At 45.8% G+C, this 72,089-nt stretch overlaps 2 long non-coding RNA genes across 2 annotated transcripts; one reads left to right on the top strand and one right to left on the bottom strand.

The window, feature by feature from the left end:
• The first annotated feature begins 4,818 nt into the window (after positions 1 to 4,818).
• Positions 4,819 to 28,737, top strand: LOC111095475. Its single transcript, XR_005357585.1, has 3 exons — positions 4,819 to 5,331; positions 26,497 to 26,743; positions 27,936 to 28,737. It is a non-coding gene; the product is annotated as an uncharacterized LOC111095475 (long non-coding RNA).
• Positions 28,738 to 44,532: 15,795 nt separating this feature from the next.
• Positions 44,533 to 45,736, bottom strand: LOC119871626. Its single transcript, XR_005357586.1, has 3 exons — positions 45,483 to 45,736; positions 45,140 to 45,219; positions 44,533 to 44,799 (listed from the first exon to the last, which is right to left on the bottom strand). It is a non-coding gene; the product is annotated as an uncharacterized LOC119871626 (long non-coding RNA).
• Between the last annotated feature and the right edge of the window lie 26,353 nt (positions 45,737 to 72,089).

The following is a 72,089-nucleotide window of genomic DNA, read 5'->3' on the forward strand; positions in this document are numbered from 1 at the left end:
CTTTCTCAGGCTTATTACAGGAGAACATACCTCCACACGGGGCTGGTACCAAGGAGGCCAGTAAATGGTAGATTCCTTTCATCCTTCTTTTGCATCTTACTCTTAAAAATAAATGAAGTTTTTACCCAGCATAATGGACTGAGCGTCTTCGGGTCCCACTGTCGGGGGTGTGGGGGTAAGTGAAGGGGGCGACTGGGGGTGTCAATCTATCCTCAGGTCTGTAGGCCACAGGCTGACCCCCTGCAGCCGAGGGCAGCTGGCTCTAAAACATATTTTTTAGATCCTTTTCTCTTCCCTACGTGAGAAACCAAGTTTTGAAATGCGAGTGGTCAGATTGCAATAAATATCATTGCAATCCACAGCACGTAATGGTTTATAGATTGTGACTCATAATTCAACTGGTGCCTGGGTCGCCCGCTCTCTCCCTGCCACCAACTCTCCAGCCCTGCAGCCTGCATGAGTCCCTGGTGAAGTAATAAATCGGGAATAAGGGGCGCCCTGCTAACTAAATTTCACTTGTCAGCTTTAAGCTTCCATGCTGTGTGTTAAGTTGGCACAAATATCACAAAGCATATACACACGCACACACACTCACACACACACATGTATATTCTTGCATATATTCGTGTATATAAATAAGCTACCCTGCTGGTTTGCAATTCCCTCAGGATAGAAAAACCTTTTCTGGCAAGAGCCTCAGTTTTCCAGCCTCATAGAGGCTGTGGCAGGTAAACCCTTGCCTCCCTCTCCAGCCTCCCTTCCCCCCAAATTTAGGACTTTCTTATGGTTTTAGGTCCAGGGGCTCGGCCCAGTGCAGTCAGAGACACTCGTATGAGCTTCCCCAGGTGAGTTACAGTGCCTTAGAGTGATGGAGAGCCTGAGCAGGGGAGGGAGGTCCCTCGGGCCGTCTAGTCCTGCCTCTCTTCCAGCTACTCTGTGACGCTTCCAGGCACCAAAGTGTAGCTGATGGACTAGAAACAGAAACCAAGACCTGTCTGCGCAAGGCTGCCTGGAGCCCCCACGCAGAGCCTGCAGCTTAGGAGCCCTGGCTGGCCCTCATCTCCACCTGTGCTGGACTGACTTGGCCTCTCATGAATGATCTCGTGACAGATTCAGAGAGCAAGAATCAGGTTTTTTGGCTTTCCTTTTGCATCTGGTTGTAAAACTGGGGGTTTTCAAATTTTTTACAGGGCTTTTGTAGGGAGAAGGGCTTGGTGGTGGAGCCTAGATTTGTTTTCACACAGCAGCTTTGTGAACTCAGGAAAGTAGTTTATTTTCTCTGAGCCTTCATTTCCTTGTGGTGAAGAAAGGGGGGGATGGCTGTGTGGGTTCGATGTGGGGGTGCCAAGCATAGTGCCCTGCCCTCAGAGGAGGAGAAAGCCCGTGCCGCAGGATGAAGCATCCGGTGACAAGAGCAGCTGTCTTAAGGCCGAGGGGAGGGAGGTACCAGTCCCAACCTGGCCCATCAATCCCACCGACATGAGGAACAGCCCTGCCTGGGCAGTGGGGAGGGAACAAGGCTGCGTTCATTCTAGGTAATGAAAAGTGTCATCAGTAAATGAAGAATCTTGTAATTACCCAGACGTCCCTGGGAGGATTTGTGAGGCCACAGGCGGTGGCTGAGGTCCTGGTGCCGAGGGGCAGGCAGGGAGAGGGCGGTGGGCTAGATCGAGGGGAGTAGGCTCTGATCCCTGCAGACAGAGCCCCTGCTCCAGGGGAAAGTTGCAAGCCACTGGTCCAGGGCTGGATCTGGGTGCCTGGGGTACCTCATCTGCAAAGTGGGGGTTAGGCTCCAGACGAGACTGGACTCAGGGTGAAGGACTGACGAACTTTCTCTGCCTCACAGGACAAATGGCCCCCACGCATCACCTTTTCCTCTGTGAGCCTCAGTTTCTCTACTTGCCAGCAGGCATAATGATGACAACCACCTTATTGACTTGAGGGGTGGGCAGGGCCCAAAGAGACATGGACTCTTTCAAACAGCAAAGGACACAGAGTCAGGCCAAGGGATGCCAGTTTTCCCAGACAGCCCCCCCGAGTGACTCAACTCAAGTATTAGTTCTCCAATTGCCAGGGGGCCTTTGTTTTGCCCAGGGGGGATTTGGAAGCTTCGAGATCATCTCTGAAGTCTCCTCTGAACCTCCTGAGCCCCTTCAGAGCAAGGCTGGAGCTGCCCATATCCTATGGCTGCCCATGTCTAACTGTGGATTTTCATTAGTGTGTCTCCAAGGGGCCTCTGTAGGGAACAGGGTGAGGAAAGACACTGGTGGAGGCCTCCTACATGAGAGCTCACTTGAAAACATGTGGCTGTAGGGCCATTTAAGACAATATTGTAAATGACACATTCTGTACGATGGTCATCATCACTGTCCCCATTTGCCAGGTGAGAAAACTGAAGCACAGAAAGGTCAATGGCTCACCCAAGGTCACACAGCAGTGCCCATATCTCCGACTCCTCTTTTGAGCCCTATGGCTCCACCTTCTAGATCTACCATCAGTTTCTCCTCTCTCCTATTCTATGGATGTCAGAGTAAAGAATCTTCACTGATATGCCCCTCCCTCATTTTATGGCCAGGGAAACTGAGGCACAGAGCAGGACTTTCTTAGGTAAGACATGGACTAAGATGGGCGTGGGCCTCTGTGGTCACCGCTCCTCTGTGCACCCATGCCCAAAGGTCTCCCCATCCATGCCCTGCCGTGCTCCCCCAGCTTCATCTCCCTTGCCCGGGTGGGGTGGTCCAGAAGACCTAGTGCAGAGAAAGAGCAATGACAAACGACTGCCCGGGAGAGATAATCCACTATTAAAACACGCCTGCTGTTCTAATTATAAAGGAGACCAAATTGGGTTTAAATTGGAATTAATTGAATGCCCCCTTATCCACACCATCTATCTTGCACTCACCAGCCCTTCTGGTCGGGTGGGATGGAAGGAAGTGGAATCTCATCTTCTCCCCGACTGAACACACATCCCTGAAGGCAACCGGGGCCCAGCCCCCAGCCCCTAATCCCTTTAAACGTTTCAAGGAGCACAGACAATGGGAGCCCGGGTGCCTGGAGCCCTTCTCTGCCCACCTCGCCAGAGGGGGATGAAAAGGGATTAGGTGATTCTGGGAGGTGGGGCGAGGGGGGTCACACCCAGAGGACCAAGGCCTAAGGAAGCAGGCAGGCCTGAGTCAGCTCCGAAATGCACGCTGGAGTCTTGTAATGGGCCAGGAGATGATGCTCTGTACACAAAGCAAGGCCAGTCTGGGAGATATTTGGGGAAGGGGGCTTTGCCGAGGGGTCCTTAGGTCGGAAGGCTTTGATGGAGAAGGAATGAGGTCATCTAGCAAGCAAATTATGGGTCTGAGGCCAAGTGTGCTGAGTTTACAATAAACTGTTAGCTTGTGAGGGAAGAAGGGTGAGGAAGGCTCCATCCAGGAAGCACTGCTGCCCTGTGGTCCTTGGCAGTTAGGCTTTGTTGTAGAATGTTCTTCTTCAGCTGGGCTGGGCATCCAAGGCCTTTGCCATACACCCTTAGTCAGCCAAAGCCCTTGCTACTCTCTTGGGGTTTCAAACTGATGGTCCATGGGCCAGATTTCATTCGGCCTGCCACCCCGTGTATCATTTTATTGTTTTGTCTTGAAGGTCCTTAGCTATTTGGGGCATGTTCTCAATTTGTCCATCCCCACGTTTCTTAAATTCATTTTGTACCTGGCCTGCTTCACTCATTTATGTCACCTGCCTAGCTCCTTCAGACATCTGAGCTTATAATCCCCTCAGGATCATCCAAACAATTTACTGTGGCTGATTTCACTTCTCTACTGCCCCCCAAACCCCATCTCAGCCTCCTCACTCCTCACTGCTTTGCTATAATATATACCCTAAACCCAAATCTTTCTGGTCCTTTAAAGCACATTTCAGGGAGGCCATCCTCTTTGAACCCCAGGCCAGGGTTCCTATCCTCTCTAGTCCCATCAGCAATGTTCCTGGGGTACTTGCTGCTCCTCCCAGGCTCCCTTTGGGTTCTCTTGGGGTCTAGACATTTTGTTAGAAATTTTGGTTTCTGGAACACATTCTGGAAAGGACTTACTCTATATCCCAATATAGCAAGGAGCGAGAGTCAGGACACAGCATGAGTGGAGAGACTGCCTGGTGCCCAGCTGGTAGAGCTTGAAGGGGCCACTGTATACAGAGCCATGGACGGGGCTCTGAGAGCAATGTGGGTAGGGAGCTAACCCAGATGATCTCAAGCTCTCAGGGCGGTAGAGTTCTGCCGTGAGCTCTACCTCCTGCCCTGTCTTAAACCCTTCCCATCTTAGCTCTTACTTGCTTTAGCATTTTACCAGCCTACTTCCTGGTCTGTGAGCCTCAAACCACACAGAGGCGTACATCCTTCCCCCTCCCCACAGCGACACGCAAACACAGGCATAATGCCCTTGTACTCCCATTCAACACACCTAGGATTCTGCCCTCTCCAAAGTTATCCCCCATCTAAAACTGTATTCTTGATACATAATACCAGAATGCTCCCCTTCATCCACACCTAAAACTCCTACCCTACATCTAAAACCTTCTGTTCTCCTATGTGTACCCTGAGCCCTTTGACCCATCTCACTACCTTTCCATTGCTTTGGAACACCTCTTTTCTCACATCTGGAGTTATGTATCCTACTCCTAGAACATTTTCTTCTCCCTCTATTATATCCACAACTGGCCTTACACCCATCCAGAGTCCCCATCTCAAATTCCAAATTCATAACACTTGGAATACTACCATTCTGAGCCAGGCAGCTCAGAATTCTGAGCCCCCACTATCTGCCTGCCTTCCACCCTTAGCAATGACTCCTGTAGACCTTCAACATCCCTCCTCTGCCCTAGGGCAAAAGTGCTTTCAGGCTCAAGAGTTCTATGGCCTGAGTGAATGAGATATACCTATAGGAACATATCAGGACTCATTTCCAACATATCTGACTCCATTCCTTCTCCCCTATGCATTAGGTAAATATTTGCTAATCCTGAGCTTGGTTCATGGAGCATTTTAGGCAGGCTGAGGGTTGGGCACATGCTGGGGAGATCTTAGCTCCTGGCTGCCAGGAGGAGAGATGAGAGGGGATCAGAGTATAGGCCAGGACAAGACTATTTCCAGCTTCCTGGCCTTGGGAACTGAGTGGGTATCTCACTCACTCTGGCCACAGACTCCTATATTCTAACAAATTTGAATTCTTAAATATGGTAATCTATGAGAAAGCAAAAGGGATTGGAATGCTTTTACTCAGAGAGAGAAACCAAAAGGAGTTAGGGGGTGATATCAACATAAGTTTCAGTCTTCTGAAAGCCAGAGGATGAGCGGTGAGTGCAAGTTGCAATGTGCTCTTGAAGAAATGAATTAATGTGAAAGGGAGTGAGGCAAGGAAGAGTTTCCAATGTGGTTCATAGATAGAGATGGAAGAGGTTGATCCCTGAGACAGGTTCAATTGATGAGACAGACATAATCTACCAGTAACTATGCTTCCAGCAAATTCTTGTTGAGCATCCATCATTGTTGGACCTAGTGTGAATAGGGTAGAAAGATGAGACTATCATAATCCTGCTCCAGAACTGAGAGAGAAGGACAGAGAATCTGTAGGGGGATGGCTGGGGTAGGGAGTTGCAGACCTGTGTGGGGCCCAGGGATGCACTGGTCAGTAAAGGCTCCAGGGAAGAGAGCCTTTTGAGCTGGGTGTAGAAGAATGTGGAGTTTGCTAAACAGAGGAGTGAAGGGAGTAAGGCAGGAGGTACAGCACAGACAAGCACAGAAAGGAAGGACCGTGGTTGGCAAGAGTTCATGGTAAAGAGTTGGATTTGACTTTTAAGTACAATGGGGAGCCTTCTGGCTTGTGTGGAGAGTTGATTAGCAGGTGTGATGTGGAGACAGGAGACCCAGGAGAAGCTGTGGCTATGATTTAGAGCTAAGGGTCTGCTCAAAGACACAGTGGTAGGATGGGGGAAGAGTGAATGAACACCCTTATGAACTAGCGGACTGTGGGGGTAGGGCAGATGGAAGGGGTGATGACTCAGAGGCCTCTAGTTAAGGCAACCAAGGGGACAGATTATACTCAGCATCTAGCAAAAGAAAATGAATGAAATTAGCCAGGCTTCATACTGACCAAGTTCACACTCCCTCCCCCATCCACATCTCAGCATCTCTCTCAAATCTAGTGATACTCATGAACAGGGTGCACAAGGGGCAGGGGCCTCAACCCTCCCCTAACTTCCCAGAAGGAAAATTTTAGATGGAATTGCCCAGAGTACAAGAATCAGCTACATACCTTAGGAAGTGAGAGGCCTGATTCTATTTATGCTGCAACAGGTTTTTAAAAGATCTTTCACTTAAGAAAGAAAATAATAAAAGGTGTGAGTCTTGGGAAAGATTGCATAGAAGTGAAACGATAGGAGAGACCATCTCACCTTTGAGCCTGATGATACTTCAGCACCACGGACAGCAGCACACCAGGGAAGGTGCCAAAAAATGTAGTCGTGAGACACAATGGGGCTTGAAGATATCTGTGAACCACCTACAGTTATATGCAAATGTAGCAGATTGAGTCATTAAGAATTCAATACTGTAGATGCTTTAATATTATTCTATCCATCCTTAGGAGAAGATAACCTTGATAGCAGGAAGCTTACTCTGCCACCATGCAGGAAGGGAAAAACTAACTGCTGCATTGCTGTACCACTCACAAACTGCCCCCCGACCCCAAGTAACAGAAAGCAAGTTCTTTTGCCATTCTAGGTTTTGAATATGACTCCTGGGATCACCAGATCATTTAAGAAGGAAAAGGGGAGTGTGCGTTGGAACTGAGAAGGCCAAAGCAACCTGACACCTGAGTATTTCTGAGCCTCTGAAGCTTTTGAAGAGAACAGCATTTCAGGGTTCTTGGGAAGGAAGGGTGTATGGACCTGAGCCCATTTCCAGGAAAAGGACTCCCAGTGGGCTGGCTGTTTAGAGGGCAGTGAGGACTAGCCACTGAATGGCCAGGTGACGGTCCCTGTGGGACCAGCTGGCAGGGAGAAGTAGGGACTCTGTTAGAGCCATGACCCTTGGAATGGATTATACAATCAAGGCTGAGCAAGAAGGAACAGGGAGGGGTGACTTCCTCCACCCAGCAAACAACAGTGCCTGGCTTGCTGTTGCAGGATTCTGTAAGCCTGAGGCATTTGGCATTTGTTCAGACTGAAGCTTGGGAGGAGTCTTGAAAGTTACTGATATTGGTTGGAGAATGCTGAAGCCAGGTTTAATTTGTTTGAAACGAATACAGAAATGTGGTGTTATATATACCTTGAACATTGTGGAATAATTATACTTTAATTTATTCATTCATTTCCTCAACAAATATTGAATGCCTATGATGTGTGCCTTGCACTAGGTGTGGCCTTGAGGATAACTAAGGAGCAAAAATTAACAGTCTCTATCCCCCTGACGCTTATCATCTAATGAGGGAGACAGACATTAGTTATATAATAACACAAATAAAAGGAAAACTTCAAGCCAAAGTAACATTTCTGATAAGGAAAGTTATCCAAAGTCATGCTAGAAGAATGCATGGGGTGGTGGTGGGGTGTTACCTGGTTTGTAGGTAAGGGAGGTCCTTGAGGAAATGATGCTTGAGTTGAGAGCTGAGGAATAAGCTGGAGTCAGAAGAGGAGCAGGGAAAAAAGAGCTCCAAGAAGGACCAGCTCCTGAAAAGTCTTGAGGAGAGAGAAATTTCAGAGAGGAGAGGAGACTTAAAGGTGGCCCAGTGAGGCTGGGATGGGAAGTGGAAAGGTGGATGGGGAAAATGGTACTGGAGAGTCAAGTAGAGACCAAACTTTTTGGGCCCTTGTCAGGCACAGAAAGAACTTTGCAATTAGCACAAGACCATTGAGGAGCTATTGAAAGGTTTTGAGCAAGGAAGGAGGGCCCTGGAATCACAGTCAGATTTGTGACTGTAAACCAGTTCACTGGTTTATCCTGGGTTCCCCTCAAAAGCAGGACCTGAGGTAAAGACTCATGGGCAGGCAGTTTTTCTAGAAAGTGATCCCAGGTATCACTGAAGGACCAGGGAGAGCAAAAGAGGTAAAGAGAAAAAGCCAATACAAATATACATTACTGAGTTGTTCCCTGCCATATAAAACCAGAGCTTATCTCATTGAAACTTTCTCAGAAGGACATGGAATACTTCTCAGAATTTTCCACATGATGGGCCACAGAGAGAAGCATTTCTACATCAACTCCCATCTCCCTATGGGCCCAGCAGTGTTGACGCTCCCCTGCCATGCTTCCAGGCTGCACATGCCCTGTGCAGTGAAGATCTCTGCCGGTGTTTCACACTAGGCATCAGAGAAGCCCTAGTGTAGTAAGCAAAGAAATCACACATCACGTACTTGAGCTCAGACACTCTCAGGGGAAACTTTCCTGGAAATGTTCATTGCAATGGTGGCTGGGACCAGAGAGAGGCTGAGAGGATAGTCAGCAGGCAGCTGGAGCTTCTGATACCTTCCTTTGGTCACAGAATCTATTTTGGGTGACGGAGAAGGGTGGCATGGACCACAAAGGTGGTGGTCCTGCAAATAGAAGTGAGCTGGGGAGAAGAGAGGTTGGAAGACCCGGGCTACAGTTTAGAGACTGTCTGATGGGCTGGCAGTGGAAGGGTATGGGGGGAAAGTGCAAGCAAAAATGCCTCATGTGTTTTCAGCCTGAGAAACTGAGTGGATGGTAGAAATCCTGTTAAAAGAATCTTACAAAGGCAAGTGAAAAGGAGGGGCCAATGAAGGAGGAAATGACATGGAAGCCAAGAGAATAAGCAGCTTCAAAGACAGTGGTTAACCACTGAGTAAGATGGGGTGGCAGGCTAAGTTATGCTCCCCACCACCACCACCAAATATGTCCACACTCTAATCTCTGGAACCTGTGAATGTTACCTTACACTGAAAAGAAAGAAAAAAAAAAAAAAAAAAGGAGGGGATTGCACTTTGCAGATGCGACTGAATCCAGGATCTTGAGATGGGTTGATTATCCTAGATTATTTAGGTGGGACCTAAATGCACGTATCCTCATAAGAGCGAAGCAGAGGGAGACTTGACACAGACAGAAGAGGAGGCAACGTGGCCAGGGAGGCTGAGATTGGGGTGCCACGGCCACGAGCCAGGGAACGCCAGCAACCACCAGACACTGTAAGAGGCAAGGAAGTAGCTCTCCCCTAGAGCCTCTAGAGAGGGTATGGCCCTGCTGACATATTGATTTGGGCCCAGAGAAATTGATTTCAGACTACTGGCCTCTAGAACTGAGAGAGGATGTATTTCTAGCATTTTAATCCACCAAGATGGTAGTCATTTGTTACAGCAGCCACAAGAAGCTAACACAGACTTGTATAGAAAAATGATCACTGAATTTGGAAACATGGAGGTCATTGGGGGATGGACGAGCAGGCTTGGATGTGGGGAATGAAGGAAAGGGAAGGATCAAGATCGGTACCTTAATTTTTGGCTTAAGAAAGTAAGTGAGTAGGTAACATTGCCACTTACTGAGATGGGGAGCAGGATCAAAAGTTCTGTTTTGACTATGTTAGGCCTGAGAGCAGTACAGACATTCCTACTGCTAAGAACAGTACGAGTAGATGAAATCAATCCCAGTTGCTCCTGCAGGACCTTGCAAAAGGCAGGGAGACAATGCCTCCTAGTTCACACATAGAATGACAACCAGAAAAGATGCTTTAGCCCTCATCCAGTGCATAGTGTGTGAGCATGCCCATGACCGGAGAATTCTTCGCTACGCCAGAATGAGTGCCAGCTCATGCCTGTGGTGTCCCCAGGCACTCCAGAAATAGCAGTTAGTGCCAGGGAGTCGCAATGAATGCAAGGCAAGTTAAGTTGATGCTGTGGAAGTAGGAATGGATGCCAGGAAGAGAGATAATATAGGCAGGAGGGATTAGCAACATGTTCCAAAGGGATAACATTGGTATATTGAGGGAGGAAGATGAATGCAGGCAGTGACTGTGTGTGCCAGGGGAATCACATGGCGTGCGGCAGAACCATAGGGGCCAAGGATTAAACATGTTGTGGGCCGTATGCTGTTGGACTAGCCATTCTTTAGCAGGAATGAGATCCGACTGCCAGCGCCAGGTAGGGGCCTGCCAGCACTCAGGCTCCAAGAGCCCAGGGCTGCTGCAATTTTGCCTTACACCTGAGTCCTCCTCTTCAAGGGAAGCTGGAATGGAAAGGACCCTCCTCCTGTCTCTGGAACCATTGCCATGTACAAGTAGAACAGTCTCCTATTAAAATGATCCGCTATCCCAGGAACCCACTACCGGAAGTCTCAGGAGGTTCAGGGCCAGAGGCTGTAAGGCCCCAGGAATATGCACTCCTGAGCAGCCTCCCACAGGCTATACTTGTTTGTAACCCTTCCCCTCCACTAGGCATACCTGGGATGGGGCGTATTGCTTGCTCATATCCACCTTCAGGAACCAGTAAGGAGAGCAACATGAAAGGGAGACCAGATGGCCGTAAAACTGCCATCAGGCCCTGAGAAATTACTGAGTTCCAACTGTGGGTCTGGGCCTCAGCTGGGAGCTGAGAAGGTCAGTGTGTGCCAGGAATGGAAACCAGCATATTACACAGCACAGGCCGAGGGAGACAGGGCGGTGTGGCGAGTGTGCCAGCAGCCAACAGCCTCCATGGTGATTTCACACCTGCCTTTTCCTTTCTTCTATATGGCAGGTATGCTGAGCAGGAATTCTCCATATGCTCGTTCTATAGATAAGAACACTAAAGCTCAGGAAAAGGAAGTGACCTGCCCAAGGTGACTGGTTCTTGATTCCTACTCCTCCCCCTGGTCCTGCACTCTTCTCTGTATAGTTTGCTGCCTCTGGAGAAAAATCAGACAAGAACACTGGCCCTGGTCTCTCCCCCAGGCTCCAAAGTTTTGCAAAGTCCTCTACTGGTACTTCTTAAATTTTAAAAACTAGACTCGAATTCAGTGGTCTCGGGTGAGCCCTGAGATTCGCACTTTTAAGAAGCTCCCAAGTGATGCTCATGCTGCTGATCCTTGGATCCCACTCTGAGTATCCAGGCTCCATTCCAATTTACCAATCCTAGTCCATCTACCCCATCTCAAACGCATTCTGTCTTGGGACCTGAAGCTTGATAGGGAAGGTCAGAGGTAATTAAGCCTGCCATATCTGAGCCCATCGCTTCCGATCTCAACCTGTCTTGTGGAAAAGGCTCACACGTTGTCTCTGAGACTGCTCTGACCCCTGTACTTTCCTTGTCTCCATTAAGACCCAATTCTCAAATTTTCCTTAATTCTGATGCAAGGGGGAAAGATCTGGGTGCAAAAAGACACGATTTCTAGGATTTGATCTGCCATAACCTCACTCAGTCAAATTATTCATCAGTTCATTTTCTACTCATCCACCCACTCACCGCATAGACATTGACTCAGTGTCTCTAGAATGCTTTCCTTCCCTGGGCATTGGTGTATCCCCATCAATAAAATAAGGTTGTGAGCTTGAGCCAATGGTCTCCACCCTGGCTGTATATCAGAATTACCCAGGTAGCTGATTGGTTCTATTGAGATATGATTTACACATACTAAGATTCACCGATTTTACGTATACAGTTTGATGGACCTTGGCAAATATATACAGTCATGTAGCCACCACTACAATCAACATATAACATTTCCATCCCTCAAAAAAACTCCCTCATAACCTCTTACAGTCAAACATCCACCTCCAACCCCTGGTCCCTGATAACCATTGCTCAGCTTTCTGACATTATAATTTTAAACTTTCTGACATTTCCTATCAGTGAAATCATACAAAATTACTCTTGTGGGTCTGATTTAACCCACCAGAATGCATTTGAGATTTATCCATGTTGTTGTGTCTTTTTTTTTTTATTTATTCATCATAGTCACAGACTGAGAGAGAGAGAGGCAGAGACACAGGCAGAGGGAGAAGCAGGCTCCATGCAGGGAGCCTGACGTGGGATTCGATCCCGGGTCTCCAGGATTGCACCCTGGGCCAAAGGCAGGCGCCAAACCACTGCGCACCCAGGGATCCCATGTTGTTGTGTCTTTTGTATTGCTGACCAATACTTCATTGTATGGATATACTACAGTTTGTTTATCCATTTATCAGTTGATGGACACCTGGGTTGCTTCCATTTGACCATTATGAACAAAACTGTTATGACTATTCAAGTAAATTCTTCCTATAAATATGTTTTCCTTGGGTAAATATCTTGGAGTGGGGTTGCTAGTTAGGCTGGGTGTATGTTTAGCTTACAAGTAACTGTAAACTGGCTCCTCCAAAGTAGCTGTGCCATCTTACATTCCCATCAGCAGTGAATGAGAGTTCTAGTTCCACATTCTTGTCAACATTGGATATTGGCAGACTGTATCATTTTAGCTATTCTAGTGAGTACGTAGAAGTATCTCGTTATGGTGTGAGTTGTATTTCTCTGATGAGTAATGACACTAAGCATCTTTTCATGTGTTTATTTTCCATTCTTTTATCTTTGCTAAAGAATCTATTCAAATCTTTACCCATGTTTTATTGAATAATTTAACTTTTTATTATGAAGTTGTAAGAGTTTGTTATAAATTCTGGATACATATTTTTCTCCCAGTCTATAGCATGCCTTTTTATTTTATCATTAAATTTTGAAGAACAAAGGATTTTTTTAAACTTGGAATAAGTCCACATTATTAACTTTTATTTTATGGTTTGTGCTGTTTTTTAATCAGAGATTTAAATTTCTAATAAACCCAAGGTCATAGTGATTTTCTCCTGTGTTTTGTCATAAAAGTTTAGAGCTTTAGCTCACACGTCTTCAGGCTTATGATCCATCTTGAGTGACTTCTTTTGTGTGGTGTGTAATATAAATCGAGATTCATTTTTTGCCCAAGAACATCTAATTGCTTCAGTATCATCTGTTGAGAAGATTATTCTCTCCCCACTAGATTACCCTAGCACATTCATCAAAAATCGATTGAATATATATGTTTGGGTCTATTTCTGGACTCCATTGAGCTAAATACCTATAATTATGCCAATGCAAGGCTGTCTTAATTGTTATAATCTAATAGTAAGTAGGTCCTGAAATCTAGTATAGCAAGATTTCCAAGTAATCTGGTACAGTAAAGTCTCCAAGTTTGTTTTGCTTTTCAAAATTGTTTTGGCTATTCTAGATCCTTTGTATTTCCATATAAATTTTCGAATGGGCTTATCAATTTCTCCAGATACCCATATAGGATTTTGATAGCAAGTGCACCAAATCTTTTAACACTGTTGAGTCTCCTGATTCATGAACATAGTATGTCTCTCCCTTTGTTTAGATCATTTTTAATTTCTCTGAGCAGTGTTTTATAGTTTTTAGTGTACAGGAATAGCACATATTTTATTAAATTGACTTCAAAGTATTTCATATTTTTCATGCTATCATAGTGACATTTTATTTGAATTTTCATCTATTCACATTTAGTATACAGGCTTTTAAAATTGAACCTTGAATCTTGTTACCTTGCTAACCTCACTAATCAATTCTAGTAGCCTTTTTTAATTGAACCCTTAGCATTTTCTATATAGGCCAATGGTCATATTATTTGCAAAAAAATATAGGTTTAATTTTTTTCTAATATATAAACCTTCTAATTTCTTTTTCTTGTCTGTTTCACTGGCCTAAGACCTCTATTACATTGTTCCACTGCAATGATGAGAGTGGGAATTCTTACCTTGTTTCCAATATTAGGGATAAACATTCAGTCTTTTGCCATCAAGTGTCATGTTAACTGTCGATTTTTCATAGATGCTCTTTCTTAGGTGTGGAAGTTCCCTTATATTCCTAGTGTACTGAATTTCTTTTGTTTTGTTTTTAAATCATGAATGAGTATTAAATTTTCTCAAAATTTTTTTTCTCTATCTGTTAAGGTAATCATGTGTTGTTTTTTTAACTCTTTTAAGCTGGTGAAATACATTAATTTTTGAATGTTAAGACAGCCTTGCATTCTTGAGATAAACTACACTTGGTCATGATACAACAAATTTTTTCAGATATTGTAGATTCAATTGACTAATATTTTTTTAAGGTATTTTGCTTTTTATTGACATGGGATGTTGGGCTGACTGTGACTTTCCTTTCTTACAATATCTTTGGTTTTGGTATTAGAGTAATGTTTACATAATAAAAGGAATTGGGAAGTGTTCCCTCCTCTTCTATTTTCTGAAAGATTTTCTGTAGAACTGGTTTGTTCTAATAACTATTTTGTCCTTAAATGTCTGATATAATTAATCAATTGAGTCATCTGAAGCCCAGGAATTTTCTTTAAGGGAATGCTTTTAACTATAGAATCAATTAAAAAAGCAGATACAATCTCTAAAATCAGAACAAGACAAGAATGTCCACTTCTATCACTTCTTTTTAAACATTGTACTGGAGGTTCTAGCCAGAGGAATTAGGTCATATAAAGAAATAAAAGGCATCCAGATTGGAAAAGAAGATGTAAAACTATCTCTATTTACAGATGACATGATTGCATATACAGAAAACACTAAAGAACACACACACACAGACACACACACACAAACAATTAAAATTGGTGAATGACTTTAGCAAAGACAAAAGACACAAGACTCATATACACAAATCAACTGTATTTCTGTATAACAGCAAATAATAACCAGAAAATGAAATTAGGAAAACAATTCCATGTATATTAATATATATAAAAAAATACTTAGGACTAAGCCTAGCCAAAGAAATGCAATACTTGTTTGCTCACCAAAAATGACAAAACATTATTGAAAGAAATTAAAGAAGACCTAATTAATGGAAAGACATCCCACGTTCATGAATCAGAAGACTTGATTGTTGTTAGGATGGCAATACTCCCAAAATTGATCTGCAGATTCAACGCAATTTCTGTCAAAATTTAAACTGAAACTGTTTTGGTTTTTATTTACAGAGATAGACAAGCTGATCCTAAAGTTATTATAGAAATGTAAGAGACCCAGAATAATCAGGACAAAGTTGATAAAAAGGAACAAAATTGGAGGACTCACACTTCCTGATTTCAAAACTTACTATGAAGCTACCATCAAGACAGTGTAGTACTGGCATAAGGCTAGACATATAGATCAGTGAAATGTAATGGAGAGTTCAGAAATAAGCCCATACATCTATGGCCAGTTGATTTCCAACAATGGTGTAAATATCATTCAGTGGGGAAAGAATAGCCTTTTTAAACGGTACTGGGACACCCAGATATCCACATGCAAAATAATGAATGTACCCCGTCTTGTGCCATAAGCAAAAATTAATCCAAAATGCATCAAAGACCTAAATGTGAGAGCTAAAACTCTAACACTTTTTGAAGGAAACATAGTTGTGAATTTTCTTGCTCTTAGTTTAGGCAATAGTTTCTTAAATATGACTCCAAACGTACAAACAACCAAAGATAAAATAAATTGAACTTCCTCAGAATGAGAAACTTTTGTGCATCAGAAGACACTATCAAGAAGGTGAAAAAATAATCCATAGAATGGAAGGATGTATTTATATATCTGACAAGGGCCTATAATTGGGGAAATATAAAGAACTATTACTACTCAATGATAGAAAAAAAAGATCTAATTTTTAAAATAATCAAAGGATTTGAATAGACATCACTCTAAAGACATACATGTGGTCAATAAGCATGTGAAAATATACTCAACATTATTAGTAATTAGAGAAATGCAGATCTAAACCACAATGAGATACCATATCACACTCACTAGCATGGCTATTTTTTTAAAAAAAGAAAAACATACCTTGGTAAAGATGTAGATAAATTGGAAGCCTGGTACATTGTGGGTGGGGATGTTTAAAATGGTACAGCCTCCATTGAAATAGTTTGGCAGTTCCTCAAAAAGTTAAAAATGGGTTGCCATTTGAATTCCACTTTTAGGTATATAACTAAGAGACATAAAAATATACATTCACACAAAAACTTATAAAGGAATTTTCATAGAAACATTATTCACAATGGCCAAAAAGTGGAAACAATCTAAATGTCTATTAACAAAATGTAGTATGTCTATACAAGGGAATTTTTTTAGCCATGAAAAGGAATAAAGTATTGATACATTGTAAAACTTGGATGAATCCTGAAAACTTGTGCTAAGTGAAAGAAACCAGACACAAAAGTTATATATTGTACAGTTCCACTTATATGGAGTGTTCAGTATAGGCAACTCCATAGAGATGAAAAGTAGATAAGTAGTGTCAGGGAGTGGGGAAAGGAGGAAATAAGGAGTGATTACTAGTGGGCACAGGGTTTCTTTTTAGGGTGATGAAATGTTCAGAAATTGGATAGAGGTGATAGTGACACAACCTTGTGAATATGCTAATAACCACTGAATCATATACTTTAAGATAGTGAATTTTGTGTTACATTAAATTTTATGTTATATAAATTATATCTCAACTTAAAAATAGGTAAAAGGCTATCCAGAATTTTTATTTCTTCTGAAGTGAGCTTTGGTAGTTTGTACATTTCAAGCATTTTCTCTATTTTATCTAGGTTGTCAAATTTATTGGCCAGAGTTTGTCTATAATATTCTCATATTACCCTCTCAATATCTATAGTATCTCTGATGGTCTCCCTTTTGTTCTGTATTTTGATAATTTGCTTCTTCTTTTAACTGCTCCTCTTTTTTTTTCCATGATAGTATTTGTCTTTATATATATATATATATATATTTTTTTTAAAGAACCAGCTTTAGAACTCTCTTTCACTCATACATCACCATCTTTCTACCTTTTTTAAAATAAAGATTTTATTTGAGAGAGAGAGAAGAGTAAGAGAGCACAAGCAAGGGGAGTGACAGATGGAGAGAAAGAAGTAGACTCCCAGCTGAGCAGGGAACCCAATGCGGGGCTCAATCCTAAGACCCTGGGATCATAACCTGAGCCAAAGGCAGATGTTTAACTGGCTGAGCCACACAGGCACCCCACCATCTTTCTACTTTTAAAAATTTCTATTGTCTTTACTATTTCTTTTCTCTTGGTAGCTTTTAATGTTCTCTTTTTCTAGTTTCTTGAAATAAAACGTAATATATTGATTTAAGACCTTTCTTCCTATTCCAATACAACCATTTAATGCTATAAATTTCCCTCTAAGCACTGCTTGAGATGCGCCCTATGCATCTTAAAATATATTGTTTTCATTTTCAACCAATGCAAAATATCTTCTGATTTCCCTTGTGATTTCTTATATGGTCCATCGCTTATTTAAAGATATTTTATGTAATTACCACATATTGGGAACTTTTCCGGATATCTTTCTGTTGTTGATTTCAAATTTATTTCTGTTGTGTTCAAAGAACATGCTCTGTTTGAGTCCAATCTTCTTGATTCCGTTTTATGATCCAGAATATGCTGCTTCTTGGTAAGTGTTCCATGAGCACTTGAGAAGAATATACATCCTGCTGCTGTTGAGTGGAGTGTTCCATAAATGTCAATTAGGTCAAGTTGATTGATAGTGTTGTTAACTTCTTTTCTATTCTTACTGATTTTTTTGTGTGTACTTGTTCTGTCAATTACTGAGAGAGGGATGTTGAAATTTCCAACTATGACTGTAAATTTGTCTCCTTTTTTAGTTCTGTAAGTTTTTGTTTCATACATTTTGACCTCTATGCTCAGTGTGTACGTATTTAGGATTATAATGACCTTTTGATTAATTGACCTATTTATCATGATGAAATGTCTTTCTCCATCCCTGGTAATATTCCTTATTCTGAAGGTTACTTTGTGTAATTTAATCATACTAGATTTCTTTGGATTAAGGTTTCAGTTGTATATATTTGTTCATCTTTTTAGTTTTAACCTGTGTCTTCATATATAGAATAGGCTTTTTATAGATGATGTATAGTTGTGTTTTGCCTTTTTACCCTATTTTAAAAGTTCTGCCTTCTAACTGGAATGTTTAGATCATTTTATGTTCAATGTAATTATATATATTGCTGGTTTATACTTGCCATCCTGCTATTTGTTTCTCATTTATCTTATGGTTCTTTGTTGTTTTCATTCGCTTTAATTAGACTTGGGGTGTTTTTTATTTTATTTTTTTCTTTGTTGCTCTAGAGTCTGCATTATACATGTTAAATTTAACACAGTCTACCCTTAAGTAATATTATACCACTTCATAGATACTGTAAAAACCTTACAATATATACTTCCATTTCTCTTCTTCCATTTTTGTAGATTGTCACCATACATGTTACTTCTACATAGGTTTTATTTTATTTTTATAAGAGTAAGAGAGGAGGTAGAGAGGGAGAGAAATAATCTTAAGCAAGCTCCATGCCCAGTGTGGAATCCCATGTGGGGGTTGATCTCACTACCCTGAGCTCATGATTCGAGACAAAATTGAGTCAGATGCTTAACCAACTGAGCCAACTAGGCATCAAATTTCTACATAGGTTTTAAACCTTAAATGCACTATTATTATTTTATCTTGAAATAGTCAATTATAGGCCTATGAAAAGAGTAACAGTGACCACATTTACCCTCCCATTCAACACAATTTTTTTAAACTTTTTTTTTTTTTTTTTAATTTATGATAGTCACACAGAGAGAGAGAGAGAGTCAGAGACACAGGCAGAGGGAGAAGCAGGCTCCATGCACCGGGAGCCCGACGTGGGATTCGATCCCGGGTCTCCAGGATCGCGCCCTGGGCCAAAGGCAGGCGCTAAACCGCTGCGCCACCCAGGGATCCCCCAACACAATTTTTTTAAAAAAACAGACCCAATATGAGAAGCAATACTTCTATTTATTTATTACCATTAGTGTATTTATTTTTTACTGAGGTAAAATTCACATATCACAGAATTAGCCATTATAAAGTGTACAGTTTAGTGGCATTTAGAGTGTGCACAATGTCATATAACAACCAATTCTCTAGTTTCAATACTTTATCATAGGTACCCAAAACTAATATAATAATGTATGTTAATTATATTGGAATTAAGAAAGTAAAAATTAAAAAAAAATTATTCTAAGAAAAAAGCCAGATGCTAAAGGTTATATAATTGAATGATTCCTTTATATGATATATCCAGAATTGGCAAATCTACAAATACAGAAAGCATACTAGTGGTTACCAGGGGATGAGGAGTGGGGGCTATGATCATTTAAATGTGTGGGTGATTATGGTTTTTATGATGAAGAAACAGCACTTTTAAAGACACCAGACATCAAGCAATAAAGGAGAATAATCTCTGAGAAATGAAATGAACCAAGCCAACCCTGCAATTGCTGTGGCTTATTTCCTTGAAAGAGTTTTCAGGTCTTGGTACAGGAAGGGAGAATCCAGGTGGAGCCTAGTGGATTCTTTGAATGGAGGAGACAAAGACAAGCATCCAGTGAGATGAAGGCAGCTAGAATTCTCAAGTCAGAATAGTAAAGAGAATAAAATATTGCACAGAGAGAGAACCCTGAGATATGCAGAGGTGGCCCCTTACATGTTCCGAGAGTCCTGAGCAGTATATGTATGCATGCATATTTCACAATATGAAAAGATTAGAGAATAGTGCCCAAAGTCACACAGAGCCAGAGTTAGTGCCTCTTCCCAGGTGCCAGACTGGAAAAACTGATAATTCATGAGTAGAATACTCAGGAAGCTTTTACCTTAGTAAAAGGGAATAATAATTAGCCCTCATTGGAATGTGACTTCAGATCTGCCTACCAAATCATAAAAGAAAGATTCAAAAGGATCAAACTCTTTCCAAGTATTTTAGCTGCATAGTCTCAGAAAAAAATAACATTATTGGAATATAAAAATATCCAGGACTTAACACTTAACTTAAAATTCATAATGTCTGGGACCACCATCAAACATTGCTAGGTAGAAAAAAAAATTACTAAGCACATACAAAAGCAGAAAAACACAATCCATATTGAAGAGAGTAATCAACTAACTGAAACAGACCTAGAATTGACAACAGATGTTACGATTAGCAGACAAGGACATTAAAAAAAAATATATATATATATATAAAATATATATATTATATATATTATATATTATAACCATATCCCATATATTCAAAAAAGTTAAGTAGATCTACGAATCATAGTTTGTTAAAAATGGAATATGAAGAAATTAAGACTACAGTATCTGAGATGAAAAATGTCAGTGTCTGAGATGAGATTAACGACAGGTTAGGCACAGTAGAAGAAATAATAGTGAATTTGAAAGCATAGCAATAGAAACCATCCAAAATGAAAACTATAAAAAATAGCAAGAGTATTATTGAACTGTGGAACTTCAGGCAGCCTAATATATAAGTAACTGGAAACCACAAAGAAGAGGAGAAATAGGGGTGGAGGGAACAGAAAATATATCTGAAGATATAATAGCCAAAAAAAAAAGAAAAATCAAATGTGATGAAAAATATTGAGCCACAAATCCAAGAAACCTAATGAATTCCAAGAACATAAAGAAAACAAAAAAACAAGATATATTTTAATCAAATTGCTCAAAACTGATGATAAAGAAGACATCTTAAAAATAGCCAAAAGGAAAAAAAAAACACTTTAAATACAGAGGAAAAAAGACAAAGATAATATTGTAGATCTATCACCAGAATACTGAAAGCAAAAAGGCACTGGAATACAACTTTTAAATTGCTGGAAAAAATTATCAACTTAGAATTCTGTGCCCAGTGAAAATACCTTTTAAAAAGGAAAGCAAAATGAAGATGTTTGCACACGTGCAAAATGGTCTAAACACCCTAATTAAATGGCAGAAATCATCAATTTGAATGAAAAAGCAAAATCCAGTTATATGCTGCCTATAAGAAATGCACCTTAACTATAAAGACATAATTAGATCAAAAGTAAAAGGATGGGAAAAGATACAACATGCTAACATGAAACAAGAGAAAGCTAGAGTGGCTATTTTAATATCAGACAAAGAAAATTTCAGAGCAAAAAGAAAACCCTCTCTGTACTATCTTCTCAATTTTTCTGTAAAAATAAAGTCTAATTTTAAAAAAGGGACAGTATTTTTGACATGACAGCATGTTCAACAGTATTTGATAGTATATCAGAATTTGTGGGATGCTACTAAAGCAGTACTTGGGAAGTATATAACAATAAATGCCCGTGTTGGAAAAGGATAAAGTTCTCAAGTTAATGAATTCAAAACTAGAAAAAGAAGAGCAAGTAAACCCCAAAGTAGGCAGAAAAAAGAAAATAATAAAGATCAAAGTGTAAATTAATGAAACAAACAAACAAAAACGGAAAAAGAATAGAAAAATTTGATGAAACCCAAAGTTGTTCTTTTGGATCGATGAAATTGCTAGATTCTAGCAAGACTAATCGGAAAAAAAATAGATAATACATAAATGACCAATATCAATAACTTGAGAGGTGATATCACTACAAATTATATGACATAAAAAGGATAGTAAAGTAATGCTATTTTTAAAGATTTTATTTATTTATTTAAGAGAGAGCAAGAGAGCACAAGCAGGGAGTGGCAGAGGGAGAAAGAGAAGTAGTAGTCTCCACGCCGAGCAGGGAGCCTGACACAAGGCCCAGTCCCAGGATGCTGGGATCACGACTGGAGCTGAAGGCAGATGCTTAACTGACTGAGCCTCCCAGGCACCCTAAGGAATGCTATTTTTAAAACAACTGTATGACTATAAATTCAACAACTTAGATGAAATAGATAAATTCCTTCAAAGACACAAATCACTAAAGTTCACTCAAGAAGAAATTGATATCCTGGTCACCTTATATCTATGAAAGAAATGGAAAAATGAGATTTTCTTTTTTTTTTTAAGATTTTATTTATTTATTTGACAGAGAGAGAGAAAGTGAGTGAGAGAGAACAAAAGCAGGGGGAGGGGCAGAAGGAGAGGGAGAAGCAGACTCCCCACTGAGTAGGAAGCCTGATGCGGGGCTCAATCCCAGGATTCTGGGATCACAACCTGAGCCAAAGGCAGATGCTTAAGCAACTGCACCACCCAGGTGCCCCCCCAAAATGAGATTTTCTAAGAGTAACAAATAAATGAGAGCAGATATTTAAAAAGAAATTAACTCCAGGCCTAGATGGATTCACTGGTAAATTCTACAAGGCATTTATGGACAAGATAATGTCAATTCTATGGAAACCCTTCCACAAAATAAAGGGGGAATACTTATCAATTCTTTTTATGAGGCAAGCATTATCCTGATATCAAAATCAGAGACATTAGAATAAATGTAACCTATAGTCCAATACCCCCACGTCAATCAAAATAAAAATACCTTAACAAAATATTATTGAAATGAATCTAGCAACATATGGGAAAGGTAGTACACCATGACTAGTAGAGTTTATCTCCCAAATGTAAGGTCCTCTTAATACTCAAAAATCAATGTATTTCACCAGCTTGATAGACTAAAAAAGAAAAATTATAAAATCTTAATTGATATAGAAAAAGTATTTTTGAAAATTGAATACTTATTCATGATTTCAAAAAGAAGACTCTCAGCACACTAGGAATAAATGGGAACTTCTTCAACCTGAAAAGTCATCTATAAAAAGCTGAAAACTAACATCTAATTTAATGGTCAAAAATTTAATGTTTCTCCCCTAATACTGGAAACAAGGCAAGAATTTTTAGTCTTGCCACTATTATTGAACATTGTAATGAAAGTCCTAGCCAGTGCAAGCAAGCAAGGGAGAAGAAAGGCATATAGATTGTAAAGATCATCTTCTTTACAGACGATCATGTCTAGGTAGAAAATCCTAAAAGATTTTTTTAAAAGACACTAGAATTAATAAATAACATGGTGACAGGATATAAAAAAATCTATTACATGTCTGCATACTGGGAATGAAAATTGCAAATTCAAATTTCTATTTTTATTTTATTTTTATTTCTAGACCTTTATTTGTCTGTGAAAAAGGAAAAAAAGGAATAAAATAGAGATGGCACATTTGACGCACACACACACACACACACACACACACACCCACCACTGAGAAAAACCATTACTCAGCCATTAGAAATGACGAATACTCACCATTTGCTTCAACGTGGATGGAACTGGAGGGTATTATGCTGAGTGAAGTAAGTCAGTTGGAGAAGGACAATCATCACATAGTTTCACTCATATGGGGAATATAAGAAATAGTGAAAGGGATTATAGGGGAAAGGAGAGAAAATGAGTGGGAAAAATCAGAGAGGGTGACAAAACATGAGAGACTCCTAACTCTGGGAAACGAACAAGGGGTAGTGGAAGGGGAGGTGGACACGGGGATGGGGTGACTGGGTGACGGGCACTGAGTGGGGCACTTGACGGGATGAGCATTGGGTGTTATACTATATGTTGGCAAATCGAACTCCAATAAAAAAATATACATATACGGGATCCCTGGGTGGCGCAGCGGTTTGGCGCCTGCCTTTGGCCCAGGGCTCGATCCTGGAGACCCGGGATCGAATCCCATGTCGGGCTCCCGGTGCATGGAGCCTGCTTCTCCCTCTGCCTGTGTCTCTGCCTCTCTCTCTCTCTCTCACTGTGTGCCTATCATAAATAAATTTAAAAAATAAAATAAAATAAAATCCAAAAAAAAATATATATACATATAAAAAATACTCTTAAGAGAATGAATAGACAAGACACAGACTTGGAGAAAATCTTTCCAAAGCATTTATCTAATAAAGAATTTGTATCCAGAAGAGTTAAAGAGATCTTGAAATTCAATAATATGAAAACAAACAATACAATGTTTAATTTGGAAAAAATATTTGTGAAATAGCTATTTCATTTAAGAAGATGTATGAATAGGAGATAAGCACATGAAAAAAATGTTCAAAATCATTTGTCTTTAGGGAAATGCAAATTAAAACTACAACTAAGTACTGCTACATGTTTACTAGAATGTCCAAAGTGTAAGACTGACTATATCAATTGTTGATGAGGATTTGGAGGAAGTGGGATGCTCATACATTGTGGGTGGTAATGTAAAATGTACAACCATTTGGAAAAGACTTTGGCAGACTTTTGACAGTTAAACACATACTTCAGTTAGGCAAAGATTTACTAGACATGACACCAAAAGCATGACCCATAAAAAAACAAACTGATATATTGAACTTCATTAGAATTTGAAATGGTCATTCTTCAAAAAAATACTCTTAAGAGGATGAATATACAAAGTACAGTCTTGGAGAAAATATATCCCAGCCATTCCACTATTGAGTATTTACCCAAGACATTGCTTATGTCCATACAAAGACTTATACATAAATGTTTATAGCAGATTTGAATGTGGGTTCAAATCTTAAGCTTCATGATTCTGGGGGTATATAGTTTTCATCAACTTTGGAAAGTTTCTGGCCATTATTTGTTTTAAAAATATTCCACGGCATTTGTATTTTTTCTACTTTTTTTCCTCCCTGGGTGCTTCATTTTGTATTGCTTTATTGCTATGTCTTCCATACCATCTTTCTTTAGTAGCATCTACTCTGTGGTTAATCACATCTAGTATTATTTCAAATATTAAAAATACAGTGAAATTTCAGATATTGAATTTTCATTTCTATAACTTCCACTTGGAGATATATATAATTTCTTTTTTAAAAAAGATTTACCTATTCTAGAGAGTGCACGAGTGCAAGAGTGGGGGGAGGAGCAGAGGGAGAGGGAGAGAGAAACCCAAGCATACTCCATGGTGAGCACAGAGCCTGATGTGGGGCTCAATCTCGCTACCCTGAGATCACAACCTGAGCCAAAACCAAGAGTCTGACGCTTAATTGACTATGCCACCCAGGCACCTCTATTTCTCTCTTCATAGCCATGTTTTCCTCTGTCTTCTTAAAGGTTATGCAACATATTCACAATAGCTATTTTAATATCCTTTTCCACTAATTTGTTCTCTCATTTCTGGTCTATTTCTAACGTTTGGTTTTTTCACCTGGGATGGATCATATTTCCTTGCTTTATTTAATATCTGGCAGAATTATGGCCTCCAAAAAGATTCCATGCTCTACTCCAAGGAGCTGTGGATATATTAACTTATATGGGAAAAGGTGCTTTGCAGATGTAATTAAGCTTACTAATTGCCTGACCTTAAAATAGGAAGATTATACTGGGTTATCTGAGTGAGCTCAACATCCCATGAGTCCTCAAAAGCAGAAGCAGAAGCGGAAGTCAGGGAGATTCGGAGCACGAGTAGAACTTAATGCACCATTGCTGGTTTGAAGACAGAGAGGGCCTCAGAAGACGAAGTGTGCGAAGCCTCAAGGAGCTGAGGGCAGCCCCTAGCTGACATGAAGCAGGGACCTCAGTCCTACAACCACTAGAACTCAGGTTAAGCTGGGAAGATATTCCCAAGCTCCAGAGAACTAAGCAAACTGACATTTTTATCTCAGTCATGTGAGACCATCAGCAGAGTACCCACTTCTGATCCCCAGATGGCATGAGAAAATAAGTGACTGCTATTTGAAGTCACTATGTTTGTGGTAATTTTGTTATGGCAGCAATAGAAAACTAACGCACCTGGTAATTTTTGGTTGGATGCCAGACATTGTTAATGGAACCTTGCTGGGGGCTGGATACTTATGTATTCCCATAAGTATTCCTAAATTATATTCTAGAACACAAGTAAGCTACTTGAAAATGGTGGAATCCTTTCAAGGGCTATTTTATCTCCTTTAGGGTAATTCCAGAGCACCCTTTATTCTAGTGTTAATTTAGCCCTACAACTAAGGGGATACCTTTCTGGGTACTCGAGCTGATGTCTTCTGTATTATAAGGATTTCCCACTCTGGATGGCGGGGGAAGGGGAGAACAATTCCCAGCCCTGTCTCAGCTCTGGAAATTGTTTGGTCCATTCCATTCTAGTGGTTCCTTTCCTGGTAACTTTCTGTCACAGGGGCTCAGATGAGTTCTTAGCCAAAGACCCAAGGAGCCCTTGCCATGCCTGACAGCTTTCTTTGCAGGCCTCACCCCTCGAGTACTCTGCCCCACAAATTCTAGCCACCTTGGTCTCTCTGAACTTCAATTCCTGTTTCCTTAACGTGGAATAGTAAGTTGATGAAATTGTCAGGCTCACCTTCTTTGTTTCCTCTCTCTAAGCAATTATAGTCCTGTCATGCCTGTTGTTCAAGGTCTGAAAACCATCATATCCTGCATTTTGTCCAGATTTCTAGTTGTTTAAGATGGAGAGGTAAATTCAGTTCCTATTATTCCCTTAGGCTAGAAACAGAAGTCCCTGGGGGAACGTTTTAAATATTGAAGGATGGATCCCATCCCTGGGTGCCCTGGGGGCAGGCCTGGGCATTTTTTTAAAAGCTCCTTTAGTCATTGTAATGTGCAACCACAATTGAGAACTGTTGACCTGGATGATCTATAAAAACACTTTTTAATACAAAGTATGCCATTTGGTAAGTACTTACCATGCATCAGGCATTCTTCTAGGGACTTACTTACTATCTCCTCTCATCTTCACAGCCACCCTGTGCAGCGGGCTTTCTTATCATTGTTCTACAGTTGAGGAGTCTGGGGCTCAGGGACCTGCCCCTAGTCACACCACCAGGAAGCAAAAGAGCAGGAAAAAGAAACCAGCCTGACTCCACAGGCTCTTCCCATCCCGTGGCACAGCTGTGCCTCCCTGATCAGACCATCGGATTCTGAATTGCCTCGTGTGGGGTTCTGTGCAGGTTGGACAGATCCACGGACACGCTTCCCTGGACAGAGGGTGGGTACTCCTCTTGACTTGCCAGTGGCCCTACTGAAAGGGCTGTGGGGTGAGGGAGCCCTTCTCGCCTTCTCCTCAGCTCAGAGCTCCTCCTGACATTTCAATTCCCATCTTTGTTCCTGCTTCAAGCTGCTGAGAAAAACAGTTGGCCTTTTGGACTCCGTACTCCCCAAAGATGGAGAAGCCTTGGTCATTATGAGGATGGCCCAGTGGGAGTGATTAGGGGCAGGTTGGCAAGCAGAATGGCTGGCTTGTGTCCTTCATTCTGCTCACACCTTGGGCCGGGGGCGCGGGGTTGGAGGTAGGGGGTCTCAATGTGACAGGAGAGGGGAGTTCTTTCAGGAGGAAGGCATAGAACCACGGGGTTCCTTAGAGACTCTTTGTCCAGTGCTTTCATTGTACCAATGGGGAAGCAACACCCAGAGAGGCAAAGGTAGGATCCCCAGGTCGTTCAGAGACCTGGGCAGGGCGTAGGGGGAGATAGCCAACCAAGTTCCCTAGCCACCAGCCCGACTCCTCCGAGGACCAGGGGTCTGCTGAGGGACTGTAGCCGCTCCTGGCATCCTTGCCAGTGAAAATTCAGCCTGGAAGGAAATGACCTGCCCAGGGTCCCTCCGCAGGCCAGATGTAGCAGTGCTCAGGGCTCTGCTGCTCAGAGTGCTGCTCTGAGGGGTGGAAGGGCTGCTTCATCTCGGCTTTCCCTCCCTTTCAGGGGCCTTGATTGAGCCATGTGGTTCCCTTGGAAACAGAGCTGCTTGTCTCCTGGGGTCAGCAGCACTTAATCTGCGATTACTGCAATTTTGAAGCTGGTGGGGGAAGGGACCTTGGACTCTCCCCACATTCCTACATCACCCTCTCTACCCGCTGCTTCATGAGAGCATGCACACTTTCCTTCGTTCTCACACTCAGGTTCCCCACATGTGGGGACACAGACACACACGCGCACACACAGGCATGCACACACACTTTCTCCCAAGCTCAGAGAGCTTTGAATCACTCTGTTTTCTAACCCCCAACCGAAAAAGAACAATCATGTCCCTACCAATTACCCTCTCCTTGTGCCCTGAGTTTGCCCAAGCACCAGAATGGGAACACCCTTTCCTTTCAAACTATCTCTACAGCATTACAATCAGATGAAGAGTGGGATGGGGGGAAGCAGGCCAGATGATCCATTTTCCTTGCCTCCCCACAGGAGATTTCAATGTCTGCAAGGAAAGTCAAGGGTGTGTTGGAGCATTACCGTGGACAATGAAATTTTAAATAATCTACATTATAATTCATCAGCATACACTCTGCTTCTGGTGAAGTCCTTTGAGGGCTGGCTTTCCTCTAATCCCCACTGTGGCTCCCTAGTACCCTGGCGCCTGATGGGTTTGTGCTGAATAAAGATATCCTGCACTTCAAGAGGGCAGAGATGAAAACTTCCTGAGCAAAGATGGATATGGTCCCACATCCCGTGCCCTGATTCCAACCCAGGAAAACAGTTGATATCAAACAAGAAATGGAGAGACTTCTAAAATATCAATTAAGTTTTACCAGAGACCCAAGGAGAGGATGGAAGGAGAGATATAGCTAACATCGAGAAACAAAAACTTTGAAGTGACCCTAGAGTTTGGAGGATCGTGCCCAGAATGAGGAGAGATTGAAGAGAAAAAAATTCACCGAAACAATAGAAAAACGAATGGAGGCAACAATAGGACTTTCGACCACATTCAGAGCCCAGAGTCACTAGAAGGTCTGGGTGGTGCCGAGTTCAACTAGGACAGAGAAAGAAGGAACCTTGAGTCCTGTCTGGGGTTCTTCTCCGTCAAAGACAATGGCCGGGAGCTTGCCACACGTGGTCTTGGTGAACACCTGAATGGTAGGGACAGCCAGAGACAAAGCAGCAATTTTTAAAAACTATAAAACAAATGCATGCACTTGGTATCAGTAAAGAAATTATAATCATATACAGAGATATAATACAAAGGTAAAATTTCTCTTCCTTTCTCCAAGCCCCCATTGTACTCTCCAGAGATATTTGTAGTCTCTTACATATCCTTCAAGATACTTCCATAAATAAATATATATATATATTTCTATATGTGTGTGTGTATACATATATATGAGTGTGTGTGTGTATTTACACATTTTTACACAAATAGAATCATGCATCCAGACAGCTCTGCACCTTTCATTCATTTACTGTGTCAAAGCTCTTTCCCGATCAGCCCAGGAGGGTCTACTTCATCCTGTCTGATGGCTGAACAGTTCATTTTCTGGCTGTGTCCATGTGACCAGCTGCCTAGTGGCAAACCTTTGTTTCTATTGCTTTTACGATCTTGCAATAAATATCCTAGTACCTATGTGTTTGAGATATGTGATCAAATCCCTAAAGACGAAACCACAGGCATTTAAATTTTTGATAGGTATTATCAAACTGCCCTTTAAATAGATTGCAGTGATTTATGCACTGATTAACCATATATGTACGGGCCCATTTCTCCGTGTCCTTGCTGGCACTAGGTTTTATCAAATGTTGATTTTTGCTAATCTGATGTACAGATTTAGCCTTGTCCCTTTGCGTTGTGTTAGATTAAGCATATTTTCATATGTTTATTGGCCTTTGGTATTTCTTGTTTCTATAGAATGTTTATTCATATCCTCTACTCATTTTCTACTCCTTTTTATTGATTTTTAAAAGCTGCTTGTATGATAGAAAAATTAGTTTTGTGTCATATTTGTGGCAAATGTATTTGTAATTGGTTTTTATTTTGGAGAGGTATTTTTTCATAGATATGATGTTTATATAGCCAAACACAAAGACGTTTTTTTCTTTACGGTGTTCAGGCAGCGAGCAGCTTTAAACAAGTTCACCTGAGAGCATGAGAAAGTTATTTTTGAAGCTTCTAGAAGAACCAGCAGATATGTTTCCAGAACCTGAAATGGAAATTCTTAACAAATCAGGGAAAACTAAAGACGGACAAAAGGAAGTCAATAAACATCCCAGTTTTCCAAAGAAAAGAAAGATTCCAGAAATGTTAGACAAATTAATTTTATGCTAGTTCCAACCGAACACTGGTCACTAGCAGCTGATTTGGAAACAATTATCAAAAGGCACACAGGTATCAGGAACCAGCCTGGATTGGCCAGGAGAAGGTCATGCCTACACCCTCTCAGTGCCCACCTTTGTTGGGTCCGGGACAGATAAATCAGAGGACTGCTATATTCCTAGAATTTCTGGGTTCGAGGAGGACACTTGATAAAGACTCAGACTTCCCTGTGGATGATGCCAGCCAGATCCATAGCTGCTTGAACAACTATGTCCAAGGAGACTAATTAATGAATCAATATCAAATTGGAGGGCTCTCTAGAGGCTAGTGGGCTTTCTCTGAACTTGACCACGTCTTGTTTAATGCTCTTATCAGTGGCTTGGATAAAGGCACAGAAGGCTACTTATCAGATTTACAGAAGACATAGGCTAGGAGACAAAGCTAATACAATGGGATGTTGGAATCGAGATACAAAAAGATACCAGCAGCTTATAACCGGGTTAAGAGGGTAAATGTAAAATCCTGCACTTTGCGGGGAGGGGTATTGAATAAGCAGAGCTTGGGAGAAATACTGGTTAAAAGCAGTAGTCTAAGGGGAAAAAGACACGCAAATTCCAGATGTGCCTGGTTGTGGAAGAAGAGTCTGAGCTGTTTCTGCTCTGCTCCATGCTGTCCTCATTGCGAGCAGGACATTCACCTGGAGCAGACCCCAGGGGACACACTACGGATGCTAACTGTGGCAGGGCTGTCCTGAGGACAGACAGCAGATGGATGCCTTTTGGCTCCAGCTGGCCCAACGAGATCCAGCTGGTACAATTACAAAGAGGAAAACTGAGCTCACAGAGAATTTTCTAGACAGCAGACTGCCCAGGAGTCAAAGACCATGCCCAGGTGGGAAGCTGCCCAGCCACTTCTGGCCCCAGAGCAAGGCTGGAACAGATCACCTGGCTGTAGCTTTGGACTCTATGAAACTTCAAGGTCACCTTCAAATGCAAATGCAGCCTCAGGATGAGGCCTGGGCTCCTTCCCTGACACCTTGCTGCCCCTAAATAGAAATCCTGGATCCCCCATTGTGCTTCTCAGACACATCCTCTCGTCCTTACCCACCATCCGGGAGTCGCAAAGTCATTTTGGGACCTGATACGAGCACAGTCAGAGAAGAGGTCCCCAGCATCAGGGACCTTCAGATCTCCTTAGGGGGACCAAGGCACAGAGCTCCCTCGAGCAGTCTGGACTGGGGATGTGTTGGGGTAGGGCTGGCTGGGAGAGGAGCTGACTTCTGGGAAAAAACAAAAAACAAAAAAACTCCCATCTTCTTGTCCCTTCAGGCCTCATTCATATCATGCGACACACCCAGGGCCGCAGAGCACACTGGTGTTCAGGATGCATCGGGACCTCAGAATTCACTTGTCATGGGAACCACACACCACACACCCTAGTCCCCAGCAGGCACAGCCTAGCTGCGGCACAGTCACCACGCAGCCCTAGGGCTCTGGATACCCACTGCCCTCAGGAATACCTCTGAGGGTACGGTCACCCAGGAAGGTCTGTTCGCCCAGCCAGCTTCCAGGCCTACAGCCAGCGGCCTGACACATGACACCTCCAGCCGCTTCCTGCCTCACAGACGCTTCCTGTCCCACGTTCCGCTCTGAAGCCCAGAGCAGCGCCCTTTGAATGGAGGGGGCAACCCAGCTACCTCCTCTCCCACCACAGCTTCCACCCTCCCCCGGCATCTGCTTCCTGCTTCCCGCTCTCCTCCCTTCCACCACTGTCCCAGGGGCCCAGACCTGCCCTGCCTCTGAAGTCACTCCCCAGGATCCCTGTCCCCCCCCACCCCGTTTGCTGGGGGGAGGAGGACTGAGAAGCACTTTGTGGCCTTTTCTCAGGCTCCTTTGTCTCTGGCTTTCAGAACCTGCTTTCTCTGTACGAGATGGAGGTGATCTTTCAGATTCCTTCTGTGTCCAGCAACTAGCATCCCAGCATGTTATAAACGCTTGCAGCACCAAAATGTGGAGGCTGAGAAAACTAAGGCCATTCCACCTGAAGTTTAGCATTAGCACAAGTACAGCCATCTTAGGCCCCTGGGAATAAGAGCTGAACTTTACAGGAAAAACTGCAGAATGTCCTCAGCAGGGAATCCCATATCAGAAAGACAACAGAGCTCAGAATGCCCTCGGCAGAGAATCCCATATCAGATCTTAAGAAACTCCCCCCACCCTTTCCCCCATATTGGAATGGAAAAAATTCCTCCACCCCTTCTGAAGATCCCCTAGACCAGCCCATAAAAAACCCAGCTGTAACCCACTTCGGGGTCCAAGCCCCTGCTCTGCTGTGTGGAGTACACTTGGACCCAAGCTCGAGCTTGTAAATAAACCCTCATGTACTTGCATCGGTGTCAGCTCCTGGTGGTTTCTCAGATTCACAATCTTGGGCACAACAGAAATCCAGATCCCAAATGGCCTGCATGTGTCAACTGCCTCTCGCGTGCCAGGCTCCATGTCTACATAGGCAGGGTGCTTTTCATGCCTCCGGGGAAAAGCTGAGAGGGGGTAGTGTCAGCAGTCCCGTTTCACCCCGGGTGAGACTGAGACAGCAGTGAGAGGTTCTGTAACTCACCCAGGATGAGCCGGGCTGGCCTGTGGAAAGCCAGGACCCAAGCCAGGCCGGGTGGCTTGGGGCACACATTTAGTGCTCCCGGGTCCCAGCTTGGCCCAGGCTCCCTGAAGAGCCAGAGCTCTGGGCTTCCGCTCTGTTGATCAGGATTTAGGGCCGAGGAGCCCACAGGACCCGCTTCTGCCACAGTGGCCACAAGCTCAGGGGAGGAACAACATGCCCCACTGTCATCAGCCATGGGAGACTCAGAGGAACCCTCCCAAACCATCGCCCACCCCGTGTGTCCCAAGGACAGCATGCCAGGAGACGGCCTTCCAGTATGATGGGAAGGATTTGTTAAAAAGCAATTTTTTCATTTTTGGAGTAAAAAAAATCACCACTGACAGGCTTTAATGAGAGTGGCCTCCTTCCCGGAGCCCCCCGCCCCCCCTATGTGCAGCTGCCTGGATGCTGCCCGTGTAGTGCTTTTAGCTGTTCCTGCAGGTAGCTCATCTAAGTGATACACTTTTGCTGCTAGCTCTTACCCACTAATGTTAGCCATTTCCTGTGGGCTTGGACTGTGGCTCTCTGGCCAGATCTGTGCAGGTGGCCCAGACGAGGCAGGGGAGGACCACTGCCTTTTCTGGAAGAGGGTGGCCGAGGGCCAGGGCATAGGGACAAGGCATAGCCCATTTGCATCAGCAATAGAGGGATAGCCCTGCTGAGGGGCAGCTGCCAGCCCAGCCCCCCAAGCCTGAGGTCCCCGAGATCCCAGGGCTTGAAGAACAGCCTCTCCCCATTCAGCTCTGAGAGCATACTTCTACTTCCAAGCGAGCTGGGACAATGTGCTTGCTTCCCCCACTCCCACCTGGAGCCCCCTCTTCATCCCTCCAGCCCTAGCTCAGTGCTCCCTCCTCCAGGAAGATGTCTTGGCCTCCCTGCCCTTCCCTTTCTAGAGTTTCTAGAGGCTGGGTGCTCAGAACAGCACAACTCACCCTTCTAGGTTCTCTGCAAACTCAAAGGTGTGTTGCTGGCCTCTCGGGTTAGGCCCAGGGCCCCAGGAGGGAGGAGCCTGTGTGGCCACTCAGGGGCATCCCCAGTCCTGAGCGTGGCCTCCGTGTGAGGGCTGGGCCCAGGGCCTTGGTGATTATCGCAGGCTCTGCTGGAGGCCCTGCAGCAGGGAGGAGATGAGCCAACTAGATTCTAGGGGAGGCCCTGGCTCCGCTGCCTCAGGTTCTGAAAAGAATGAAATGCCCAAATCCCACTGTACAGTGTGTCATTTCTGAAGCACTTTTATAAGCACCCCGCACGCTATGCGTCATCAACATCCCAGCTTGAAGGATGAATTAAATGAATATCAGAAGAGCTTTCTAGAAGTCCCACAGCTAGAGGAAGAACTGGTCTAGAGGTCATCAGACTCACTCCTCTGGCCCAACATAGGAGGCAACGCTGCTCAGAGCAGCTGCCAGATTGTGGAGGGGGGGGAGGTCACCTCGCCTTCAGATGGACTCGAGGCAGGGGGCCAGCTGCTTCCTCCTCGTGCACTGGGAGCTGCATCAGTGACTCCCTGCCTCACCCCACAGCTTGCACTGCCAGGCACTGGGATCCGGCTGGGCCTGCTCACCTGTGGGCAACACCCTCACAGGCCCCTACCTGTCAGGGACACACCTGTAAACGAATGGTGGTCCGTCAGCACGGACGTCTTCACGGGTGGGGAAGCTGAGGCTAGAATGGGGGAGCAGCTTGCCCAATGCCAAACTGCCAGTTGGTGGCAGAGTTAGAAGAATTTGGGCTCCTGATGACCCCCAGAGGGGTTCTTCCCACACGCACAGGGCCTGAACGATGGATGAGCAGAGAGAGGAGTCATGTCCGAACAAGGAGGGCAAAAGTACAGCATGTGCTCCTGGGGGGTGTGAGATGCATGTGCCCAGAGCACAAGGGGTGTTTGTGCATGTGGCTTTCTCCTCACTGTAAGACAACCAGCAGAGTGAGTGATGCCTACAAGCTCCTAGCACCTCAACAGCAAGATACAGGGTAACACACGATCCTGTTTACACACACACACACTATTGTCTTAGATCAGGCTGCCATGACAACATACTATAGGCCAGGTGGTCTAAACAACAGACCTTTATTTTCTCCCACTTCTGGATGCTGGAAGTCTGAGCTCAAGGCGTTGCTGAGTCGGTTCCTGGTGAGCGCTCCTCCTGGCTTGCACATGCCCCCTTTCTGCACGTGTTCTCACCGTAGCCTTTCCTCACTACGTGCGTGCAAGGAGCTGTGGGGGCAGGACCCAAGTTCTCTGGCATCTTTTCTTGTAAGGACACTAGTTCTCCATAGGATCGGGGCCCCAGCCTTATGAACCCATTTCACCTTTAATTTCTTCCCTAGAAACCCCAGCTCCAAATACAGCCATGTTGGGGGTGAGGACTTAGGAAGTGGGAAGGAGTGGGGACACCTGGGTGGCTCAGAGGCTCAGCACCTGCCTTCAGCCCAGGGCGTGATCCTGGAGACCCAGGATTGAGTCCCACATCGGGCTCCTTGAATGGGGCCTGCCTCTCTCTCTGTATCTCTCATGAATAAATAAATTTTAAAAATCTTTAAAATTTTGTTTTAAAAATAAAAGGAAGTGCGAAGGAGGGGACCACAGACAATCAATCCATAACAAATGTATAATGAACCTGTGTATCAAATCATACCAACTGCTCCCTTTATCATTGCATGGTTTCATCTGTGACAACAACCTATTTGTTACAAACTTTGAAGCTTGAGGAAGGACAAATTGACCACCACAAAGCTGGTAGGGGAGCTGGGGCGGGGGGTGGGGGGGGGTGGGGGGGGTGGGGAGGAAGGACAGAACATGACACCTTAAAGGCCCTCCCTCCCACGTCTGACCAGCCCCCTGGTCTCCAGGCTCACAGGCAGCAACCACAGACACCTGTTTAAAAAATGAACACGTGGATGTGCCTAAATGACCATGAGGCACTGGGCACAGCAAACAGCTGAAGGGCCCAAATACCCCATCCCCGTGGCTGGGGTACAGCCCCCCTCGACCTGTCCTCTACCACGTTCTGCACAAGAACCCGGATGGAGGGCTCCGTTTGGCTCCGTCGGGGCCCAGCAGGGCAGCGACAACGTAGCACTTGCTCTTGGCTCGTCCTCGAGGCCCGGGCAGCAGCAGGCACCTGGGCAGCAGGCACTTCCAGAGCGATGAAGGAAAATCAATGCCCCATTTATCCGAGGACTCGGACCTGGCATCTGGGAGATGAGCAGCCCATAAGCACTGCTCCCTTGGCCGGAGGGAGCCTGGGGACCCACAGAGGGAAAATCCCTGGCTCGGGACAGAGCCTGACAGTCCCCACCTCCCTTCCCGCTCCCGGCTCTGGGGACGGAGCCTGGAACACAGAGGATAATTTCCGCCACCGTGTCCCCCTCCCCGACCCCCGCGGCTCCAGACGCGCTTGGCAGCTGGAGTCCCAGGGAGCACCGAATCCATCGCCGGGGTCAAAGACGGGGCCTGCGGGACGTGTTAAGACAAGAAAACCAATCAGAGCTGAAAATGAAAGGCAGTGGAGGTGTGAAGCGAGGATGGAAACCGCCAGACGGGACACGGGGTGGCTGGCTGCCCACGTGGCTGGGCCTGCACACCCGCCCGCGGTCTGCTCGGGCCCTCCTGGGTGCCCGGCCACCCCCGGGAGCAGGGGCCCCTGGGAACCACGGGCCTGCCCCCTCCACCTAGAGAGCAGGGCCCCAGGCCGAAGTCACAGGATGCGGGAGTATTTCTGTATTTAGCAGCCTGTCAATCCTCAAACGCCGCTCACGGTTGGTGCAGAGGTGACACCTATTGTGACGCCCAGGATGAGCAGATCCCCCCGCATCAGGAGTGGCCTGGGTGACCTCTGGATTCCAGGCTCCAGAGCCCTCTCCTGTCAGCCCCGGGAACACAGGGCTGATACCCACCAAGCATGTGTCCAGGTCCCGGCCCATTTCCCATTTCACTGAATCCAGGGTCACCCCTGCGAGACAGACTACTTTTGTGCCCACACACAAACTCTGAGGACTGAAGTGACTTGCCCAAGGTCACAGAGCCACGGAGGGTGGAGCCCTCAGTGGACTTGCTAAGACTGGACTCTCCCTTCCAAGGCAGCCAGTCTCCTCTGGGCTGTGACCACAGGCTGGGTCTTCCTGGGGGGCCCACAGGCCTCCACATTCAGTCCCGGGGCAGAGGAAGCATCTATTTAATATCACGGAGCACCTACTCTGTGCTAGGCACACGGTCATGGCAAAGCCAGCAAGGTGCCTGTCCTCAGAGTTCCCTGCCCATGAGAGTACAAAGGACAGAGTCCTTACCCTGGTGTCCCCTCATTACTGATCACCCTCAGTGGGATCCTGTGGCAGGAGGCAGTGTCAGAGGAGTGCAGATCAGTGGTCCCAGTGGCTGGCTGCCCATCAGGATTGCCACTTGTCCAAGCCCTCCTCTTACAGAATGGGAAGATGGGGTTCACTGTCACTCTAAACTGGACAGCTGAGCAGGGGCACCACGTCCCATAGGCCCTCCTTGGCTGTGCTCCCATTTGGTGACTGAAGTTAAAGCCCACACAGGGGCAGGTAGGACACAGCCCAGCAGAAGGCACAGGCCAGCGCTGGTGGGGGTGGCACCAATATGGGCCAGTACACTTGAAACTAATGACACTGTGTGGAATTAAAATCTTAGAAGAATGGGGCCAGATTTAGGGGGGTTGCAGTGGGCTCTGGGCCCTCACCCTGCTTGGAGCTCTAGACAAGAGAGCAGAGCCAGGGGGCAGTCAGGCTGACAAGGTGACTGCCTGCTTTCGGAAGAGGAGGGCCGGCCCCGGCTGAGCCCCCACTTCCCTCTGCCGGACCACCTCTGCTGACAAGCCCAATTGCTCCGCTGGCCTTGGGCTGCCAGCAAAGCCCGGGAGAGGGCCAGCAGCCGCTCTATTAACACGCAAACGGGTAGCCCAGCAGCTGCTGACACCAGGGTTAATTAAATCTATCTCCCCATCAATTCTCATTCAACTACTATCGATGGTCATTGGATGGGTGACAGAGTGACAAGGAAACAGTAATAGACTTGTCTTAACCCTCACGCTGCGTGGAGAGGGGCGCCGCGCTAGGGTGTCTCAAGAGAAGCACCCCCCTCCTGCTGCAGTCCCCGGCTCCCTCCCAGGTAGAGCTGGTTTGGCAGAGAGGCTGCTCTCTGCACGCCTCCCCCTGCCCCCCCAGCTCACTTCACCCTTTGTTCACACATTCTTCCTGGGGGCTCCTCTATGCCAAGCCAACAGGCACGGAAGACCAGCATGGGGCTTGGGGGTACCTCCTTCTCCATCTAGTCCTTCCTCCCTCCAAGTCCATCCTAGGCTGTCGCCTCCCAAAAACCTCAGGGCCAAGCCTAGCTCCATTGCCCTGACAGTCCCTGCCCCCCAGTGCCCCTCCAAAGAGGTCCTTATCCTGATCCCTGGGACCATGATGGTGTCACCTCACTTGGCCAAAGGCACTTTGCAGATGCGATTAAGGATCTTGAGGTGGGGGAGAATATCGGGATTATCTGGGTGAGCCCAACGTCATCGCTAGGGTCCTTAGAAGTGAAGGAGGGAGAGAAGTCAGAAGTGACAATGGAGGCAGTATCAGAGACAGGCACGCAAGAAAGACAGTCCAGCCACTGCCAGCCTTCAAGACTGAGAGGCACCCCTTGCCCCGGGATGCAGGAAGCCCACAGATGCAGGAGGCGGCCAGGCAAGAGGGTCTCTGTTAGAGAGACTGCCCGTCAACACTACATTTTAGCCCAGTCACACCTGTTACTGACTTCTGACCTCTAGGGCCACAAGAAAATAGCATTTTAAGCCACTAAGTTTGTGATTTGTTATAGTGATGAAAAATCCATTTTATGTGCTCATCACAGCTGGCCACCTGCAGCTGTGTGAGGCACCCTGGTTCACATCTCCCTGCTTTTGCACAGGCTGGGAGGCATGGGTGCCCCCCTCCCCCCCGACTGAGGACCCAGCAAGAACAGGGTTGATTGGACGACCTTAGAGGACAGGCTGGGCCAGCAGGTCACTCCACCTGAGGGACCCATCCTCACTAGTTGCCAGTCTTTAAAACTCTACCCAACACCTCCTCTGTGAAGCCTTCCCCGATACCCCCCCCCACCCTTGTGGGTGGATTCATTCTCCGGCTTCCACTGTACTTGCATGCTCCTGAGTGTTGCTCAGTTTTGTGCTCAGCGAATTCTTTTAGTGTGTGTGTAGGAGGCAGGGCAGGGGGGGGAAGAGGCTCTCTTGGGACTGGGGACACAGGAAAGTAACCATCTGCATAACCCCAAAACCTCCCATTCAGCAAATGTTTGCAAAACAACTGCTTAGTCTGTTTTGTGCTACCTGTATGCAGAAAGAGCCTGGCTCAGGTCAATTTTACATCAAAAGAATATTAAATTCTAGTTAATATTTAGGGGAAGTGTACAAACATCTACAACTTATCCCTAAATGCATCAAAACAAGACTGAGGGAGGTGGGGGGGGCACATGGCTACATGATCAAACAAGCTTGAAACGTTACTACACGGGTATTCACTGTAAAATTCTATCAACAGGGCTAGATGTTTGAATTCATATTGGAGGAAGTAGATGCCCATGATAGCTGATTTTATGCCAGCTTGCCTGGGCTAAGGGATGCCTAGATAGCTGGTGAAACATTTCCGGGTGTGCCCATGAGGTGGTTTCCAGGATAGGTCAGCCTTTGAAATCTGTAGACTAAAGGCTGTCACCCTCACCAATGGGCATCATTCAACCCCTCAAGGTCTGAGAAGAAAAAGGCAGAGGAAGGGTAAGCTTTCTGTCTGCTTCACCTAGCAATGGCCGTCTCCTGGCCTTGGACAGTAGGCACTCCTGGTTCTTAGGCCTTTAGACTCTGAGCAGGACTAGCAACCATCTACTCCCCCAGGTCTCGGGCCCTCAGCTATACAGAGTCCCCAGTTGGCAAGCCATGGGACTGTCCCATCCCCATAATTGTGTGCACTAGTCCCTCAAAATAAAGGGACTATATATATCCTATTGGTTCTGCTTCTCCAAGAGCACTAATAACTAGAACTAAGCCATCTGAAATCCGATCTTGGCACTATCACTCCTCAGCTATATAGAGGATTTAAGTTGCTTAACCTCTCCAGGCCTGTTTCCTCGTTTATGAGACCATAGTACTTCCCATGGTGCTGTCGGGAGGATAGGATGGGTTAGTGCATATGAAGCAGTTAGGAGCACCCTAAGTGTCAGATGATTTGTAGTCACCTTGGGGCCCTTCTCTTGATTAAGGGCATTTTATTCCTCGCCACCCTCAGGAGTCTCCATGAGCATAGTAGACACTTGGGAGCCTGAGAAGCTCTCTCAAGACTGGGGCCACAGGGAAGGCTTTGCCAGTTGGCTTCCTCAATCTGAAGGAGGGGATTTGGTCTTCCTAAACTCCACACGCAACCGAGGGTAGGCATTGCCGTTCCTACCTCCTTGGGATCAGGGCTTCCCTGGGTTCTAGGCAGAAAGGACAGCCCAACAAGGCACAGAGGCAGGAGAGAGGTTTGAGAGAACTAGTTACTGGAAGGTAACCAGGGCCTTTCTGAACACGGCAACTGCGTCCCACCGGGGGCCACAGGTTCCACCAGGGAGAGCCACAGTGGTGTTTAGAAGAACTATGCTGGAAATATGGCCAACAGCTAGCAGGTATTGAGAGTGGGAACCAATGAGACCAGTTAGGGAGCTCTTGCAGTAACCTAGGGTAGACTTAAGGGCAAGCAGTGAGAATTTGTGCAGGACTTTCCCTACCTCTGGGTCTACAAGACAGCTATTATTCAGCATTCTAACTTAAGCCTTTATTCCAAGTCTGGCACATCAAGTTCACACCAGCTCTTGAATTCACTTGGTGATCTTTTACCCCACCTAGCATTCAAAGTCATCAATAGGAGTGGTCAAATCCAGCCATACCCCACAGAGGTGGTTGTTAGTTTGAAAGAATAAGACCCCAGCGTAAAGGGAGAAGTCAGTCTGGCAGGATCCCAGTGCTCCTGGGAAGGAGGGGGGGGGGGGGGGGAAAACACACACACACAACCTGAATTCTTAGTGCTTGGGCTGCCCACAGCTCCCAGGAGCCCTGGAAAGGGCGAAGGGTCAGACTAAACTATCTCTCCCATTCTGGGTTAGGAGACGGGCTCAGCATCTACCAGCCAGGATTTGAGCCATCCGGTAGATGCACAGGAAATAAGGCCCCTGGGTCCAGAAACCCAGAACCATCAGGGACAAAGGGATATCCACTTCATGTACACCCCAGTGTGCTTTCTCCAGGTGAAAGGTGAAGGACAATTAGGGTTCTGAGCCCAGTGGTCAGGAGGGGTTCTGAACACCTTGTACCTTGGGTACAAGATCAGGACAGGAGACTCTGAAGGTAGCCTTCCTGTTTCAAGACCAAGTAAGGTCAAATACCCATAGGAGAAGGTTTACAAACAGGCATAACCCTGATCCTACAGATGTGGCCCATGTGTAGGCATCCAGGTTAGATAGCCGATGAAGGGGAGCTGGTGTTGGAGGTAAGAGCCAGTGGGTACACAGGCTTGAAGGGGCAGGCTCGCCTGCAGCCCGTTTAGAGAACGGAGCCAGTGCTTAGTCAAAGCCAGAGAACACCTAGCAGGAGCATCTTAAGTGTTGTTCCATATTAGCTATATCAACCAGAAACAGATGGATTTAAGCACAGAATTTATTAGGGACCTATGTAAGCCCAAATAATCACTCAGCATCAGAGAACAAGGCTTAGCCAGAAATATCATCCAAAAATCCCAGCCTAGAACTGCTTTTAAGATCCCACTGCTACCACCACCGAGCATGAACTGCAAGGTTAGCTGAGAAAGCAAGTTTAAGATACTTTCATCTCTGGGTGGGAAGATGTGGATGCATCTGGAAGGGAGATACCCAGATGGAGGTTTAAATTCACAGCAGATAGTAAGTGTTCACTAAGTCTAGCCCTTTTACCACCCAACATCAATATCCACTTTCCTCCCATACTTCAAGTAGGAGGCCATTGTTACCCCAAATGCCACCCCCCAGTCCCAGAACAGCCATGTTGGCTACACACTCTGCTATAATCCAATGTAAGAGGAGCTCTATCCTGTCAGATGTTGTGACTTATGGACTAGACTGTACAGTCCATATCCATCACACCACCTATAAGAGGTAGACACTGGTCCCACACTAAGGGGGATAAATGCAGATCCTTGTTCAGGACCTTTATGAGAAAGGCTACAAGGCTAAGGTTATTTGGATCCATCTTCTAAAACCAACTCCATTGTTTCCCTTACTCTAAAACTCCAGCTGACTGCATCACTTAGATGACAGTGATGGTGGAATGATCCAAACAGGATTATACCCTTGGTAGCACTCCTAGTGTAAGGCTGCTGGAGCCTGCTACCCCACCTGAGCACTTAGTTTTGTCAGGAAGTTCCCTCGGTTGGATTTTGCTTTCCCCCCACCCCTCCTGCACTGACTGGATGGGGATCTTGTTTTAACACTCGGCTACCCCAGCCAACGTTAGAAACCAGCCCCCACCACCCTTTATTTGTCCACTCCAAGTAGCAAGGTAACGCCAGAGGCTGTTCACCTCAACTTCCATTGAGAAAGGACACTCTTCTGGTAGAGTCCATCTTTCTTCTAATCGCTCAGGCCTCTATACGAGCAGCCCAGAAACCCAGGCAGGGCATTCAAGTTTTAGGAGTAGAACCTTGGATGGTTCTATGGTGACAAGTGCCACATTTGCTTCTACCACGTTGCATCTGAATCCAAATAGTCCAGCAACTTGGGAAACACCATCTTCATCGCTGGTTTAGAACACATATTACACCCTCTAGGACAGTATTCTAGCCCCTCAGGCAATGACTCTCATGGTACTATGATGGGCGTTTTCAACAGGTTATTCCAAGGTCTTAAAGGCCAGCTACTGCTGGAAGACCACACATGCTGAAGTCGGAGGATTCCAGGGGCTTCAGCTTATCAATTTAGGCTGAGAAACAAGTTCCTTCGTCAAGTGCTATGCAGCACGAGGACAAAGTTGGATGTTACATCCAAATTCATGAGTAGTTTAAATGTACCTTCTTGTGTGGGGGGAAGAGTAGAAATACAACACTATCTGTTCTGGCAGAAGCAAATAGCCACCCTGCTCTGTGGTAGGATTCCAGTGAAGGAACCCACCATCACGTAGCTGGCTGCCTTCCCGGGATTAAGGGTTTTTTTCCCAGGGGTCCAGGATTACTGTCACTGGCAAGCTGGTCTCTTAGCTGCCAGTTCAGCCTTTGTGAGAAGCTCAGTAGTCCTCTACATGGCCTTGACCTTGCCCCCATAGCACTTCAGGAGTCCATTAAGCTGGCACTGGAGCACCCGGCAGTGGGGGCAGGAAGGGAGGCTGACCTGTATAAGGGCAGACTACCTAGCTCACCTGATGGAGAGCTTCCTCCAAAGTGGTGCTTGAATCCTTAGAATGGACCCAATAGACTCTTCCCTTAAACTTCTGGTCACCAATCATAGTCTTGCTGCCTTTTAGGTCCATGACCAGTCAGGCACATGCTTAGCATCTGACAACAGATCCAAATAGATCTTTTAGACCATGTGCCTTCCTAGGCAAAAAAAAAAAAAAAAGAAAAAAAAAAAAAAGAGAAGTGTCCTGCCCAAAGTCCTACTTGTTCTGAAGATGCCCCCACAGGGTCCTTCATGGTCACCTTGAGTGAGGCTAGAATGCTATAGTCCATACCCATTTGATACCAGATTTTTCTGGCACTACTTGTAGGATTTAGGTTTTCTCCAGGAGTTACAAGTACAGATTGAAGGATAAGTGAGTATTATCCGTTTCAGTCCTGCTCTGGTAGCCAACTGTTCATGTAGTTTATAGGTTTTCTTAGGATCTACTTGGGTCCTAGATCTTAAGACTTCTATTTGATGGACCACTGGACATGCTCAGTGGTGGCTGGGTACATCAGTTACCACCTGGCTCACATAGGCAGTATTCCCTTTCCACCAGGGACCAACGAAGCAGGTCAAGTGCCAGTTCAAAAGCAGTTGCTTACAGAAGGCAGCGCAGATTTGTTCAAACCCTAGGGGCCTCCAGAAATTCTGATTAGGGCTTTTCAGGAATTCCATAGAGCATCCCAACTCACCACAGACACTTAGACACCAATATTCTTCTAAGATGGGAGCCAAGGGCTAGAGCTGCCCAACCACACCCTGTTCTGGCAACTCATGCTCTGGGTGCCACTCAAAAAAGAGCTTCTCCTGTCCTCACCAAAGCTGTAGCAAACCTAGAACATGCTGTCAGGGAGGGGAAAGAAAAAGGTAGAAGCAGTCCACCAAGAACTGTGCTTCTTACTGATAGTAGCCCTAAGTATGGCCCAGCAAGAGCGCATCCACTACAACATGGCTTTGGGTAACAAACCGCTTCCTTTGAACAGCATGACAAGTCAAGATGGAGCTGGAATAGTCACTGGACAGCTTTAAGGAGGTCTCATTCTCATTAACTATTTTGTTTCCATGAGCCACTGGCTGAGATTCAGTCCTTTGTACCAGCCAGACTATCCTTGCCTTTAGCCCCAATGGGCCCAGCATGCTGCTGTACTCCCCTCAAGGTCTGGTGCCTGCAGCCAGCCCAGCTTGGGATTTTCTCAGGCAGCGTCCTTGGTCACAACAATGAAACCAAACCTGGCTATTTAAGCAGAAAGATGGACCCTGATGAGACTGGAGGTAGCTTGCATACTCCTCAGGAGAGCTGGAGGATAGGGCTCCAAGGTCCCCCAGCAGACTGGTCTCACGAGGACACCTCCACCCCCACCACGGAACACCAGATGCTATAGCCAGGACTGCTGACGGGACATAGACGTGGCCGCTTCCCCTGCTGCCGGGACCTGAGCCCCTTGCGATGGTCAGCTCGCGGAGAGAAGTCATCCTCTGAAGTCCTGGAAACCTTGCCTCGTTGCTTCTATTCCAAATCCAGGCAAGACCCATCTGACCAACGGAGCCTGTGCCGCATGTCTGCAGCCTACATGGAGACATCAGGAAAGGCTCACCCAGATAACGGTTTCTGTGGTGGCACATGGGTGCTGCCTCCCACTAGGACTGAAGGGGCAGTGCTTTCCCCAGCCACTGGCAGAGGGACTCACCAGGCCGTATCTGTTCACACAGGATAGATGCAATAGAGCTGGGGAGGAGCATCTAAGGGAGGACAACAGTCCAAGCGTCCTGGTAGATGCTTACTGGCTTGGTGCCCTTGGGAAAACCTTTGCCTCAGACACGGAGAACATTCTCAAGGCCACGTCAGGACCACCACGAAAAGGCCAGCTTACTTCCATGCTAGGCCCAAGCTGCAAGGTTCACCACGAGGGTGCCAGGGCATGCTGGTTCTGAGCAGAGAACAGAGTGAGGGGACAGAAAGGCTTTTCATAGCCTTGTCAGAGGACACCCAGGGATCCACACTGCTACTCTCAGCACCATTCCACCCTTCTCCTTCATGACCTAGCTCTTCCGGTTCATTTGCAATCCCCCTGCCTCAGAGGGCTCCTGGGCTAGTCCAGAAGCAGGGATGTGTGACAGGTTATGTGCCACCACCCCCTTTCTAGAGGATGGGCTCATGCATAAACCTCCTTCAGCTAGAGACTACGGTGTGAGGGCTCCCGCCCTCCAGGCATACCTTCACAGCTGGGGAGTGGGTGGCACACATAGTCCGGGGCCCGGTCTACTTACTCTTGGCCTCTGACACTTTTGTCCTTTCCATTGGCTCTGGCCCAAGTGTTCCTTCTACGTTTCCTCAAGGGTTCAGGAACCTAGAGACAAAAAAAGCAGAGGTCTTTGGTACCAAGCCAGTCTCCCACCACGGTGATGGTCTTCTACATTCAGACCAAGGCTGTAGTACCCGGTGACACTACTGGGTTCCATCAAGGCAGAGCCTAGCTACTGACCCAGCCTCCCTGAAGGGAGTGCCCTCGGCACTGCACGTGGAGAAGATACTATTGAATGTAGGTCTGGGCCTACTAATTAGGTACATGCAGAAACCCAGATCCCACAGCAGATACCGGGGCGTTTTTACCTGAATAGACATCCATGGGCTGTGACGACGTATGGGAAGGGTCTCCAGCCAGAGAGGAAAAGCCGCTTCCAACAGCAGGAATCTGAGGCTTCTAGACTGAAGTTTTGTTCTAGGACACTGTTTAGTCTCTGAAGCAACTAGGAGTTCTGAGAGATCAGGAGCTCAGTGTGTAGAACTGGGCTGCCGGTCCACACCCAGGCCTGGAAGCAGAGGTGGCTTAACCTTCCCAGCACATCTGTCTGGGGCCAGAAGGCCATCACGTGGGCCAGCCTGGTCAGACAGGCAGAGTTTGCTCAGTCACCTGCTTGTCCTGGATTCCATCAGAAGGACGAATCAGTTGCCACGCACAGGAGAGAACTAGGGATCTTTCCCGCTGTGCATGTTCAGGCCTGCTGGGAGGATCTTTTGGCTGTTCCATAGCAAGGACTGCTGTGGAATGTACTACTTGTCCATTCTGCTCAGTGTCCCGATGTGACAGCTGCAAGGCCACCACTGACCAAAGTGATACACTGTGCTTTGCCTCCAAATGGACCAGGGGCCTCTATCCAAGCCCAGTGGTCTCCAGCTTAGCACCCCCAAACAAGTTCTGGTTCAAAAAGGGACATAGACTATTGCTCTGAAATGCCCTCTAAAACACTTTGGAAGATTTCTAGCAGCTTCTCAGAGTCGCCAATGCCTCAAGGTCAGACTAGCCTACCCAGTGATCTTTGCTTGGCTCCGAGCAATGTCCAGGAGTTGGGGGTGGGGGTGGGGGCAGGAGTAGAGAATCTAAATGGCAGCACTTCCCTCCACCATCCAGGTCACCTCCTTCAACTCTGGCTATCATAGAGTGTTGGTTTTCCTTCCTGCCTACCCTCCTTTACATTACCCACATTTCTCTGAAAGGGTCAGGTTGGGGAGAAAAGGTACCCCCTGTGTTTGAGGGGTATTGCACCTGTGGCTTCAGCCCAATCTCAGGTGGAATGGAGGGCAGGATGGTCTGGACAGACTTCACTCAGCTGCCTATTGCCAGAGACGCAGGTCCCACTCTAACCCTGCTGCTAGGATTTCACTGGATCAGAGTGGTCTCTGCTTTGCAGTAGCACCGATCTCCCCATGGAGAAGTAGAAAGGTTGGCAGTCCATGGAACCCAGGAGAATGGCCCTGAAACTTATCTCTACAGACAAGGGTCTGGCACTGGGAGCCCCCACCCCTCAGGCAAGGACACTGCAGTGCTTGGAAGCATGATTGGGACACTAGCGTTTCAACAAACCTCAGGGCTGGGGATCACGAGAGAGGTTTAGACAGACCCAGCTGTCCTAGTCTTGTCCACAAGCCTCCTGAGACTAGTTTCCTTGTAGCAACCATGGTTCAGGTCACAGTTCTACATTCCATCCTGTTCCAGGCCAGGGGTCTAAGAACTCAACCTCTAATGCATCGATAGCATATTGGTTCATCTTCCCCTTTCCCCCAGTTTCTGCCCCCTGTGAATAACTGCCACCATCCCCAGAAATACTACCTGGGTCCAGGCAGTCAGATCCCATGAGATGCCAGGCCTTTCCTCCTTGTCAGCTATACTTCACTGATGTCCTCTGCATCAGTCATGGTTTCTACCTCAATGTATCCTAGCACAGGGATCAGAAGTAGCTTCAGTGGAGGTCCTGTCTCCCCAGAACTCTCTGGGCCTGTAATGCTGGTTTCCTGGAGATGCCAGTTTAGAAGGCTATAGACAAGCTGCCTTCTACCTGGAAATACCTACTCCGTTATCTATTCTCTATGGTATACTCATGGCTCCTTTGAGGGTATGGAAAGTGTAGGGAGGGCCCAAGACAAAGGGATGCCAGTCTGTCTCTACCTCCCACCCCCCTGCAGAATATGGTAAAGACCCCTTCAGCCCTGATTAAGATTAACCAACCATACCTACTCTGTACCTTCTGCATCTGGCCTATGTCCTTCCTGGCCAGTCCAGGCTAACGACCCAGCTGCTGGGGCTCCAGGCACTGCCTAACCTAGTGCCTCTGGAAAGAGTCATGTTCCACCTAGAAAACCAGTGTTCCCAGAAAGGCTGTAAGCTTAGGAAACCCCAGTTTCAACTCCTTGATAGAAGGAAAGACTGCCCCAGATGTGAAATGGGTACATTGACTTGATGCCATGAGAAAGAGCCTAGTTCTCCATGAGGAATTCAGATCTTGATCACAGGAGAGGTACTGGCAGTAAAGCCAGAGAGGTGAGCTGCCAGTAAAGAGGGCCAAGGGAGCCCAAGGGGGTAGCAGCAGCCAGGCCTAGGAAGTTAGAGACCCCAGAGGCAACAGGTAGGACATGGTCAAGAGTTTAGACAGAAGAGTGTCAAACAAGTCAGAGGACCTCAGAGCTCCTAGAAAGATCAAGGGGTCCTAGAGAATACTTCACAGGTGCATCAAGGAATCCGGATGGGCTTTGGGGGTAGGGAGAATGCTCAGGTATAGGAAGCCAGACACTTGGTCCCAGGACCATGGCTCCAAGCTGAAACAGGCAGAGCAGTCAGGAACCCCAAGCCCAAACTGGCAGGAGCCTTGAGCAACCTGAGGGCAAGATCAAAGGGAGACACTTATGAGAATGGAGGGGAACCAGGAAGACTGAACAGAAGACGAAAGCCTAAACTCCCTGTTCCCTGAAGGGGGACACTGCCATAGACAATGTACATTCATTGGGTTGCAGAGCCAGGTGTTCTCAATGGGTGCCTAAGTATTATTGCTTCAAATCCAAACCTCACCTGGGGATACCTGGCATTGAACGGCACCCCCCACAGCCTAGAAGGCTGCTGTGCAGGATGCTGGCAGCCCCACCTCCTACATGAGGCCTCTGCTAAGCTGTTCTTTCCCGAGGAAAAAAAAGCCTCAAGTTTGAACTCTGATTCAGAGGTGTAACTCTCAAGCTAGTTTACAGCCCAAAGCAGTCACATGCTACCTGTGGCCTGTCCCTTGTTACACCAGCCTCTCTAAAGGCAGACTGGACTGTCTATATTACAGGCCATGACAGCCAGTGTCCAAGCACACAAAGTTTTTGCAGAAGGTAGACCACCTAGAAGGTCTCAGGTAGTAGACAAGCAAGCCCCTAGGTGATATGCTCTAGGGTAACCGACTCAGGTCCATGGGACCAACTTACAGAGTCATGACTGGTCATGGCTACTGATAAGCTGAGTGAGGCCAGACGGAACAGCTCTTGGAAGACTGGAATGGAATAGCACGGGTGCAGGCCAGGGGCTGCTGCTGGCCTCTGCCCAAGTGAGTATCAAATGTTTATCTGCTGTGACCTTGCAGGAGCTCCCTGTTCAAGGGGAATCCTTGAGGCCCCATCTGCTCTGATAGTGCCAAGTAGCAGCAATAGCATTAAGGAGACTTTGGCCTCATGGTTTTTCCACTAACTCTAAGCATGCCAAGTGCACCATCTACCATTTAGGCTGTACACTAGACATATGCAGCTGCAGGGCCAATATGCCAGGGTCTCCATATGTAGTTCTAAAGCGGCTCCTGGGGTCCAGAGTTCTCAGGAATGATAGTGTTGGAGGAAAGGCAGTGAGATGATGCTTGGATAGAGTAGTCCAGCCAGGAGGTTGCTATGACAAGCTCTAGCCACATCTCTCCCCACCTTCTAGAACCTGGCCCATGGGATTAGGGGATGGGGAAGGAAGACTGGACAGATCTGGCCTATGATGCCTCATCCTGTGGGTTAGGAGCAAACCACAACTGTTAAGAATCAGGGCTCAGAAGGAAGGACAGGAAAAAGAGCTCCAAAGAGAAGCCCACCCCCAACCGGCATCGATAAGGACCTCAAAGAAAGGCCAGTCCCAGCATCTGGTATAGGAGGAGACCACATAAGCAGGCAGGGTGTCCTGATGCCAAGGGCGACAGCCACCACCAGCCTGGTCTCCACAGCTACTGGCACAGAGGTCCCAGCTAGAAAGGAAGCTGAACAGGTTCAAGAGGATCAGGAAAAAGGTCCTGAGAACAAAGTTCCACATACAGCACTGAGCAGGCCAGGAGCCAGGATGTTCACAGCCGGGGTCTCTAGATGCTACCACCTGCCGCAGTTAACTCTGAAGGGGGAAGGAAGTGACAGGAACCATGAGATTAAGTCCTGGGAACCACAGCTGGAATGAAGCCCTGCTGTCCATCCAGGTTCTAGAACAAGTAAGCTAGCCCACCTCGGCTCTTGGCAAGTCACTACCCACCTAAGACATAGGCTGAGGGAACATCCAAGGTGGCTCCTGGGGATGCCGGAGGAGCCATTCCCAGATATCCACCCGAGTCTCTGGCTGGGTGTCCACTGAGACAGATACTAGGAGGTCTCCAGAGAGGCCAGCAGCCAGCTTCTAGCCACTGCCTCTAGCTTTAGGGAAGAGGGAACTGGATGACAACCAGCTGAGAGGCTAAAGCCACCCTTCCTGCTCTTGGGAGAGGCACCCTAGCCCAATATCCTTCTCCCCTCCAACTTGCTTGCCACTAGATACTGCCCATCTATAGGTAAAGAGTCTAGTTTTTCTAGACTATACCCTATAATCTTTTCCAGTTGAGACTTTATAGCTAAGCAGCCCACACTTCTCTAATCTCAACATTTTTACCTGCCCCACGCTGATACCACCCCCAGGCTTGATATTCTTCCTAAGATCCCCGGTAAGTCCATAAGTAGCAAGTCCCCAAGGACATTCCTGTTTTATCTTTGCTCTTCAATTTTCAGCTGTAAACTCTGGCCAGAAGACTTATCCACGTACAGGGTTCATGGGCCAAACTCCGCCTCTCAGGTCTTCAGTTACCGTCCGTACACCAAGCACTGAGCTCTACCTGCCTGCTGAACATACTCATTTGGGACAATCAGGCAACCCAGACCAAGATGGTGTAACACTGAATGTTTATGGCCTAAGGAACTCTAGGAAGACCAGGTCTCTGCCAAGGTCATGCTGTAGACCAGAAAGAACACCAGGTGACCGAAAGCTTTTTCCTGCTTTTCTCCCTTAATATTGTTCAATTCCATCTCCTAAGCATCTCTTGAACCCATCTATTTTACTCCACCTCAATTCTCCTGCTTAAAAGGGACTAGAATTTTCCTAACCAGTCATTCAATAAACCTTCATGCCAACCTCCTGGCTAGTCCCTGGTGTAGAAGCCTGAATGATTATCTTAAGCCTCATTGGGTTACCTGTCACTCATCCTTGTAAATCTCTTCTAGGGCTTTCTAGCACTCTAAGGGTATACAGCAAGATCTACAACTTGGCCTCAAAGTCCTAATGCAGTCTGACCCTGGTCTAAGCCCCCAGTGTCAACTGTGGCCCCTTTCTATGTTTGAGTCATAACAGCTTTCTTATCTGGCATCCACATGCCTAGATACTTTTGCCCTTAGGAGAAATGGAAAACAATTAGCATAATTTTAACAAGTCACTGAGTAAGGAACACCCTAGAAACTAGGATATTTTGTAGTAATTCCAGATGGATTTCTTCAAAGAAATTAGCACCAGACACTCTAGCATCTAGACCGGCTTCTGGAGAGTCATGTGGTCTGGGAAGGAGGAGACTGGTTCCTTCTCCCTTACTAGCTCTATTCCCTGCATCTAGATGGTGCTGTGCCTGGACTGTGGAGATGTCCTATCACTTGGGTGAGCTGTGGCCTCAGAGCTAGGAGTGTCTTATGGACACCCAGCCTAGCGGTACCAGAATGTGGCCACACGAACTATTCACACATGTCGATATATTCTGCTTAGTTGGTTTGGGGCCATCTTTAGGCCTCAGACACTAGGGATCTCCAAAGCTCATTCTTTCCTGACCACCTTTCTACCTCCCTCCCCACACAGCAAGTTAACTACAAATTGGCCACTCAAGATTAAGATGTACTCCTTGCATTTATACACCAGGTCTAGTCCCTGAGTAGTCAGGCCAGCAGGTCATGCCCTCCCCTGCAGCCAGGCCAAGTCCTGTTTCCATAGACATGGCAGCTAAGGCATCAGGTGTGTATGAAAATGGCAGGCGAAGTAGGTGGTGATGCCTGAGTATTGAGTCCTTGTCCTGGGCCAGCCTGGAATCTCTTCTTTATATCCCCCATGCCATCTTTTGCTATGAAGGCTGTAACACCCTCAGGCTTCCGCATGCCGCTGACTTAAGTTTTGGCTAAGATTAGTCCCAGCTGCTCTCCTGCTCACTTGCAACCCTGGGGCAGGATCCTGTTATTTTAGGTTAGAAGGATCTGTCCCAGAGGCCACTTCCCAGAGTCCTTAAGCTGCCATTTAACTTCCAGGTAGATCCATCTGATCTCGACCTGAATCACCATTTCCAAGTGCTATGAAAGTTCTGACAACTTCATAAGACCCTTGTTTTCATGGGTCAGAGCTCCCAGGCCAAGGGAGCCGGGCATCCTAGACGCTCAGGGCTCAAAAAGCCTGAGGCCCCCGAATACACAAGGCCAAGAACAAAAGAATAGTCCTGTAGTTCTTGCTGAGAATCGTGCCGGAGGACTCCCATGGCCCTTTGAATGCAGGCACTGAGGATTTAGGGTCTTCTGCTAGGGCAGCTCAGGAGGATGGCCAGCCACCAGCCCCTCCCAGGCTGTCACAGACCAGACTCCTCAGTCTGCAGGCTCAGAGGCAACTCCTAAGAAGTGTCTCTGACATACCCCAGTCTCCAGCCCATCGCTGCTCAGCACTTTAAGATCAGTCCTCAGTTGATCTTGCAATACTCCGTAGGAGGTGCTGTTCCTAAAATGGCAACACCTTTCTGGAAGGAGGACCAGTGGCAACTGACAAGTAGATGGGAGATCCTGGATGACTGCTTCCTGTCTGGCATCCACCTCGTCCCACTAGAGGCCCTCCATTCGGTTTGTCAGTACCATGTGACTAAGCCCCTGAGAACAGAGCCTGTGGGTTTTATCTCCACAGGCTAAATGCCCAGCAGAGTGGGAAGGTCATTGCAGCTACCCAAGGGAATGGGGCTCAGAAGAAACAGATGCCCCAATCCCTGAGCACAGCCTGGACTCCAGGGGGACAGCCCCAGAGAACATCTGAGTTGGTCACCAAAGCAGCAGTGGTGGCCACAGTGGAGGCCTCAGGGGGCAAGGGTGGAGTGGGTACCCTTAAGTGGAGAACACTGTCTAGTCCACAGGGGACCTGGGTCAGTCCAAGGAACACCAAGCTATGGTCTCGTAACAAATCCATTCTAGGTAGCTTAACGAAGGTTTACTTCTGGCACAAGTCTTGAGGGCAAAAGGCAGTTTGTACAAGACTCTTCCCAGTGCTGACCTGGAAATGGTCTTCTCTAGCTCTCCCAGCTCCGATGCAGAGCCTACAGGGGGAATATGGGGAAGGTACGCCTACCTTCTATGGTTTTAGACCAGAAGTGATGTGGTTTCCACTTATATCGGTGGGAGTTCAGTTATGGGACCCAGGATACATGGAAACTGGGAAGTAAAGGGCCTGTAGATGGGTACTGAGCATTAATGGACAGCAAGATGTCCAAATTCCTGTTGCAGCCACTACAGGTTCTGCTTCTAACAAGCAACAGCATCATTGTTCCACACTAGTTAAGGATTTGAGGGAAAAACCATTCTTGGCTTTGCATGGAAGTACGTATGCCTGAGGCAGCCTCACACATGTCCAATTTCACCTGTCACCCTTAGTGCTAGGAAGGATCTCTGATGCCAGTGACATTCAGAGATGGCCTTGAATACAGATGGACCCAAAAGCCACAGTCTCTCCCTTAGACACAAAGACGACCTGTCAGGGCACAGCCTATTGGAGCATGTCACGCTGTGCCAAAGCCTACGCATCCTCTGAGAGTTTGCTTCTCCACAACCTGACTCAAGTGAGCCATACAACATCAGAACTAGAAGTCAGAAGTGCCAGCCTCAGATGTCCCAGGGGTTACACTTAGCAGTGGCCCCACATGAGCCACAGTAGGTTTGAATAGTCTGAGGCCACCTCCAGGCCCTGACCCAAGTCTCTCATGGCACACTTGTCCTAGGAGGTCTGCAAAGCCATGCATTCTCTACCTACAGGCAGAGGACCTCCTACCATCTGTTGCCACAAGCACTGCCCGAAGTAGTGCTACAGCATGGACGCCTGTGCACATTTAGAGGGTGGGCACTAGCACTGTCAATTGTAAGCTCACTCAGAGTTCAAAGTGGCTGCTTTCCCCAGGATAGCACCCTTGGGAACCTAGGTGAGAATATAGACAATTGCTGAAGTGCTCTTTAATAAGCAGCAATCGGACATTACCCAGGTGCTCCAGCTAGTGGACAGTAAATCTGAGCAAATTCACTGTTGAGACAAGAGGACCACCATGTGAAATAGCCATTCACCTAGAAAAGATGAAAGGATGGAAGCAGTCCTCACCAGCCCCTTCCCAAGAACCAAGATGAAGCTCCTCCTGCAGGTAGGGCAAACCTTCTGCAAAGAATCCTGGGAGCCAGTATTGCCTCTGAATATAGCACTGTAGATCCAGGCAAGTATGGTCCATTTATGTGAAGATAGCTAGTAGATGGGGGCAGGACACTGGATGTTTGTATAATGCAGAAGTGAGGACGCTGAATTTCTTAATCATAGGGAGATAATGATTAAGGAGACTGCCACCTTAATACGTTAGAAGTTTCATAGTTTAATGAGGTCTTTTGATGTAATGAAATATTAACGTTACCTAGAAGTTCAACATTTGGCTGGACTAAAACCTTTAGATGCAGATGCCAGACTCCAGGATATACAAAGAGGGACAAGCTAGACAACACTAGGAAACACCAACCAAGCAGATCTAGAAGGTGGTATACTCTGCAGGACTTCCCTGGTCTCACAGAATCAGAAGGGACTATACTGGATATAAGCAGACAAATCTTGGTATTGGATTGAGAAGTGTTTAGATGAACTATAGAAGTCTTGGCATTAGTAGAAAAGCCCGAGATATAAATTAGAGGAGCTCTAAGATAAGTGGCAGAAGAAACAGGTGAGGACAGAAGTAGGTACACTTTGGTCTCATTTCATATGTAGAGAAATATCTGGAAAGGACAGTACTAGACCATTGCAGTAGCAATCTCTGGTAATCAGTGATGTTCTTGTCTACTGTCTGTAGTAAAAGTGTACTATTTCTATAACAAATGTTACTGTAAACACAAGAATCTGGAAGAGTCTGGTATACCTTATTTGACTAAAGCTGAAGACTTGATGTCAAGTTCTTGGAAAGGATCCCGCTAGTTCAAACCTTTGCTATACGTGTGAACACAACGAACTTATCTGGTTCTCTGGAGGTGATATTAGATGCTCACTGGCAAGACAACTCCCAAAGTGGCTCCAGGAGAACTGACTTGGGCATTTCCCCTTCTATTTGTAAAAAGCCCACCATGATGGGCAAATGCCTCTGGGCCTGCTTGTAGGAAGAGTTAGAAAACCACCTTCCCAGGTTTGGGTATATTCTAGGGCATCCTAAAAGATGTAACCTATATCAGAACACTTTCTAGGGGATCCCTGGGTGGCTCAGCGGTTTTGCGCTTGCCTTTGGCCTGGGGCGCGATCCTGGAGTCCCGGGATAGAGTCCCACGTCGGGCTCCCGGCATGGAGCCTGCTTCTCCCTCTGCCTATGTCTCTCTATGTCTATCATAAATAAATAAAAATAAATCTAAAAAAAAAAAAAAAAAAAAAAAAAAAAAAAAAAAAAAAAAAAAAAAAAAAAAAAAAAAAAAAAACACTTTCTAGCAGAGGATCACTTCACTTCTACAGAAGGTCAGATTTAGTTCCCAAATGGAGTCCTACATCCATTCCATTTAGAAATATGGATGCAAGACTGAAAAAATTAATGGAATCCAATACTATATTTAAGATGACTGCATGATAATAGGTTTCATCCCAGGAAAAAAGGAGAGTTCAAATTAAGAATCTGAAGGGTTTTTTCCCCTGTATATCGATATAAATGGAGTTTACTTGTTTAGAACTTAGTTTACCAAGGAAAAAGGAATGTCCTTAAGTTTCTAGGAGTTTCCTCAAGAAGGTTCTACAATTCTGAATGAGTGAATAGTCCAAGAATTAAAGACTTTTGTTCTCTAAATTAGTTCATAAATTCAAAGTAATCCCCTAAATCCTTGCTTAATTTTAAGAACTCAAGTTTACTTTGAAAACCTATAAAGAGGTCCTTAAATAGCTAAGTCAACCGCCAAGTATAAATGACTTGTCCAAGCAACAGTGCTATAATGAGGGGCAGTATGTATAGTATTTGCACAAAAACAGACAAAGCAGCAAGACCCAAGCATGCATAAGAACTATGAAAAAAAGAACTACCACAGACCAGTGGTAAGGGATGAACTTGTCTGTGTGCGGGGAACACCAGCTTACTGTGGAGAATAGCTAAATACCATACCACGGTTTCTAATCTTTTAGAAATGCTCTTTAGCCATGGTTTTTTAGAGAAGCCTAGATTTATTGGAGACTTAATAGGGAAAAAACAGATTATGTGGCCTGATAGGAAGTGACTTTTTAAGACCCTACTATAGCACAAACCATAAGGGCAAAGTTTTAATGTGATCAAAGTTAAGTTTCTGTTCAATGAAGGATGCCATGAACATGTTTATATCAAACAGACTGAGTGCAATATAAAATTGATGAGGGACTATTTGAATAAGAATCCTTAAATAAGACAGATGGGAACCCCAAAAGAAAAGACCAAGTCAAGGATATCTAAAATGCAATCCTAAGAATCTAAACTCAAATGCAAATGACACAAACCCCTTCGTGTCCATTAAGCTGGCAAGTGCTAGAAAGCTGGTATATGAAGTATTGATAGTATACAGGGATACAGGAATACTGTAGTACCATAGGACCATGTACTGGGACAGCCATTCTGGAAAAACAGTCTGGTATCACTTAGTGAAATTAAGCAATTCTATTCCTGGGGGTAGAACACAAGATGTTTGTCCTACAGGTAGATAGGGGTATATGTGTAAGAATGTTCTTTGCAGTGTTGTGGTGACTGATGGAGGCAATGGTATGTCCATTCCTGGGAGAGCAGCTAGGAAAGGTGTAGTGGCCACAGGCCATATAGGATCACTTAACAGAAACAGACTGGTTATACACAGAACTGGAGTATCAGACCTAATGGGGAAGAGACAGTGTGAGACATTAATATATATAGGAAACCTTTTATAATCAGAGAATCATTCAGATATCCTACACATTGGGTTGGTTGCCTATGGGTGGCAGACAATGGGTGTGGAGATAAAGGATCCCTGTACAGGACAATGGTGCTTGTATGCCACGACTTAATGGGTTTCATTAACCCCACAGTATCTTCCCCCCACACCCCAAAGGTTTTAACTAAGATATCTTGGAAGAGTATTGGACTTATAAAGGGCCATGGCAAGATAGGCTAAGACCCATTTTTCTTGTACTAAAGATACCCAAGAGTCTAAGAGCTCTTGCCTTACACTTTGTAATCTGTCCAGCTTCTTCTGCTTAAACAAGGATTCTTGGTATGGACACTTTGGGCATGCTTCCTATTGTGCATGATTCTAGCGACCACATCCTGTTTTCTGAAAACCTACCCTGTCCCATTCTAGTTTTTCAGTAGCATAGGCAAAAAATAGAAGTTCAATCCTCCCTTGAGAAACCCTTGGTCTCCTCTTGCCCATTTATGTCAACTTAACCAGCCTGTTCTCCCATCGCCCCTGAGTAAGATTGCAGTAGCAATAGAAGTTCAAAGGGAGCACACTTGGTGGGAAGTGATGGGACCACCTTAACCTAAGGGCGTAAGGGGCTAGAAGCAGTAAGGAGGAAGATTTAGAAGACAGAAGTACAAGAACCTAGAAGGTGTGCAGTCTCTTGGGGGGGGGGGTGTAGTTTGAAGAGAAACCTTTTAGGAAACTGGTACAAATGCCAACCTATATTGCTGAAGGATCCAGTCTCTCAGGGGGGTAGTTTGAAGAGAAACCTTTTAGGAAACTGGTACAAATGCCAACCTATATTGCTGAAGGATCCAGCCTCAAGATCCTGCTCTTAAGCTACCTCTGGAAGATAAAGCATTCAAATCAGGAAGCAAGCCATTAGTACAATTATGGATGTCTACAAGGGTACCCTTGCTTCATTCCATGTTCTTCTAGGTCTGGATGTTTTGACAATCACTGTCATGTACCTACTCATACTGCCATGTGAAGTTGAACTCTATCTCCTTCACATCAGGCAGGACCACTAGATGCCCCTTCTCATCTACCTTAATCTAGATTTCAGGGTTATCCTGAAGGAGTTTCTAGCCCCTTCTGTATTATCCCCCATGGATATCCCCCATTTCCCCCCTCACTCCCATGGGCCATCCTGTCTATACTGACCAGTAGACACATTGCCTATGATAGGAAAGGTATCCAGAATTGGGAATCCCACAGGTTTAGGGCAAAGTCAGTCTTGGATGAGGAAGGGGTTTTGTATACATTTATACATTAACTCCCATCAGGGAGATTAAGTTCAAGAACCCCTGTTCTTTACCATGAACTGGCCTTTGCTGCAGGAGCTCAGGTCCCACCCTAGGGCTCACTGGATACAACTGAGCCTCCTGGTTTCTTCAGTTGGCATGAATTCCCTCTGAGGGTCAGTGCCAGCTTCTCTTAGCAGCCTTTATACCTTTCTCTTAGAAGCCAAAGTAAGATCTTCAGTTCATCATGTTCTCACAAATATAAGCCTGATCCAAACTATGCCCAGAATTCTAGTGCCTCTACTTCAGTTTTCATATGTTATTCATGGTAAAATCTAAATGTGATTCACCCACTGTGAAGTTCAATTCCTCTGTATCAAGTGACCAGGCACAATGACTTAGTTGGCAGCAAAAAGCTTTTGCATACCCATACAGCCTAAGGTCCTGACTACCTGCTATAGAAAAATATGGGTCAGTTCATGAGCCACCCAGACTATGCTAGGCAGACTTCAAACTCTGCCAGAGACCAGTAATTATTTTTATTTCCTTGCTCTAGGAGCCCAGAAAAATCAAAAGCTAAGTTTTGGCTTAGAGCAGAACCAGAAGAGATTAGAGTTAACCAGATGACACAAGGGCAGGTCATTTTTTTTTTTTTTTTAACCTCTAGGCCATTAGTCAGGTCTAGAGGTCTCTACCAGACCTGTGACTCAATTCAATGAAAAGGGATGGGAGCTTGCAAACATGCTGGGACTGAGTAAGGACAACACCTAGTCAAATAGGAGAAAGTGACCATGGCAGCAAGGGATAAAGGTTTATTCGTGTCATTTGTCAGCCAGAAATGTCAAATCCAGATGCCATATGCAACAGCCTTCCTGGCCAAGGAAGGCTATTCTTTACATATAGGATAAGAGTTTAGACTGAGTCCCAGAACCTAAGGGTATATAAAATGCCATGTTTAAAAGGCCTAGAGAGGGGATCCCTGGGTGGCGCAGCGGTTTGGCACCTGCCTTTGGCCCAGGGCGCGATCCTGGAGACCCGGGATCGAATCCCACATCGGGCTCCCGGTGCATGGAGCCTGCCTGTGTCTCTGCCTGTGTCTCTGCCTGTGTCTCTGCCTGTGTCTCTGCCTGTGTCTCTGCCTGTGTCTCTGCCTGTGTCTCTGCCTGTGTCTCTGCCTGTGTCTCTGCCTGTGTCTCTGCCTGTGTCTCTGCCTGTGTCTCTGCCTGTGTCTCTGCCTGTGTCTCTGCCTGTGTCTCTGCCTGTGTCTCTGCCTGTGTCTCTGCCTGTGTCTCTGCCTGTGTCTCTGCCTGTGTCTCTCTCTCTCTCTCTCTCTCTCTCTCTCTCTCTCTCTCTCATAAATAAAAGTTGAAAAAAAATTTTAAAAGGCCTAGAGAGATCAATCAGCTCCAAGAGAAGGGCAAGGTCCCATGCCCAGCTGAACAAAATGTAGCTGCCAGTCTTTGTGAATGCCTGCAGCTACTATTTCTATTCTCCTTTGTTGGCAACTAAGGGCTTAGGTAGCAAAGAGTGAGGTCAGGAAAGACAACCCTGTAGAGAAAGTCCATGGAGAAGAACAAGGCACTAGAACATAAGCAGCAAGGATGCCCAGACTCTGGCTTCTGCATTGGTAGATTTTCTAAGAAGAACTATCTTGTGCAAGAATAAGAGGAGAAGCCCCTTAAAGTGAAAGAAAATTCACATACCCGAGTATATCCTAGAGGTCAAAGTTTTTACAAAAAGCAATCTGAAGAAAAGCCTTTTTGGTGCTCAACTAAATCCTAGGTATCTTCCAGCACAAGAGGCCTATGGCCTCTAAGTCAGGCCATCCCTCCAAGTCACGGACAATGGTCAAAGCAGATAAAGCCAATAAACAGCTTATTTATAAGCATGTTTATCCCATCATTGGGACCAGTGCCGGTGGACAATATGTCACCTGGCAACTCAAGAGGAATTCACATGGCTAATATGTAGGTACACTACCATAGTATTACAAGTTATGATTCCAATTGAAGAGATTAGGTGTACGAATTAAAAGCTTAGGACTAGATCTGGAATGATCTATCCTCAGAAGTCATCAGGTACTGTTTTCTTTCATTGTAATAGCATATTATTGAAAGCCTATAGTAACCAATACATTCTTGAAATTAATGAACCATTGATAATGTTGGTCATGTGGGAAGAGGTTTCTAGCAGGGGAAAAGTTATTCATTCTGTTCTTGAGATAGTGGTCAAAAACCTCTGGAAAAGTTAGACCCTTGAATTACACCAGAAGCAATCAAAGAAAGCTCTATACAACTAAAAGGACTGCTGCTCTTTTGGAAGATGGAGAGCTCAGCCTTACCATATATGCAGATGCAGCAGAAAAATGGTCCCAAGGTGCAATGGTGGAAACAGGGTCTCAGAACAGACTCAGTAAGAATCTACCAGCTTAAAGACCCAAGCCAGGGGAGAACAAGGGACTCCAATTTGACCCTGTTGGAGAGTCCCATCCAGAGTGCTGGGGGGTGGGGGAAGGGGCATTAGGCAGGACCAAGGACAGTCCTACTAAACTAACCTGGCCAAGAGGCCACAGACAACTTACAGAAAGCAGGGATAGGACTGCTTAATTGAATATGTAAGCATTAACAAGGGGTAGTACCAAGATAAAAGTACCCCAAACCAGCCTGATTTGCAGGAATCAGACTGAATCTAAGAAAACCAGGAAAGAAGGAGTCCAAATAAGCCTATTTCATAGGATGGCAGAGAACATGAGTAGAGGGGCCCCAGAATGAAGAAAATACCCTGAGACCTAGGCAAAGAACAGAGCCTCCCAGCAAGAACACAGCCATCATCTGCTGAGAGACTCTGCTAAGTGACAGCATCTGTGACAAAAGAAAGCAGCAGCCCAGAAGGGATACTGTAGACCTCATGACCCTGCTAGAGCTGATATACTACTGGTTATGAGCCAGTCGCTTAGCCCCACATAGCCACATATCCAAGTATATGGTTCCAGCTCAAGGACAGGGAGGAGTCTTTCAAAGATTCCTCCCACCCCCGCAAAAAAAAAAAAAAAAAAAAAAAAAATAGGATTGGACTTTAAGGATCCCAAGGACACCTATATCCTCCCCCAGATGCCGATTCTAGAAATAGTCTTTCAGGTGTTACAGAGGAAACTTCTAGGATATTCTACTTAGGTTGACCAATAAACCCAACAGCCAAGTTTAAAAGGATTCTAAAAATAGTTTTTTCCTTATAGACTCCGTTCTTGTATAGATCTGCACATTATGCCCCGGTGAACGGGACAGTTCTAGATCTTATTTCTGACTACAACCCAAGCCTTGCCACATGAGCAACTCTTCTCTGGTCTCCCTACATAGCTGACTTGAGAACATGGGATTCTTACCTCATTTAGCTTCAGTCCCCTCTAGTGACTAACAGCCTTTGTCCCGTTAGTCCTGAAAGGACAGAGCAAAAGTCTAGGTTTTTTCCTAGTTACCGATTTACCTAGATGCCCACTCCCCACCAGAATTCCCGTTCTGTTGCCTGCCTGCTAATGTGTGTTCTATCTTAGCTTTCAGGCAATATCTATAAAGGTGAAGTCTGTCCCTGATGGGAAGGAGAAGTCTTCCAAGGGAAGCCCAAGGAAGCCAGCCTCCCAGCAGGGTCAATCCTTCAGCATCAACTGACTTGCCAGCACAATCCAAGAGGCCATTTCCCATGAACCATTTGAGCCATGCTCAGGGTCACCAGAAGCTGTGCTGCTTGGCACCCCTAGGCTCTGCCAGAGAGGGAGATCTGTCAGGAAAGGCCCTGTGCTCCCTAGGACTCCTTGCTACTTACCCCTAGGACTATGAAATCAGAGTTTAAGGACTAGAGATGCCTAGGAAAGTACATGCTGGCACATCCAGACCTCTGGCCTGGTGGTACCAGCCATTTCTGAACAACTTATGACCCAATAGGTCTATCGTGTCCAAGTTCAGCTTTGGAGAGAAGTGGTCCAGGGATGTACCTATGTCCTGAATTTTAATCTCCTGATGTGAATACTATACTTCTACCTAGATCTACCAGTCCAGACACTGGCTACCTAAAGAAACTAAGCACCTTTACCAACAGTCTATCCTGACAGACTCTGCCAAGCACCCATTGTATACATATTGTGAAACACTGTGGAAAGGTACCCTATAAAAAAGCAAAATCCTATGTTTAGAATCTCAGAACAGTCCTATAGGACTTAAATTCTCATTAAATGATCAGACCGGTGTTCAAAAGGGCAGAGATAAGCAATACAAGCTATACACCATCCTAATGCCACAGGACCCAGGGACAGGAGCCTGGGGGGGCGGGGGGCGGTGGGTAGGGACACAGAAGTCTTGGGCCATACAGATAAGCCAGGCCACAGGAAAGGACTCCATGGAGATCTGATTTCCAGTGTCTAGTTGTATTGAGCCTGTGGGGACATGCCCAGGGAGCAAAACTGGAAGGTGAAAACGTCAGGCACAGTAAGCAACCTGACCCAGACAGGTCCCTAGCCAGAGGCAAAGCCAGGTGATGGCTGACATCTCTAGGGGACACAGGGATCTAAGTGACATCTTATGACTGCAAGGCTTTCAAAGTCTATTCAGGCCCAGGACACTAACTCATCTCCCAGTCAGGACTCTGGGCTGAAACTCAACTTCCTCCTAGAGATAGAAGATGTAACTAGATACACAGGACATCTTTCTTACAGAGCCTCACACTCAGGAGTTGTCTATATTTCTACCTTCCTGAAGACTACTTCCATTGGAAGTTAGGGGTCCCAGAGGTACTGGGAACTCAAGCTTAGGCATCCCAATGATACTCCAACACAGCCAGCTGACTTCCACATTTTTACTTTAGCAAGGTATACTAGAAGACAGATGGGGCTCCTGAAGTCCCATCCTCCCTTCAGTTAGTACACTCAGGGCCTTGGATAGCAGAATGTCCCTCACACCCTACATCCAGTATGCCATTTTTGACTTGTGAGAGCAGCACCTTAGCTCCCCAGCCCAATTTTACAACCAGTCTTATTCCCATAGACCTCAGATTCCAGGGGTAAGAGGGAAAAATGGCAAGATAGGCTCCTGGTCTCACCTATACAATTCTTAAAGAATTCCAATAGCCTTCAATGACCATGAAGGTAGTGGAGATACTAATGTCTGGCTCTGGGAGAAGGCCATGATTACAACAGTGAGTGAACAGTTGTAGAGACCACCACTCCAGAACAAGCCAATAAAAGACCTCAAAGTAGATAACAAACATGTAGAGCCCATAGCCAGGACAGGAAAGCACAGCTTGGGGAATATGCCAACCTAACAAAGGACCACAGCTGGACTGATCCAGGCAGAGCTAAGTAGAGACAGGATCAGAGGCTTCAGAAGTAACAGCCTACAGGACCTGCCTGGGTAGGACAGCCTAAGGCCAGTCCAACTGAGGAAGTACCAAGCAGCCTCAGCATCTCTGGGCCACTTAGGCATGGAAAGTGGAGAACAGAAGTGCATGCTGCCCAAAGGTGCCATAGGCTGAGAAGAGTCTGACAGGATGGACCTTCAAGTCAGTGGAGGAAGGTCAGGGGAAAATGCTATGGAATTAGAGCCGGAGATCTGCTCTCAGCAAATTCAGTGTGCAATGCAGGATTATGTTGATCATGCTAATTATCTCTGGGTATATCAAGTCCTGTCCTATACTTTAAATATTCAATTCAGTCAATTTCTAGGAGCTTTGAGTGTAAAGTAGATGTCACATGAAGGCAAATCTCTAGGAAGTTGTCATGATAAAAGGGAAAGTAGTTACTAAGAGGAAAGGGAGATTTTTTTAGGCCATGTGATGCTTCTTAGACTTGAATGTAGAACTTGCCACCATGAGCCACATGCCCGGGTTCCCACAGCCATTAGGATAACATGTCTGCTTTTAGCAATAAGGGTAGTGCTTAAATTGAAGCTCTGAAAGCTTTATAATGTAGGTCTTATGAAATGGGCAAGGAGGAACATACCCCCAAAAAACACTGGATTCCCTCACAAACTGTTAGGAAAGCATATTCAACTTCTAGTTCCTGATTCCCGTGTGTTGAGCTTGGAAGTTGCCATTGTATCCTAAAAGTTAAAGAGCTAAAACATACCACCTCTAAGAGTTCCCCTGAAAGGGGGGAGGACACAAGTTAAAGTACAGTCTCAAAGATTGGAGAGACAGGCAAACAGTCCATTGCAGTTTACCAAAGCAGAGACTCAGGAGCTGAAATAAACTGGCGTAGAAAAACCTGTTGGAAATGGTGAGCTGCTGTAGCTTCAGTGTGGACAACCCTGGGACAAACTCTAGGGGGACCGACTTCTGGGGTAGTTGTGTGTAGTATGGTAAGGCCTCCAGGAGCATGCCAAGTTCCTGCAGTAAACAGAAGAATTCCTGGCTCCAGCAAGAAGGGAAAAGGACCCATTTTGAAATATGCCAGAATATACACCTGCCCCAAGGGGGAGCTAGTTCACTAGGCCCTAAGCCTGCCTGCCTAGCTGGGTATCAGAGCCTAACTGGCTTGGGGAAACACTCAACCGTAGACATTGTGCTCCACTTAAGGAGTGGGAGTACAGGGGTGAGCAGACTGAGAGACACTTGTGAACCTCAGTCCAGAGGTACAGGTTCTACTAAGAGACTGAGACCTAATTAGGACTACAGAAAATTTGGCCTACCTCCCTCACATTACTAAAAGCCTATTTACACAGTTCCTTTGTACCTTGTACGTCATGCCTGGCTATCAAGAAAAAGTTGCAAGACCTACAAGGAGAAACCACACATTTTAAAGAGACAAAGCAGACGTTAGAACTAGACCTGGCAGGAATGTTGGAATTACCAGATCAATCTGCCAAGGACTCCAATGGACAAGGTAGACAGCATGTGAGAACAGACGGACAGTGTAGTCAAAGATGGAAACCTTAAGAACCAAGTTAGTGGAGGAGTGGGGGTGAGGGGACATGTTCTAGAGAAACAGTTGAGAATTACATCCTACTTTTCAGAAACCACGCGAAGAAAATAGAGGGAAATATTTGAGATGTTGAGAAAAGCTGACCTAGGGTTCTATACCCCACGGTTATCCTTTAACGAAAGGAAATACTCTTTTTTGCCGATAGACCTGCATTGCAAGAAGAGTGCTTTCAAAAGATACAGGGTCAGAAACCCAGATCTACAAAAACAAAGGTGAAAATTTGTTCTTAATTGTTCTAGCAGATGACAGATGGCTCAAAATAACGATGTATCCAGTTATGCAAGGTATGGATACACATGCTGATAGGTCAGAGACCAGTGATACAAGGCAAAAGAGGGAGAAATTACAGTATTCTGGTACAAGGTTCTCATACTACCTGTGAAGCACTATAGTGTTATTTGGAAGTGGACTTAGGTTACCTGTAAATGTGAATTTAAAAGACTAAAACTATACAGGGCAACCACTAAAATATGATTGATGTAAATAAGGAGAGAACAGAAAATGCTCAGTTGAGAACAGAGGGCCCAAGATAAAAACAGGGATGAAGAACAAGAGCAACAGATAGGAAACCATGAAGAATACAGTAGATATTAATGCAGTCATTACGTTGATGATCAATGGTCTAAAAGGTACCAATTAAGAGGCAAATTGCCACAGTAGATCAAAACACGTGACCCAACTGTTACCTGAAAGAAATCCACTTTGGAGACAGATTAGAAGTGGGTGGAAAGCTATACCATGCTAACACTAGTCAGAAGAAAGCAGGAGTAACCACTAATTTCAGTTGGAGCAGATATCAAAGAGGTATTAAGGGTAAAGAAAGGCATTGCAGAATACTAACGCGGTCCATTCTCCAAGACCATACTTCTTACATGTACACTTTGGTGTCAAACTACATAAGGCAAGAAACTGGTGGAGCAGGAGAAACAGGTGAATCCATTATAGCCGGAGGTGTGAACACCTCACTCAGAAACTGAGAAATCCAGCAGGTAGTCAGGATAATTGAACTCAAGCACTACTCAACTGGATACTAGAGACCCCTACAAACTGTGTCTGACCTTAGAATAGGTTTTTCCCCCTCAAACTCAGGGAGCATTGAGATAGACCACAATCTTGGTCACAAGACACACCTTAACAGATTTTCTTAAAAAAAAAAAAAAAAAAAGTGTCTACTCTCAGATCACCATGGAATCTAGTTAGAAGTCAGTATCAGACACTTAGCTGAAGGTCCCAACATACTTGATTAAAAACCTAGTTCTGACATGGGTCAAAGAAAATTATTTTGATCTAGATGAAAACGAAAAGTTAGAGTGGGATATAATGAAAGCAGTAGTTAGAGGGAACTTCATAGCGCTGAAGGTATGTATTAGAGAAAGATCTAAAGTCATCGGAGTTTCTACCTCTGGAAACTAGAAAGAGCAAATTAAATTCAAAGAAGATTAGAGCAGAGATCAATGAAATTGAGAACAGTAAGTCAATGGGGCGGGGGTATTGAAAAATCCAATAAAAAAGGTGGTTCTTTGAAGAAATCAATAAGATTGATAAAGCTTCTAAGCCAGGCTAACTAGAAGGCACAAGTTAATACTAGGAATGAGAAAGGAGACACTACAGAGGCTAAACATTTAAGGAAAGGCTATCAATTCTCTAGTCTTTCAAAGGATAGAATCAGAATATTTCCCGATTCCTGTGAGGCCATCCCTGCCCTAATATCCAGACGAGCCAGACTTCTTCCCAGATGCCACTTCCTCTAAGAGCTGCTGGTGACCAGGCTGAATGGTCCAGTCCCCAAGTTGGGGAAGGTATATAGGATTAAGCTTGTTTTCAGTTAACTGGTTGCTATGGAGCAGAGGTAGGGAGAGGGATCCTGATGCAGGAGAGCCCAGAGATCTGTTCTTGGCTAGTAAGCAAGCTTGGTAGGAGCCCTTGATCCTGCCCTGGTCTCTCTGTAACCGGCTCACTTAATTACAACTACTCTTGATTTTAGTTTGGGGCTCCCTGGGAGGATCACCAGCTCCAGCTCCTCTTTGCCAGCCATCCACTGCTATCTCCTGGGAAGGACATTCTTAGAGCTGAATCCTTGGGTTTCCTCTTTCCACGTTGAAGTGACTCAGTCCTCCAGTATCCTAGTTCTGCTGCTCTTCTGGCACATTCTACCAACCTGCCTGGTTGAGCAACAGAAATTGTGGGAATGTAGTTTAGTTCCAGCTGGCCCTTTGAGAAGTTCTTTAATCCCTCTGGGAATCCTGTTAGAGACCAGCCACCGTAGCTTAGCAGTCTTTCGGCACCTTCCAAGTTCAAGCTCAGGCTCTTTCCGGACAGCACAGCCTCACAGGTTTGAGTCACCTTCTTTGAGAACTCGGAGCCCCGCCTAGGCCACCAGTCTCTGCAACTTGACAGACCTCTGGCTCTGCTAGGGGTGCCTTTGGACCTACCCTTTTCTAGGATCATGTGCCACCTCTTCCAGGAGGGTAAAGCCAAACAGCTTTAAAAAAATAAAATAGACTACCATAGACCAGAGTTAAGCTGACTGGTCAGCTGGCCTGGGTCACTGTCTTAGTGTAACATTTCCTAAGTGAGGGGGAAGCTGTCAGCCTACTACTAGACCTATGCTCAACTCTGAGGTCAAGTTAGACTTCGTAGACCTTTAGGCCTTAGGCTAAAGGCTATTGCAGGGTTGGGAGTTGGATTATGCCCATCTCAAATTCATATTTTGGAGTCCTACATCCCAATTACCTCAGAACAAGACTATTTGTAGATGGGGGGGGGGTCTTTATAAAGGTAATAAGGAGGTGATTAAGGTAGGCCCTAATACAATAGGACTGATGTCCTTACAAAGGAAAGTTTTAGATACAGGGAAAAAGCCATGTGAAGATGATGACAAATCCTTGTGATCTAAACTAAGGAACCCTAGAGTGCCAGCAGCCCAGCTGAAGCTGGGAAAGAAGTCCGTAATAGTCTCCCTGTCCTCAGAAGATAAATACTTTGATATTTGACTTCTAGCCTCCAGAATGGAGATGAGGATCTTCTGTTCATTGAGTCACCCAGTTTGTGGTACTTTATTATGGCAGTCCTAGTAAAATAATACATACAGGAAGAAGATGACCCCCCCCCCAAAAAAAAAAAAAAAAAAAGACTTTGTCCTGCTCAGCCAGGAAGATGACCTCGACAGCAAGTAAAAGCTCTGATACCGATTTCCTTCATGGGCTTCAAGCCCATGAAGCCCCAGCATGGACTTTGTATTCTTCCCAGAGCTTCTATGCCTAGGGCTTCCAAGATGGTAGCTGGCTTCAAGGAGAAGCCAGCTGCTAGGTTCCAGTAATCCACCAGGGTGGGGGAGACCCTCAGCACCTTCTAAGGATTCCCATTGAGCCCTGGGCAACCCTCAGAGGAGAGGCCATGTAGAGAGAAGAGTCTAAGAATCTATGCTATTTATAGGGCCAGGGAGTAGGGCATCAGGTTGTAGTAGACTAGACCCATACTATGGGTCATGAACCTTCATACTGGACTTTCAGCCTCTGTGGTCCAGACGTTACTCTCAACCAAGAGCACGGGCCATATGCCTAGAAGTGGAAAGTGGAAAGAACTGAGCACCATGCCTCATGGCCAGTGCTATTCAAACCCAGGTGTCCTCAACCATTCTATATGTATGGTGAAACACAGCTGGCCCTCTCAGAACCCCATGTCCAAAAAAAATAGAATGGTTAGATCAGAAAGAAATCTTCACTGGAAGACCCAACTCTGGACACAGCAGGCAGCCACATGTAGCATTCTCTAACAAATATAGCCATCCTAGGTATGAGGGAGTGATAAAAGATCTTAGACCAAGACAGACATGAGGATAAGCTTTAATCAGGACAAGGAACCAGAATGATCAGTAAGACTATCCATCTATCTTTTGTAGTCACTGAGTAGAAGGGAGAGAGAAGTGGTCCCATAAGGCCTTCGAAAATGGAGAACAAGTGCTAGCAAAGTCAACCATGAGCTATGACAAGAGCCCAGTGCGGCATATGCCTGCATCCTAAGGGCCACTGGTACCCAGGATAGAGGCCCCCAGTATAGATCAGTCTCCAGCTACATGCTTCTCTTAAAGTTTATTACACTTGAGCCTCCTGAATAGTCCACTTCAGGCAGACTAAGAACCAAATTCCAGCATCATTCAGCACAAAGGAGAGATGCACAGCCAGCTGGCTCCCAGGCATCCAGCTAGCATGAATAGTGTTTGGAGATGGCACCAAAGTAATTCCACCAAGACCAACATAACAAGTGGCAACTGGAACCTTGAGATTCACTCAAGAGACCATCAGATGATCAGGTCCAATTTAAGAGAAGGCATGTACTTGGGTGTCCTAGGACTAAGTCTGAGAGCATATAGTTTTGTTTTTTGTTTTTTGTTTTTTGTTTTTTTTTTTAACAGGCTTTTCTAAAACTTCTGAAGTTAAAGCAGAACTAGTAGTTTTTGTGTTTTGTGGTGATGTAAGTAGGAAAGACCTGGATTCTCATTATATACAAGCTTGTGTAAGACATGAAGTCTTTAGTCTCAAGATGCCACAAAGTTTGTATTATGGCCTATGTTCTCTAACAGGTAAGCAATTTCCTTCTCTATACATGTGGGGATACAAGACAGTATGGAATCGTTATGGGACTCTCCCATACCAGAGGATATAGGGCGTTAAGTTATCCAAATTCAAGCTCCTCTCGATGGAAAAGGATGCCTCTACAGGATATTTCCTATATAGCCCTGAACTAGGAGCTTCTTTCTACCTGCTTCTCTGAGAATGCTAGAGATGAAGATCACCCATAAGGTAGAACTGTACCTCAGGAACAGGTTATCAGACTTGTGGGAATCCTCAGACATCATGCCCCAAGAGATCAGCACAGCCCTGGGTCACGTTCAAATGTGGTTTTGAACATTGCCTTGCAGAAGTAGGTTATTCTTTCAAAGTTGATGGGCCTCTGTGTCCCCTCAGTTCAAGATTTAATATAGATACCAGGAGGAAAGGATCTGGTCTTATCCCACTAGCCTCCCCATAATTCCCAGGTGCCAACTCCAACCAAATGTAGTCACTCCAAAAGCAAAGAACTGCAGCCCACCCATATCATGCCTTATGACCTTATTAGGACTTCTCAGCACTCAGCAACAGAAATCTTGCCTGGTGACTGGGGGCTAACTTGTGTCATTCCCATGAGCTAGGAATATACTACCTTGGTTGGAGGAGGAGGGTGGCAGGGAGTGGGTCTTTGACATTTCAGTCCTATCATTAAGGCCAGGTTCAAACTTAAGGCCAAGAATAAGGTCTAGAAATGATGGTATAAGGCAGCTGGATATCCGGGACATTGAGAGTTTCATTCTGGAATAAGTTTATGACTGACAAGGGAAAGTAGACAGCAACCAGCTGTAGAGAAGGATATAGCCCTAGGACAGAAAGGATATGGGGGAGCAAGATTCTAAAACTATATCCTAAGAATAGAAACCTGGTGACTAGATAGAGGGAAGACCACTTGAGGACATTCTGATCAAGGAAGGCAGTAGATAGAGCAGCAGAGGGAGACAGAACTGGAGACTGAAGGCAACAGGTAGGAGGGATGGAAAGGCAGAGGCTGAGCCAAGACGCATTGATCCCAAACCAAGTTGGGCTCCAGAAGTCAGACCCAGAGGAGGAGGATACCTTGAATGGAGGAGACCCAAGGGACAGAGGGGGGAAGGATCCCAAGATGAAAGTTACTAGACTACAGACTAGAAGCCATCTTCTTCCTGGGGCAAGTGCTCCCATAGAAAGCTAGGCAGGTGGCCTGGATTCCTGAAGCCCACATCTGCACAAGGGTGCCCCTGCCAGAGGGGAGACTAAGATATTGTATGGGTAAGAACAGGAAAGGAAGCAAGTGGCCCTGAGGCAAGTGGAACACAGTAGGCCACATAAATCCCTGCAGAACAGTTACTGCCACACAGTGAGAAAGTGCCCAGGCCACATGTGCTGTATCCAAGACTGTGGGTGCACCCAGCCAGGGAATCAAAATGTTTTACTGACCTACTCACACGCCCTTGCCACATGGACCCTAGAAGGGAATAGGGCAGAACTCAGGGAAACCAGGACTACCCCAACATGGCTAGAGGCCAGTAGATAGAAGAGGGCTCCTACCAAGGTACCTGTGCAGAGGAAAGCTTGAAGGACATGGTCATCACCAGCTGCAACCAAGGATTAGGCTAGATCAAGTTCCAGGTAGAAGTGCTAAAAGGGCTACAGTTGTCCCACAGCAAGAAAGTGGCTTGGATTCTCTAAGCCCGAGTCCCAGCAGGAACATCAGCCCACCTGGAGAAAGTTAGCACCAAGCCCGTTTTACCACCAGACCCAGGCCCTGGACATTAAGGGTCTGCAGCATAATGCTAAGTGGATACAAGTAGCCAGAAGCAGAGCTTGATCTATCCCAACCCAGTAAGACTCTTCACTAACCAGCTGATCCACTGGCTCAGGCTAGTCACCAGCCCACAGACCAACCTAATACTATGGGATGTAGCTGCAACTCCAGTTACTTCAGCGTCAAGGAAGTCCGACAGTCCCACTAGAAAAGGAGAGTCTAGGAATGAAGGGACAGTTACCCAGCAGACAGGATTCACAGCCACAGAGGAGCTGGGGTGGGGGGCATCAGGGGCCTCTCAAGGCAGGCTGAACCAAGCCACGGGAAGAGAACAATTCTGACAGCAACAGGACATCTGGGGAGAGGAACCCACCTGCCTGGCCATTAGAGATCAGTCTGTTTGCAGCATATACACAGGAGCCAGACAGGCCACCACTGAGCCATAGACCTCAGAGGCCACCCTCTGATCAAGGTCCTGTCTCATACCTGTTCTTCCCTAGATTACTAGAACACCTCCACCTCCCTTCCGTCCAGTCCCCACCATTTCCTGTAATCGCCCCAAATAGGGAACTCAGTAGTCCAATAAATTGAGCCATCGATGATTCATAGGGCTGTGGAGTCCTCTAGAGCAGTGGATGTGAACAATGACAGTTATTCGTACCACAGCTAAAGTCGCCAGTGTGAAGAGTTAAGTACCGAGGTTTTTGTAAGCTCAGAGGCAAGACTGAGCAAGCTAGGTTTTCTTTGTAGCAACTGAGCTGTTCTTCTGAGCATGAAGGGCTCAGACAAGAGGAACAAGCCTCCAGAAGCATCAAGAAAAATTCTCCACAGACCCCAATCCATCACAGAACCTGAAGATCGCAGTAAGCACAGAGCTGGCCAAATATACCTTTTATTGTATTTTGCAGA

The sequence above is a fragment of the Canis lupus genome, chromosome 4 (assembly GCF_011100685.1).
Source record: "Canis lupus familiaris isolate Mischka breed German Shepherd chromosome 4, alternate assembly UU_Cfam_GSD_1.0, whole genome shotgun sequence".
Lineage (NCBI taxonomy): Eukaryota > Metazoa > Chordata > Mammalia > Carnivora > Canidae > Canis > Canis lupus.